Source organism: Scyliorhinus torazame, chromosome 7 (assembly GCF_047496885.1).
Source record: "Scyliorhinus torazame isolate Kashiwa2021f chromosome 7, sScyTor2.1, whole genome shotgun sequence".
Lineage (NCBI taxonomy): Eukaryota > Metazoa > Chordata > Chondrichthyes > Carcharhiniformes > Scyliorhinidae > Scyliorhinus > Scyliorhinus torazame.
In genome coordinates this window covers 160,490,413-160,561,067 of record NC_092713.1, presented here as the reverse complement: position 1 = coordinate 160,561,067, position 70,655 = coordinate 160,490,413, and the positions used below count along the sequence as shown (strand labels likewise).

General features: G+C 51.3%; 2 protein-coding genes across 3 annotated transcripts; one reads left to right on the top strand and one right to left on the bottom strand.

Annotated features, from left to right (window-relative positions):
- Positions 1–23,739: 23,739 nt before the first annotated feature.
- LOC140426648 (ankyrin repeat and SOCS box protein 12-like) lies at positions 23,740–42,333 on the bottom strand. Of its 2 annotated transcripts, none has more exons than XM_072511727.1 (2): positions 34,826–35,689; positions 23,740–24,055 (listed from the first exon to the last, which is right to left on the bottom strand). In XM_072511727.1, exons 1-2 carry the CDS (start codon positions 35,646–35,648, stop codon positions 23,922–23,924), a joined length of 957 nt encoding a protein of 318 aa, XP_072367828.1. In that variant the 5' UTR covers positions 35,649–35,689; the 3' UTR covers positions 23,740–23,921. The 2 variants fall into 2 exon arrangements, 1 of the variants encoding a protein (XP_072367828.1); XR_011948245.1 differs by lacking the exon at positions 34,826–35,689 and adding an exon at positions 41,535–42,333 and having other exon boundaries at positions 23,920–24,055.
- A 1,072-nt stretch (positions 42,334–43,405) lies between these two features.
- Positions 43,406–57,802, top strand: mrps14 (mitochondrial ribosomal protein S14). The gene is made up of 3 exons (XM_072511725.1): positions 43,406–43,518; positions 48,915–49,082; positions 56,241–57,802. Exons 1-3 carry the CDS (start codon positions 43,453–43,455, stop codon positions 56,421–56,423), a joined length of 417 nt encoding a protein of 138 aa, XP_072367826.1. The 5' UTR covers positions 43,406–43,452; the 3' UTR covers positions 56,424–57,802.
- Positions 57,803–70,655: the final 12,853 nt, after the last annotated feature.

Below are 70,655 nucleotides of genomic sequence, written 5' to 3'. Positions count from 1 at the left end.
TTTAACCTGGTGTTGTAAGACTTCGTACTGTAATAATTTGATGTGTGTGCCCTATTCTTGTTGTTGGTGGATATTGTACATTACTGAACGGAATGCTTTTCAGTGGCATGTTTCACTCGCAATGAGACGTTCAACTGATGGACAGTCAGTGCAACAAAGGTGACATCTAGTGTTTGCCGTAGGTAATGCAATCACTGGTTGCTTTTCCATTCAGGCTGCGTTGCGTTGATTTCTATTGGACATGGCTGGATTCTCTGCCCCGCCACGCCGGTTCAGCACGCTGGCGGGATGCTCCATTACGCTGGCTGATCAATGGGGTTTCTCATTGTGGGGCAGCCCCACGCCGTCGGGAAAGCCCCAGGCTGCCGGCAAAACGGAGAATCCCGCCGGCGGAGAATCCAGCCCTCGGTCTCATTCAGAATCATAGAATCTCTACAGTGCAGAAGAAGGCCATTCAGCCTATAGAGTCTGCACCAACCCTCCGAAAGGGCACCCTACCTAGGCACTCCCCTGCCCTACCCCCGTAGCCCCACCTAACCTTTGGCCACTAAGAGCAATTTAAAAACAAAAGTAGAGTACCCAATTTTCTTTTCCAATTATGGGACAATTTAGCATGGCCAATCCACATACCCTGCACATCTTTTGGGTTGTGGGGACGAAAACCACGCAGAGACAGGAAGAATGCACAAACTCCATACAGACAGTGACCCGAGGCCGGGATCGAGCCTGGGTCCTCAGCGCCGTGAGGCAGCAGTGCTAACTGCTGTGCCACCGTGTCATCTACGTGCCATTTTCAGAATCCTCGGCATCTCAATCCCCCCATCATGGAGTCAATGGGACGAGCAGGTTACAGCTGGGACCACAAGCAATCCTGGAGAGGCGTTTCCCCCCGTCCACAATTATGAGCCTTACAATAGTGGGTAATCTTTCATTTTAGTTGTTCTCAGGGCGCTTCAAGTGACACCTCCATTTTGAGTGCCCTCGCAATCTCCTACCGACTGCAGCAGTGTTTTCTCTCCCAGTGGTGCTCTCAGTCGGACTTTGCTGTGGGTCCTCCTGAGATGAATGTAGGAATTTCAGGTATATTGTATTATATGTATTTGGTACAGTAAGGGTTAAACGCCTGGGTTAGTGTTATTAAAAATCCTGGTTTAAGAGACAACTATGTTTTTGGGAGCCAGGGGTGCAATTAAAGCACCATAAAAACTTGGGGTAATGGATTTTGTTTAGATTAAGGCGGTCCCCTGTTGAGTAGTTAATCAGATACACTGTGTTTCAGCTTGGTAAGGTGATGTAACTAATGGAAGGAGTTAGAGTATTCGGCATTTTAGCAGAGATTGCTCAGTTTTTCCTGAAAGTCTAACCACGAAGACAGTTTTGAAAGACTTCAGCTAGAGATCCTGCATTGTTCTGACATGATTCAGGTCTATCTCTTAAAACATTCTCAAAGAACATCTCTTACGCAAGTATGCCTGGGTCTGCTAACTGTATTTGGAAGTGGTTTGGAGCTGAGGTGGTTTTGTTGTTTGAGTGGAAACAAAGACAGCAGTTAAGGTTTGTTGTGTCACTGTACTGATTAGCATTGTTTAAGGGGTAATTCATTGTAAGCTATTTTCTTGTGTGATGTTAAAGATATTTTAATACTATGGGTGAGATATACCGACTACCCCACCGCGTATTTTTTGGTGGGGGAGGCAGCCCGTCAGTGAGATCTACTGGCCCGCAGTTGTCAACAGGATGTCCCGTTGACAGCAACCCTCGCCGCAAAGAAACCCGTACGCCGGCGTGAGACCGGAATTTCTGACCCACGTACACTTGGGACTTGCAAATGGTCCCAATGTTTGAAATCTTTCAAAAGGCACATGATTCCATGCTATGTGGTTAAAAGGGTTCGATAAGACTTCCGGTTGCGGCCATGTCTGAGTAGGTCGCACGGTCGGCAGCTCCCGCTGAGAACAGATTTTTGGGCCCTTTTAAGGAGCTCCAGCGGCACTTGGATGACGATTCCCGGCATGGGAAGGAAGCAGTGAGGTTCCCCCAGCGCTGTATGGAGTGGACCAGGAGCGGAGTGGTCAAAAAAGTGGCTTTAGAGAAGAGAGGAGAACGGGCGCGAAAAAGCAAGATGGCGGTGGGTGGGGACCAGGCAGCGTGGGCCCAGTAGTCCCGGGAGCAGCAGGAGTTTTTGAGAAGCTGCTTTGCGGAATTGAAGGTGGAGATGTTGGCCCCTATGACGGCGTCGATTGAAAGGCTGGTGGAGACCCAGAAGATGCAGGGGACGGCGATAAAGGAGGTGCAGCAGAAGGCCTCTGATAATGAGGATGAGATCCTGGGCCTGGCCGTCAAAGTGGAAGCGCACGAGGCGCTGCATAAAAAATGGCAGGAGAAGTTCGAGGACCTGGAGAATAGGTCGAGGAGGAAGAACCTGCGAATTCTGGGTCTCCCTGAGGATGTGGAGGGGTCGAATGCTGGGATGTATGTGGCTACGATGCTGAGTACGCTGATGGGCGCGGGAGCCTTCCCAAGGCCCCTGGAGCTGGATGGGGCACACAGGGTCCTGGCGAGGAGGCCGAGGGCGAATGAGCCGCCGAGGGCCATGGTGGTGAGGTTTCACCCCTTCACCGACAGGGAGTGTGTCCTACGATGGGCGAAGAAGGAGCGGAGCAGTAGGTGGGCGAATGCCGAAATCCGTATCTATCAGGACTAAAGTGCAGAGCTGGCCAAGAAGCGGGCCAATGCGGTTCCCCACGGAAAGGGGGTGAAGTTCGGGCTGTTACAGCCAGCGCAGCTGTGGGTCACGTATCAGGACCGTCACCACTATTTTGATATGCCGGATGAGGCGTGGACCTTTATCAAAAATGAGAGGTTGGACTCAAATTAATGGTTTGTAGCATGTTATGGAGGATGCTGGGGAGTGGGAGGGGGCGATGGTTTTTCTTTATGTGGGCTTGTTTGGGGGCTGTTGTCCCCCATGTTTTCTTGGGGTTGTGTGGACCTGTGGCCCTGGGCCTTCGGGGATTGGGATGAGGCTGCAGGTGGAAGGAGCTGCGCCACAGGGGGCGGGGTCGGCCCAGGCAGGGTGTGCGGGTTTTTTCCCGCGAAAAGGGGGGAGCGGAGCCCGAGGCGGGGGGGCGGTACTGGCTTGGTGTCCACATTGGTGTATAGGGGGAGTAGAGAGGGGGACTTTGGCCACCCCACTTTAGTGGGGGGAGGGCTGGAGACTTCGAGAGGGAATCCAATAGGGGGATTGGAGACAGAGGCGGGAGCGGCTGGGGTCAGCTGACTTACGGGAGTGCAATGGGGGGAGCAAGGGGGTTAGGCAGTTGCTTGGCCGGGTCGGGGGGGGGACTGGGTTGCTGCTGTGCTGACTGAGGGGGAGTTGAAGGTAAGAGGGAGAGTCGGGGCGGGGAGCCTCCTCCTGGTGTGCTGGAGAGTGCGGGAGGCGTGGGCACGTGGCTGGCCGAAAAAAGGAGATGGCTAGTCGGCGGGGGGGGGGGCGGTTAGTCCCCCGATCCGGCTGATCACGTGGAACGTGAGAGGCTTGAATGGGCCGGTCAAGAGGGCCTGGGTGTTTGCGCACTTAAAGGGGCTAAAGGCAGACGTAGCCATGTTACAGGAGACGCACCTGAAGATCGCGGATCAGACCAGGCTGAGGAAGGGATGGGTGGGACAAGTTTTTCACTCTGGGTTGGACGCGAATAACAGGGGGGTCGCAATCCTGGTGAGTAAGCGGGTGGCATTTGAGGCGGTGGGTATTGTGGCGGATAAAACGGGTCGATATGTTATGGTGAGTGGCAGGCTGCAGGGGGCCCAGGTGGTGCTGGTGAATGTGTATGCCCCAAACTGGGACGATGCAGGTTCATGAAGCGGATGTTGAGTCAGATCCCGGATTTGGAGGCAGATAATCTGATAATGTGGGGGACTTCAATACGGTACAGGACCCGGCACTAGATCGGTCTAGGTCGAGGTCGGGTAAGAGGTCGGCAGCGGCCAAGGTCCTGAGGGGGTTTATGGATCCGTGGAGATTTGCCAGGCCAAGGGCGAGGGAGTTCTCCTTCTTCTCCCATGTGCACAAGGCCTACTTGCAAATAGACTTTTTTGTGGTAAGCAGGGCACTGATCCCGAGAGTGGAGGGGACGGAGTATTCGGCCATAGTGATTTCGGATCACGCCCGCACTGGGTGGAGCTGGAGTTGGGGGAGGAGAGGGGCCAGCGCCCGTTGTGGCGAATGGACGTGGGATTGTTGGCAGATGAGGAGGTTTGTGGGCGGGTTCGGGGGTGCATCCAAAGATATGTGGAGGACAATGATAATGGGGAGGTGTCGGTGAGTGTGGTCTGGGAGGCGCTGAAGGCAGTGGTCAGGGGGGAGCTAATCTCAATCAGGGCTCACAGGGAGATGAGGGAGGGGATGGAGAGGGAGAGATTGGTGGGGGAGATACTGAGGGTGGATAGGAGATACGCGGAGTCCCCCGAAGAGGGGCTGCTGAGGGAGCGCCAGAGCTTCCAAACGGAGTTTGACTTGCTCACCACGGGGAAAGCTGAGGCCCAGTGGAGGAGGGTACAGGGAGCAGTGTATGAGTATGGGGAGAAGGCGAGTTGGATGTTGGCGCATCAGCTGCGGAGGAGGGAGGCGGCTAGGGAGATTGGGGGAGTCAGAGTTAGAGGGGGGAACACGGTGCGGAGTCCAGCTAAAATAAACAAGGTTTTTAGGGTCTTTTATGGTAAGTTGTACAAGTCAGAACCCCCAGTGGGGGTGGGGGGGGAGGGGGGGGGGGGGGGGGGGATGCGGCAGTTCCTGGACCAACTGAAGTTCCCAAAGGTGGAGGAAGGGCGGGTCGAGGGTTTGGAGGCTCCGATCGAGATGGAGGAGCGAGTTAAGGGGTTGGGGAGTATGCAGGCGGGCAAGGCCCCGGGGCCGTATGGGTTCCCGGTTGAGCTCTATAGGAAGTTCTCGGAGCTGTTGGGCCCGTTGTTGCTGAGAACCTTTAATGAGGCGAAGGAAAAGGGAATCCTTCCCCCGACGATGTCGCAGGCTTTGATCTCGCTTATCCTCAAGCGGGATAAGGACCCGCTGCAGTGTGGCTCTTATACCGTCCGGGAACCTCGCGTGGTGGTTGCGGCTCAGTCTAGGGCTTCCACAGTCGGGGGAGGGCCAATCCGCAGGCAGGGGTGGCTTCATTCGGGGCCGGGGCACTGTGGGCGGGCGGTCTGGGCACACGAGCGGCCAAAGGGGGGCACTATTTTTGCAGTCCGGGTCTGCAGGCTGAGTCCGCCAAGGAGCAGGGCATGGCCACTGCGGGCCACCGCCGTGCGCATAGAACATAGAACTGTACAGCACAGTACAGGCCCTTCGGCCCACGATGTTGTGCTGAACTAGTCTGAAACATACTCCCAATCTACTCAATCTACTCAACCTACTCCCAATCATTCTAGTGCACTCCACATGCCTATCCAATAACCGCTTGAAAGTTTCTTAAGTGTCCAACTCCACTACCATAGCTGGGAGTGCGTTCCACGCCCCAACCACTCTCTGAGTAAAGAACCTACCTCTGACATCCCTCCTATATCTTCCACCTTGAACCTTATAGTTATGCCTCTTTGTAACAGCTACATCCACCCAAGGAAAAAGTCGCTGAACGTCCACTCTATCTATCCCTCTCATTATTTTATAAACCTCTATTAAGTCACCTCTCATCCTCCTTCGCTCCAATGAGAAAAGCCCCAGCTCCCTCAACCTTTCCTCATCCGACCTACCCTCCAATCCAGGCAGCATCCTGGTAAATCTCCTTTGCACCCTTTCCAATGCTTCCACATCCTTCCTATAATGTGACCAGAACTGCACACAATACTCCAAATGTGGTCTAACCAAGGTCTTGTACAGTTGCAGCATAACCTCACGGCTCTTAAACTCAATCCCCACGTTAATAAATGCTAACACACTATAGGCTTTCTTCACTTGGGTGGCAACTTTCAGAGATCTATTGCCATGAACTCCGAGATCTCTCTGCTCCTTCACATTCTTCAGAACCCTGCTGTTAACCCTGTAATCCACATTCAAATTTGTCCTACCAAAATGAATCACCTCACACTTATCAGGGTTAAACCTCATCTGCCACTTTTCAGCCCAGCTCTGCATCCTATCAATGTCTCTTTGCAGCCTACAACAGCCGTCCACATTATCCACTACTCCACCAATCTTGGTGTAATCAGCAAATTTACTAACCCAACCTTCAACCCCATCATCCAAGTCATTGATAAAAATCACAAATAGCAGAGGACCCAGCACTGATCCCTGTGGTACACCGCTGGTGACTGGGCTCCAGGATGAAAATTTACCATCGACCACCACCCTCTGTCTTCTATGATAGCCAGTTACTGATCCAGTTGGCCACATTTCCCTCTATGCCATGCCTCCTTACTTTCTGCATGAGCCGACGTGGGGCACCTTATCAAACGGCGTACTAAAATCCATGTATACGACATCAACTGCTCTACCTTCATCTATGTACTTAGTTACCTCCTCAAAAAATACAATCAAACTTGTGAGGCAAGACTTACCCCTCACAAATCCGTGCTGACTATCCTGGAGTAAGCTGTATCTTTCCAAATGATCATAAATCCTGTCCCTCAGGACCCTTCCCAATAATTTACCTATGACCTTGACCGTGCTGACCTCCAGTATCTTCCAATCCAGAAATGCTTCACAAGAAACCGAAGCAGGAGCAGCCCATTAAGCCCATCGAGTCTGCTCCAGCATGTGATAAGATCTGAGTGGCATGGTGGCACAATGGTTAGCACTGTTGTCTGCAGCACCAGGGACCTGTGTTGGTTCCAGCTTTGGGTGACTGTGTAGAGTTTGCACATTCTCCCTGTGTCTGCGCGGGTTTCCTTCGGGTGCTCCGGTTTTCCTCCAGTCAAAAGTTTTTCAGGTTAGGTGGGTTGGCCATGCTGAATTGCCCCTTAGTGTCCAGGGATCTTCAGGTTAGGTTACAGGGAAAGAGTGGGGTGGACGGGGGAGTGGACCTGGGCAGAGTGCTCTTTTGGAGGATCAATGCAGACACGATGGGCTGAATGGCCCCTTTCTGCACTGGAGGGATTCTATGATTTTTCTATGACTGTAGCCTCAGCTCCACTTTCCTGCCTGCCGTTCATAACTCTCGAGCTCTTTGTGAACAAAAATCTATCTAACTTGACTTCCGGTGGCGGCCATGGAGTGAGTGGTCACACATTGGGCAACTCCGCTCAAGGCGGTTTTTTCGGTCCTTCTCCCCATGTACCAAGCGGATGTTTTGGTGGAAAAAGGTGTAGAGGTGCCGGAGGAAATGTATACTCCACTGGTGGAGTCAGTAGATGGGTCCGCGGACCAGAAGTGGGTGGGAAAGGAAGGAGCTGCTGAAGCAAGAAACTCTTCGTGTGACATAGGGGAAGATGGCGGAGGGTAAAGGGTCGGCCCTACCAACCCAATGGTCGATGGAACAGCTGGCAGGCTTACTTAACGAGAAGTTTAGCCAGCAGAGATGTGAGGCTCAGGAGGACCTGGCGAAGAGGAGGATCTGCTAAAAGTGGGGCATGATCGGATGGTGCAAAGGTTGGAGACCCAAAGCCAGGCGATCCAGAAGGTGGAGGAGGCAGTGGGGGAGCACGAGGAGCAGCTTACCTCGTTGGTGGCCCAGATTGGAACGACGCGCAAGACTCAGAAGCGGCTAAAGGGGAAGGTGGAAGATCTGGAGAACCACTCTCACAGACAAAATTTAAGAATTGTTGGGATACTAGAGAGCATCGAGGGAGCGGACGCTGGCTCATATGTAGCCAAAATGTTGGAGCACCTGTGGGGGAGGGGCCTTCGATCGGCCTCTGGAGATCAACCAGGCGCACAGGGCACTGATGAGGAAGCCGCAGACGAATGAGCTGCCGAGGGCGATAGTGGTGAGGCTACATTGATTCCTGGATAAAGAGAAGATCTTGCGGTGGGTCAGGTAGATGAGATGTACCGGGGAGGGTAATGAGCTACGGGTATACCAGGACCTGAGTGCGGAACTGGCCAAGAAGAGAGTGGGATTCAACCGAGTCAAGGCAGTCCTCTATAAGAAGGGGGTGAAGTTCGGGATACTGTACCCGGCACACCTCTGCGTGATTTACAATGGCCGCAAGCATTATTTTGGGTCACCAGAGGAGGCATCGGATTTTTAAAGAGACAATGAACTGGCAGGGGGGGAGAACATTGAACATTGGAGGAAATGTGAGGAGATGGGGATTTTCTCTGCTCTTTCTTGATCTACTGTTTTTTAAGGGTATAGTTGGGGGAGAACCCCTCTTCTTTGAGGTGTTTTGGTGGGGTTCTGTGGAGGGAAGTTGAAGGAAAATGGAGTGTGGGTGCACCTTTTTCTTACTTTATTGTTGTTTGTTGTTTGCCCTACGGATGCGGGGGGGGGGGAGAGGAATCAATGGGGTGTAGGATGTTTGGCACCATGGGCGGGGGCTGCCAGGCTAGTTGGGAGGGCTAGTTAACAGAAGCAGTGGGGGGTGAGCAAGTGGCTAGAGTGTTAGAGGGAGATGGGATTGTTGTTATGTTTGTGGGAGTGGGGGGGACTGCTGACAAGGGTGAGGTTGTTGTGGTGTTGCGAGGAGGGGGTTGGTGATGGTGGACGTCCGAGGGCAGACCTGGAGGGTTGCGTGACATGGGCCTGGGGGTTGATCGGCAGGGGAGGGGTGCCCCCCCCGACCAGATTGGTTACATGGAATGTGAGAGGGCTGAATGGGCCAGTCAAATGGCTGTGCTTGCGTGCGCACTTGAGGAGCTTGAAGGCGGATGTGGCCTTATTGCAAGAAACACATTTGAAGATCGGGGGCCAGATCAAACAAAGGAAAGGGTGGGTAGGGCAAGTCTTCCATTCAGGTTTCGATATGAAGACTTGGGGGGGGGGGTAACATTTGAGGTGTAAGCGGGTAACATTTGAGGTGGGGAATATAGTGGCGGATCCGGGGGGGGGGATATTTGTTTTTTTTCAAATGTATTTTATTGCAAACATATATAAAAAATTACAACACATAAACAATTCGGGAAACAGGCTTCCCAACAAACGACTATACAGTTTGTACAAAGTTTTACCCTTTTTCACCCTCTCCCCCCGCCCCACACCCACGACGAACAACTCCTCAAACAGGGTCACGAACATCCCCCACCTTGCCTCAAACCCCTCCACTGAACCCCTTAACTCGTATTTTAACTTTTCCAGCCGAAGAAAATCATACAGGTGACCCAGCCAGACCGCTACCCCCGGTGGCCTGGCCGACTGCCACGGCAATAAAATTCATCGCCGGGCAATCAGTGAAGCAAAGGTCACAACATCGGCCTTCTTCCCGTCCATCAGCTCCGGCTTCTCCAATACCCCAAATATCGCAACCAAAGGGTCCGTCTCCGCCTCCTCCCCCACTACCCTTGTTAGAACCGCAAACACGGGGGACTTCCGCTGGCGGCTATGAAGGAGTAAGTTTATTATATGGGTTAGCTTTTCGAGTAGTGTTGCTAGGGGGAGGGGTTCTGCTGACGAGGGAGGGACTTCGGTGGAGGGACAGAGAGGAGGTCGGTGGCGGTGGCCGCCGGGGACGGGCCGGAGGAGGCACGGTGCATGGGCTGGAGGTGGGCCCAAGAACGGGGATGGCTGATCGGCGCAGGGGGCACTTTGCCCCCCAACTAGGCTGATCACTTGGAATGTTCGAGGGTTAAATGGGCCGTTTAAGAGGGCACGTGTGTTCGCGCACCTGAGGGGACTGAAGGCAGACATGGTAATGCTGCAGGAGACGCACCTTAGAGTAGTGGACCAGGTTAGATTGAGGAAAGGCTGGGTCAGTCAGGTTTTCCACTCGGGGCTGGCTACAAAGACTAGAGGGGTTGCGATCTTGATTAATAAGCGGGTGATATTTGAGGTGGGTAGAATAGTTTCGGTACGGGGGGTCGATATATTATGGTTAGTGGTAAGCTGGAGGGGTTGAAGGTAGTGCTGGTGAATGTGTATGCGTCAAATTGGGATGACGTGGAATTTATAAAGAGGATGTTGGGGAAGATACCGGACCTGGACTCGCACAAACTGATCATGGGAGGGAACTTTAATACAGTTATTGATCCCGGCCTGGATCAGTCATGCTCGAAAACAACAAGAGTGCCAGCAATGGCAAAGGAACTGAAAGGGTTCATGGAGCAGACGGGGGGGGGGGGGGCGGGATCCATGGCGACTTAGGCAGCCGATCGTGAAGGAGTTTTCCTTCTACTCCCACGGACATAAGGTATACTCTCGGATCGATTTCTTTGTTTTGGGTAGGGCCTTGCTAGCAGGGGTGGTGGACATGGGGTACTCGGTGATTATGATCTCGGACCACGCTCCACACCGAGTTGACCTGCAGGTTAGTATAAATAGCAATCAGCGCCCGCAATGGAGGTTGGATGTAGGGCTATTGGTGGACGAAGCGGTGTGCGAGAGGCTGAGGAAATGCATACAGAATAACCTGCAGGTAAACGATATGGGGGAGGTCGCAGCAGCGGTGGTCTGGGAAGCGCTGAAGGCAGTGGTAAGAGGAGAGCTGATCTCAATCCGGGCGCACAGGGACAGGACGGATAGGGCAGAGACGGACCGACTGGTAAAAGAGATTCTACAAGTCGGCAGGAGGTACGCGGAGACTCCAGAGATGGGGCTTTTAAGGGAACGGCGGAGGCTACAGGCGGAGTTTGGCTTGTTAACCAAAGGGAGGGCAATGGAACAGCTCAGAAAGGCGAGGGGGGCATTTCCGAGCATGGTGAGAAGGCCAGCAGGATGCTTGCACAGCTCAGAAAGAGGGAGGCAGCTAGAGAAATAAGAAAAGTTATTGGCGGGAATGGGAACTTGGTTGGGGATTCGGCAGGGGTGAGTCAGGGTTTTCAGGATTTTTACAGCAGGTTGTACAGGTCGGAACCCCCTGCGGGGACGGAGGGGATGAGGCACTTCCTGAAGGGGCTGACTTTCCCGAAGGTGGACGGGGAGCTGGTAGAAGGGCTGGGGGCCCCGATTGGGATGGAGGAGATAGTGGAGGGCTTGAAGGCCATGCAGTCGGGTAAGGCCCCGGGGCCAGACGGGTACCCAGCGGAGTTCTATAAAAAGTTCTCCGGGATATTGGGACCGGTGCTGATGAAGGTGTTTAATGAGGCAAGGGAAAGGGGGATTCTGTCCCAGACGATGTCACAGGCCATGATTTCGCTTATCCTGAAACGGGACAAGAACCTGGAGCTATGTGGGTCTTACAGGCCGATTTCCCTGTTGAACGTAGATGCCAAACTGCTGGCCAAAATTTTGTCCTCCAGGATTGAGGATTGTGTGCCGAATGTCAGACGGGGTTCGTTAAGGGCAGGCAGCTGGTGGCCAATGTAAGGAGGCTGTTAAACGTGATCATGATGCCCCCGGAAAGTAGGGAGGTGGAGGTAGTGGTCGCGATGGATGCGGAGAAAGCTTTTGACCGGGTTGAGTGGGATTATTTATGGGAGGTTCTAGGGCGGTTCGGATTTGGGAGGGGCTTTATTGACTGGGTCAGGTTGCTGTACAAGGCTCCTGTGGCAAGTGTACGGACGAACAGGACGACTTCGGACTATTTTTGACTGCACCGGGGGACGAGACAGGGATGCTCCCTCTCCCCTCAGCTGTTTGCGCTGGATGTTGAGCCGCTGGCAATTGCTCTGAGGGCCTCAAGGTGCTGGTTCGGGGGGGGTGGAGCACAGAGTCTCGCTGTATGCTGACAACCTGCTTTTGTACGCTTCGGATCCAATTGAGGGGATGGAAGAAATTATAGGAATTCTAGGGGTTTTCGGGGTATAAGCTTAATATGAGGAAGAGCGAGATGTTTATGGTCCAGGCGAGGGGTCAGGAGAGGCGACTGGGGGAACTGCCGTTTAGATTGGTAGGGGACAGTTTCAGGTAACTAGGTATCCAAGTGGCGCGGGATTGGTACCGGCTACATAAATTGAACTTGGCCCAGTTGGTGGTCCAGATGGAGGAATGATTTCTGGAGATGGGATGTGCTCCTGTTATCTCTGGCGGGCAGAGTCCAAATGGTGAAAATGACGGTCCTCCCGAGATTCCTGTTTGTATTTCAATGTCTCCCCATCTTCATTCCGCGGTTCTTTTTTATAGCGGGCTTCGTATGGGGGGGCAAGTCCCCACGAGTGAGGAGGGTAATGCTTGAGCGGAGTCGGGCGGGAGGGCGGGCTGGCGCTCCCGAACTTTAGCAATTATTACTGGGCGGCTAACATAGCCATGATTAGGAAGTGGCTGGTGGGGGGGGGGGGGGGGGGGGGGGTCGGCATGGGTGCGTGTGGAGGCGGCTTCTTGCATGGGCACAAGTTTGGGGGCGCTGGTAACTGCGCCTCTGCCATTCCCGCCGGCGCGGTACTCCACCAGCCCCGTGGTGGTGGCGGCCTTGAGAGTCTGGGGGCAATGGAGGAGACATGTGGGAGCAGAGGGAGCATCGGTCTGGTCCCCAATCTACGATAATCATTGGTTTGCCCCGGGGAGAATGGACGGGGGGTTCCGAATATGGCAGAGAGTGGGGATTGAGATATGGGGGACTTGTTTATAGAGGGGGGCTTTCCGAGTATGAGGGTGCTGGAAGAGAAGTTTGCATTGGTGGGGGAAAACAAATTTCGATATCTGCAGGTGCAGGATGGATAGGTGAGGGGAGCGTTTCTGACATTTATAAGGAGCTTATGGGATCAGAGGAGATGCAGACCGAGGAGCTGAAGCAAAAGTGGGAGGAGGAGCTGAGAGGAGAGATAGAGGAGGGCCTTTGGGCGGACACGTTGAGTAGAGTCAACGTGACCGCGACTTGTACCAGACTCAGCCTGATTCAATTCAAGGTCGTGCTCACATGACAGTCGCCTGGATGAGCAGATTCTTTGAGGTGGAGGATAGGTGTGGAAAGTGTGCGGGAGGACCAGCGAACCATGTTCACATGTTCTGGGCATGTCCAAAGCTGAGAGGATTTTGGCAGGGGTTTGCTGATGTCATGTCCAAGGTATTAAATACAAGGGTGGCAATGAGTCCAGAGGTGGCGATTTTCGGGGTGTCGCAGGATCCGGGAATCCAGGAGAAAGAGGCAGAAGTTCTGGTCTTTGCTTCCCTGGTAGCCCGGAGGCGGATATTACTAGCATGGAGGGACTCAAGGCCCCGAAGTCGGGGACCTGGCTTTCGGACATGGCTAGCTTTCTCTGCCTGGAGAAAATTAAGTTCGCCTTGAGAGGGTCATTGTTAGGGTTCGCCCGGAGGTGGCAACCATTCATCGACTTCTTCGCAGAGAATTAATTGTCAGCAGAATGTGGGGGGGGGGTTAGGTTAGCGTAGATTAGGGCGTTAATTAATGGTGGGACCTGTGAGGGAGGGAGATGGTATTTGTACTATGTTTATATATTTTTATGTACATTGTTTGTATTGCTGCTGTTCCAATGCCAAAAAATACCTCAATAAAATGTTTATTAAAAAAAAAGAACCGCAAACACTCCCGCCCAGAATCTCTCCAACTTTTCGCAGCCCCAGAACATATGTGCGTGATTTGCTGGTCCTCGCCCACACTTCTCACACTCATCTGCCATCCCCTGGAAGAACCCACTCATTCTTGCCCGAGTCATATGTACCCTGTGTACGACCTTGACCTGTATCAGGCTCATCTTTGCGCACGGGGAGATCGCGTTTACCCGTCGCAGTGCCTCACTCCATACTCCTCAATTTATTTCCCCTCCTCGCTCACCTTCCCATTTTTCCTTATTCTTCACCACCCGCTCCCCTCCCTGCTCTCCCAGCCACCTGTATATATCTCCAATTCTACCCTCCCCTTTCACAGCCGGAAGCACAGTCACTCCAGCAGAGTGTACCTCGGCAACCTAGGGAACTACTTCCAAACCTTCCGTGCGATGTCCCTTACCTGCACTCACTCCCTCTCAGGAGCTCTACCCTCTCCCTCAATTCCTCCAGACTGGTAAACCCTTCCTCCAGATACAAATCCCTCATCTTAACCAGCCCCACTTCTCTCCAGGGAGAGATGGAGGGGATACATGCCATCCATCCACCCCGACTCAAACCCATGGTTCTCACACAACGGCGTTAACAGACATCCCCTCCATCCCAAAATACCTTCTCAACTGGTTCCTGACCTTCACCATGGACTGCCCCACCATGCTCCCTGAGTATCTGCTCGGCGCCATTGGCAACACTGCCGTCACCATAGCCCTTAAGCTGGACCCCTTACAGGATTCCTCTCCATCCTAACCCATTCTACCCCCTCTCCTTCCCACCATCGCCTCACCTTCTCTGCCCAATAGTAATAAAGCAGGTTCGGCAACACCAACCCTCCCTGCTGCCTCTGCCTCTGTAGTAGGGTCCTCCTAACCCTTGGCACCTTCCCTGCCTAAACAAAGTCTGAAATTATTGTGTCCAGTTTCCGAAATCGGCCTTCGGAACAAAGATCGGGAGTGTCTGGAAAATGAACAGGAACCTTGGCAGAATGTTCATCTTCACCACGAGGACCCTCCCCACCAAACTCAATTGCAACGTATCCCACCTCTTGAGATCCTCCCTGGCCTTCTCCACCAGCTTTATTTAATTCCACTTGTGAAGCATCGCCCATTCCCTCGCTACCTGAATGCTCAGAGTTCGGTACCTGTCACTAGCCACCTTAAATGGCATCCCCCCCTAAATTGGCTCGCCGTCCCAACTCATTCACCGGGAACACTTCGCTTTTCCCTACATTCAACTTATATCTCGAGAACGCCCCAAACCTCCCAATAGGCTCATGATTCTCTTCATGCTCTCCAGCGGGTCTGAAACTAGGTCGTCAGCCGAGAGCAACACCCGATGCTCCCTCCATCCTCATAATCCTGCCACTCTGTCGAACCCCTAAGAGCCATTGCCAGGCCCTGTAGCCAGTGCAAACAGCAACGGTGACAATGGGCACCCCTGCCTTGTTCCACTATGCAATTTGAAGTTCCGTGAGTCCATGCCATTAGTCCGCATGCTCGTCCTCAGTGCCACATACAACAAGCGCACCCATGCCTCAAACCTTGCACCAAACCCAAACCTTCCCAGGATCTCAAACAGGTACCTCCACTCCACCCGGTGGAATGCCTTCTCCGCATCCGTGGACACCACCATCTCCGGTACCTTTGCTCACGACGGGGTCATAATTACATTAATGGCCTCCTTATATTACTAGAAAGCTGCCTGCCCTTTACGAAGCCTGTTTGGTCCTCCGCAACCACCCCAGGGACACAACCTTCCATCCTTCCTGCCAATAGCTTAGCCAGCACTTTCAAGTCTGTGTTTAACAGCGATATGGGCCTATAGGACCCATAACTCTTGGCACCAGATCCTTCCCCTTTATCGGGATTAACGTGATCACTGCCTGCGTCATCGTCTTCGGCAGCTCCCCCTTCTCCAACACCTTATTAAACGCCCCAAGAGATGTGGTGCCAGGTCCGTTGCGAACTCCTTGTAAAATTCCTCCAGATATCCATCAGGTCCCGGAGCCTTCCCTGACTTCATACCCCTTATATTGTCCAATACTTCCCTCAGCTCCAGGGGCTTCTCTAGTGCCTGCCTCTCCTCTTCCTCCAACTGTGGAAACTCCAGTTTGTCTAAAATCCATCCAATGTCCCCCTCTTCACTCCTGCAGGCCCGCCCTGTACAGCTCCTTATAATAATCCCTAAACACCTTGTTTATCTTCCCCGGCTCCGACACCACATCCCCTGTCCCAGTCCATATCCTCAATATTTCCCTGGAGGCGGCCTGCCATTGTAGCTGATGTGCTAACATTCGTCTCGCCTTCTCTCTGTATTCATACTGCACTCCTCTTGCCCTCGCAACTGTCCTACCACTCTCACCGTTGTCAGCCTTTCAAATTGCCCCTGTAATTATTTCCTCCTCGCCAATCTCTCCATGGTGGGCATCCTCGAGTACTTCCTAGCTACCTCAACTATCTTGTTCATGAGCCAGACATATTCCTCTCTCCTTTTCCTATCTGCATATGCCTTGAACGAGATAATCTCCCCCGGACCACCGCTTTTAGTGCTTCCCAAAATGTGGCCACCGACATCTTTCCGTTTTGGTTCAATTCTACATAATCTTTAATCATAACCTGCACTTTGTCACAAAACCCTCTATCTGCCAACAACCCCGAATCGAGGCTTCACCCCGGCCTCTGCTCCCGTCACGAATTAAGTCGAATCTCCAACCAATTGAAGATTGGTCGAAGATTACTGTCCCAGCGTACTCTGTCCCCTCCACCCCAACCAAAACCTCCCAGCTCACCACAAAAAGTCAATTCTGGAATACAACTTATAAACATGTGAGAAAAAGGAATACTCCCTTCCCCCTGGGTTCTTGAAGCGCCACGGGTCCACCATAACCATCTTTTCCATAAGCCCACCCAGCTCCTTTGCCATTCGTATCCTACACTTTGACCTGGGGCTCGACCTATTCATCCTCGGCTCTCGGGCACAATTAAAATCTCCTCCCATGATCAACTGGTGCGTGGCCAAGTCCAGGATTGCAGCCAGCAACCCCCTCATAAAGCCCACATCATCCCAATTCGGTGCATACACATTCACTAACACAACCGGCATCCCTTCTAATACGCCACTCACAATCATCTATCTCCCTCCCGGGTCCCTCACTATCTTCGTGCTCACAATCCCCGTTTTCTTACTCATTAAAATTGCCACTCCCCGCGACTTTGAATCAAACCCCGAGTAGAAAACCTGACCAATCCACCCCTTCCTTAGTCTAATCTGGTCCTTCACATGGAGGTGTGTCTCCTGCAGAATGATCACCTCCACTTTTAAGCTCCTGAGGTGTGCAAAAATCCGAGATCTTTTAACTGGTCCATTGAGCCCTCGCACGTTCCATGTTGTCAGTATTACCAGAAGCTTACTCTTCCATTCCTCTCTACCATATGTCATCCTCCCCTTTTGGCTCCAGTTCCGTTGATTCCACCCTGCACCTGCACCTCCCACCTCACCTCGTCACCCACCCTATTCCCCCCCCCCCCCCCCCCCCCCCCCCCCGCCCTCCCCCCCCCCCCCCCCCCCCCCACCCCCCCCCCCCCCCCCCCCCCTCCATGGGACACCTGTCTCGGCCTTCTCCTCCACCTCACTTCCATTCACCAGCATTACTTGCTAGCGTGGCAGCCCATGCCCAAAGACTCCTCCCACTGACCTCCCCCCCCACCCCTCTACTCAGTGAAGAAGGCACCCTGCTGACCTTATCCTCCCCCACCCAAACAAAGACTCATCCTGAACTCTAGGTCACCTCGCCCAAGAGCAAGCAAACAAGATAAAACACACACCGCCCCAGGAAATAGGAGAGGTGGATGCGGACATCCACCCGCGCATAAACCTTTCACCCGTTATACTTTGTCAACCCAACAGTAAATATCAAACACGAAAAAGAACCTCCTCCAGATCGGAGGAAAAGAAAACCCCCCACTCCACCCATTTTCCCAATCATTTCAAAGTGCCAGCACCTCAGTTCCAGAATTGTTCAATTACGTTCTCCCCAAGTTTATGCTCCTTGATGAAATTTTCGGCCGCTTCTGGGGTCTCAAAGTAATATTCCCGGCCTTCATACATCATTTCGCCAGGTAGAGCAACCCAAACCTGATCTGCTGCCGATACAGCACCGCCTTGGCCTTGTTGAACCCTGCTCGCCGTTTCACCAGCTCAGCTCCAATGTCCTGATATGTTCGGACCTTGTCCCCCTCCCATTCACAGTTGCGTTTCTCCCTGGCCCACCGCAAGATCTTAATAATAATAATAATCACTTATTGTCAGAAGTAGGCTTCAATGAAGTTACTGTGAAAAGCCCCGAGTCGCCACATTCCGGCGCCTGTTCGGGGAGGCCGGTACGGGAATTGAACCTGCGCTGCTGGCATTGCTCTGCATTACAAGCCAGCTGTTTAACCCACTGTGCTAAACCAGCCCCAAAAAGAGAAGAGAAATCTTCTCTTTCTCCACGTACTTATGTAGTCTCACGATCACCGCTCACGGTGGCTCCTCTGCTCTCGGCTTCTGCCTCAGAGACCTGTGCACTCAGTTCACTTCAGGGGCCTTATCCAGCTCCCTCTCCGCCACCAGCATCCTTGACACGTACCTCGTGGCACTAGCACATTCCACTCCCTCCGGCAGGGTCACTATCCGCAGGTTCTGCTTCCTTGACCTGTTTTCTTGCTCGTCCACCGTTGCTCTCAATGTCCTGCAAAGATCTCCTAAGAGCCCCACCTTCACCTCCAATGCCACCACCCGATCGCTGTGGTCCGACATCACCCTCTTAATCTCTCGGATCTGCGACCCCTGTGCCTCCAAAGACTTCTCCACCCACTCCATCGAGCCCTTCAGGGGTTCCACAGCCCCTTTGATGGCCTTTGGTCGATTCTCCTGCATCTCCTCCCTCTGCTGGCAGAACTCTTCCTTAATAAAAGCCATCAACTGTTCCATCTGGGGCTTTGCTACTTGCACTGACTCTTGCCCCTCCGTCATCCTTCCACTGGCTGCTGCGCCACATGTCTCTTCCAACTCTTTGACCAGGTCTTTCACCTTCTGCCAGGTTTGGTAACCAGCAGACATACCACTCCCGGGGGGAAACTATCCTCCGACCTTCAATTAGACCTTTCTGTCGAAGTTGCACCCAATTTTGGTAAAACAAACTCTTTTCTATGCCTTCAAGCAGGAGCTGCCCTGTGTGCAGCCACTCACACCATGGCCACCACCTGAAGTCTCCGGGGGAAAGTTTGTGATGATGAACGGGAAATTGGAGGGGATGTCAGTGGTTTTGGTGAACGTTTATGCCCCAAATTGGGACGATGTTGAATTAATATTTTTTCTTATAAATTTAGAGTACCCAATTCATTTTTCCAATTAAGGGGCAATTTAGCATGGCCAATCCACCTACCCTGCACATCTTTGGGTTGTGGGGGCGAAACCCACGCAAAGTGACCCAGAGCCGGGATCGAACCTGGGACCTCAGCGCCGTGAGGCTGCAGTGATACCCACTGCGCCATCTGCTGCCCTTATGTTGAATTCATGAAGCGGGTGTTGGGGAAGATCCCGGACCTCGACTCACACCGGATGATTGGGGGGGACGGGACTTTGATATGGTCATTGAGTCAGGGTTGGACCGTTTGAGTCCGCGGTCGGTGAGGGTGTTGGCGGTGGCAAAGGAGCTGAGAGGGTTCATGGAGTTTATGGGTTGGGTAAATCCATGGAGGTTTGGGAGGGTGTACTCGCGGATCAAGTACTTTGTGGCGGATACGACTCTGCTGGCGGGGTTGGTTGACTCGAGGTATTCGGCGATCGTGGTTTCAGATCACATGCCCCACTGGGTGGATTTGCAAGTAGACGGGGGGGGGGCGCAGCGCCCGCAGTGGAATTGGATGTGGGGTTGATAGCAGATGAGGAAGCGGCCGCTATTCGAGGGTGTGTGGAGCTGAATGACACGGGGAAGGCTTTGGCCGTCTGTGGTAGTCTGTGTAGAGGTATTACGGTACCGGGTAATGCTGGAACACCATTGGTAGATATTGTATGTTTCCTATTGGTCAAGCTGTATGGTAGCTCTGCCCTGCAAGGCGGGGTATAAGAGCCCGTGCCGCCCCAGTAGCCTTCTTTCTGTACCTGAGCTGCTGGGGGAAACATCTAGCTTATTAAAGCCTTCAGTTGGACTACAACCTTGCTTTAGTGGTCATTGATCGTGCATCACCGTCATGTTATGGGAAGCACTCAAGGCCGTAGTCAGGAGGGAGTTTATATCGATACGGGTGCATAGGGATAAGACGGAGCAGGCAGAGAGGTTAGGTTGGTGGAGGAGATTCTGCAGGTTGACAGGAGGTATTCGGAGGCCTTGGAGGCAGGGCTGTTGAAGGAATTCCAAATGGAGTTTGGGCTGGTGTCTACGGGTAAGGCAGTGGGGCAGTTGTGGAGGGTCAGTGTATGAGTATGGTGAGAAGGCGAACAGGATGTTGGCCCATCAACTCAGGAAGCAGGTTGCGGCGAGGGAGATCGGAATGGTGAAACATGGGAGAAGAGTGGTGCTGGACCCGGTGGGGGTGAATGGGGTCTTCGAGGAATTTTATAAGAGGCTCTATCAATCGGAGACCCCGGCCAGGGGGGGGGCAGCAGCGATTCCTAGACGGGTTAGAGTTCCCCAAGGTTAGCACTGCGGCCGCACGGCGCCGAGGTCCCAGGTTCGATCCCGGCTCTGGGTCACTGTCCGCGTGGAGTTTGCACATTCGCCCCGTGTTTGCGTGGGTTTCGTTCCCACAACCCAAAAATGTGCAGGGTAGGCGGATTGGCCACACTAAATTGCCCCTTAATTGGAAAAAATGAATTGGGTACTCTAAAAAAATGTTTCTTTTAACTGAAAATGACGCTGCTGCCGAGGCTCTTATTTGTTTCCCAGAACCTCCCGATCTTTGTTCCAAAGTCTTTCTTCAGGAAAATTAATGCTTAGATTTCAGGGTTTGTGTGGGCGGGGAAATCTCCACGAGTAAAGAAGGGGAGTAAGTTGCAGGAGGGGACCCGGGGGTTGGCAGGCTGGCCTTGCCAAATATACTAAACTATTACTGGGCAGCGAATATACTCATGGTTAGGTAGTGGGGGAGGGGTTGGCATGGGAGCGGATGGAGGCAGCCTCTTGTAAGGGCACATGCTTAGGGGCATTGTTGACGGCTCCTCTGCCCTTCTCGCCGGCCAAGTACTCCACGAGCCCCGTGATGCTGGCGGCCCTGAGGGTGTGGTGACAGTGGCGGAGGGTGCTTCGTGGGCAGCGATCTACGGGAATCATAAATTTGCACCGGGGGGGCTAAGACCTGGGGTTGCGAGGGTGGCAGCGGGCAGGGATCGAGCTGTTTGGGGACCTTTTTGTGGGGGCAGCTTTTTGAGTTTGAGGAACTGGATGAGGAGTATGAGCTGCCCAGCGGGAATGGGTTCCGGTACTCACAGGTGCGGGATTATGTGAGGAAGCAGGTGTCATCCTTTCCCGACCTCCTGCCCCTGGGACAGGATAAGGTGGTTTCGAAAGCAGGAGTGGGTGGGGGCAAGGTATCCGAGATTTACAAGGAGCTAATGGACTGGGAGGGAGCCCCGATAGGAGGTTAAACGGATGTGGGAGGCGGATTGGGGGGCGAATGGAGGCTAGGTTGTGGGAGGGAAAATACATCTTCTTTGTGTGCTAGGCTTAGCCTTATTAAATTTAAGGTAGTGCATATGGCACATATGATGGTGGCTAGGATGAGCAGGTTCTTTGAGGGGGTGGAGGACAGGTGTGGACGGTGCGCGGGGAGGCCTGTGAACCATGTTCATATGTTTTGGGCATGTCCGGAGCTGAAGGGGTTCTGGCAGTGATTCGCGGACGTAATGTCCGAGGTGCTGAAGGTGGCCCCAAGTCCAGAAGTGGCGATATTTGGAGTGTCGGAAGACCCGGGAGTCCAGGGGGTGAGAGAGGTCGGTGTTTTGGCCTTTGTAATGGAGGGATATTTTTAAAATAATCTGTCTAACTCAGCTTTGAATATATTTGGGGCACGGTGCCACAGTGGTTGGCACTGCCACCTCACAGCACCAGGGACCTGCGTTTGATTCTGTCCTCGGAGTTTGCATTCTCCCCGTGTCTGCGTGGGTTTCCTCCGGGTGCTCCGGTTTCCTCCCGCAGTCCAAAGATGTGCAAGTGAGGTGGATTGGCTATGCTAAATTGCCCCTTCTTGTCCAAAAGGTTAGGTGGGATTATTGGGATAGGGTGCTCTTTCAGAGGTTCGGTGCAGACATGATGGGCCGAATGGCCTCCTTCTGCACTGTTGTGATTCTGATTCAAGGACCCAACCTCCACTGCTCTCTGGGGAATTTTTAAATTCTGGGGTGGGATTCTCCCCTACCGGGCGGGGCGGGGGGACCGGCGGGATGGAGTGGTGGGAACCACTCCAGCGACTGGGCCGCCCCAAAGGTGCGGATTTCTCCGCACCTTTAAGGGCCAAGCCCTCACCTTGAGGGGCTAGGCCCGCGCCGGCGTGGTTGGCACTCTGCCGGCCGGTGGGAAAGGCCTTTGGTGCCACGCCAGACGGGGCCAAAAGGTCTTCGCCGGCCGGCGGAAGTCCGCGCATGCGCAGGAGCGTGAGCGGCTGCTGACGTCATCCCCGCACATGCGCAGGGGGGGTGTCCCTTCCGCATCGGCCATGTGAAAACTGCGGCCGAGGCAGAGGGAAAAGAGTGCCCCCATGGCACAGGCCTGCCCGCCGATCGATGGGCCCCGATCGCGGGCCAGGCCACCGTGGGGGCACGCCCCGGGGCCAGATCGCCCCACGCCCCCCCCCCCCCCCAGGACCCCGGAGCCCGCTCCCGCTGCCTTGTCCTGCAGGTAAGAAAGGTGATTTAATCCACGCCGGCGGGACAGGCATTCCAGCAGCGGGACTTCAGCCCATCGCGGGCCGGAGAATCGCCGGGGGTGGGGACGCCGACCGGCGCGATTCCCGCCCCCGCCGAATATCTGGTGCCGGAGAATTCACCAACTGACGGGGGCGGGATTCACGCCAGCCCCCGGCGATTCTCCGACCCAGCGGGGGTGGGGGGGGGTCGGAGAATCCCACCCCTTATCTTTGTTTTCAAATTTTTTTATGGCCTTCCCTATTTCTGTAACATCCTCTTGCCTTACAAGTTTTCACAAACTCCTCCAATTCTGTCATGGTTTTCAATAGTTTTTATATTTTTATAGTTCCTCCATTGGTGACTGTGCCTTCAGCTGCCTGTGTCCCAAACCCAGGAATTCTCTCCCTAAACTTCTGTGCCCCTCCACCTCTCTCCCTCCTTCAACGTGGTCATTAAAATCTGCTTTTAGAAATAATGAGGAATGAGACATAGAATTTACAGTGCAGGCCATTCGGCCCATCAAGTTTGCACCGGCCCTTGGAAAGAGCACCCCACTTAAGCCCCACACCTCCACCCTATCCTTGTAATCCTAGTAACCCCACTGAACCTTATTGGACACTAAGGACAATTTAGCATGGCCAATCCACCTAACCTGCACATCTTTGGACTGTAGGAGGAAACGGAGCACCTGGAGGATACCCACGCAGATACGAGAACATGCAGACTCCGCACAGACAGTGACCCAAGCTGGGAATCGAACCTTGGCCCCTGGTGCTGTGAAGTAACATTTGTGACCTTTCCTACTATTTCCTTATATGAGGTGTCAAATTTTGTTTGAAAGTAACATTTGTGAAACATATGGGGATGTTTGACTATGTTAAACGTACTATTTAAATGTAAATTATTGTAGATCACTCCCAAGTCTAAAAGTATACCTTAGAACCTGACATTTTTAAAATCCTGATAAGATTCACAAACTTCCTGCTTTCTTCTGGTTTTAGGTCTCCGTTTTCTGTTGAAATTTACCATAGGAAATGATGGCATCAAAATTTCTCATTCAATTTTTTCCATGTCAACACTCACGGTGTAGCTGCAGACTCTGGCTATTAGGTGGCGTAGTGGAGGGATTTTTTTTTCCTGAGTTCTCTCTCTTTTTAATCCCAACTTGTGTGTAAAAAAATAAAATGTACTCACCAACTGACCGTGAGCAATGCCACGGACAATTTACTCACTTTCAAAGCTTTTTGAAATTTATGTCGCGAATACACCATTCTTTGTACATCTTCCTTTACTATAACTTACGGAATAACTTACTACATAGAGTGGATTCAGGAATTCTACTTGTAATCAGATGCTTGGGCCAGTTACAACTAAGCTGCAAGAGTAAAACAGGGTTGCGATGGGGATGAAACCTTGCTGCTAGTACGTTTGACTCTCCCCTCTCTCTGCTGCGAGGGAGGGAGTAGCTGCGTACTACTTTTACAGATCCACACAACCATGGTGTTCCTCTCAAGTCTGGTGCTTCAAGTATTTCCTCAGGATTAGTGGAATGTCCAGTTGGTCAATGGAATGCAGGCCGCTTAACAGTTTGAGGGACTTGCGGATGGCCATTCTGGTGAGAGACATCAAACATCTTGGCTGAGCTGGAAAATCAAATAGACATGAGTAAGTAAGTAGGTTACACACTGACAAGACTATTTTGGTCACGGTTTGACAGGCATAACAGTGCAGTTCCACCTGGAAGTAGATGGGCTTCTCCCGGTCTTTCAGGTGTTCATTATAACAGTGGCTGAGTTCAGATCAGGAATTGAGCAGAATTGCCTATCTTCCTTTAATCATAGAATCCTGACAGTGATGAACATAGAACATAGAACATAGAAAATACAGCACAGAACAGGCCCTTCGGCCCACAATGTTGTGCCGAACCTTTGTCCTAGATTAATCATAGATTATCATTGAATTTACAGTGCAGAAGGAGGCCATTCGGCCCCTTGAGTCTGCACCAGCTCTTGGAAAGAGCACCCTACCCAAACTCAACACCTCCACCCACCACCAAGGGCAATTTGGACATTAAGGGCAATTTATCATTGGCCAATTCACCTAACCCGCACATCTTTGGACTGTGGGAGGAAACCGGAGCACCCGGAGGAAACCCACGCAGACACGGGGAGGACGTGCAGACTCCGCACAGACAATGACCCAAGCTGGAATCGAACCTGGGACCATGGATCTGTGAAGCAATTGTGCTATCCACAATGCTACCGTGCTGCCCTTAAGAACAAATAAATCTACACTATATCATTTTCCCGTAATCCATGTACCTATCCAACAGCTGCTTGAAGGTCCCTAATGTTTCCGACTCAACTACTTCCACAGGCAGTGCATTCCATGCCCCCACTACTCTCTGGGTAAAGAACCTACCTCTGATATCCCTCCTATATCTTCCACCTTTCACCTTAAATTTATGTCCCCTTGTAATGGTGTGTTCCACCTGGGGAAAAAGTCTCTGACTGTCTACTCTATCTATTCCCCTGATCATCTTATAAACCTCTATCAAGTCGCCCCTCATCCTTCTCCGCTCTAATGAGAAAAGACCTAGCACCCTCAACCTTTCCTCGTAAGACCTACTCTCCATTCCAGGCAACATCCTGGTAAATCTTCTTTGCACCTTTTCCAGAGCTTCCACATCCTTCCTAAAATGAGGCGACCAGAACTGTACACAGTACTCCAAATGTGGCCTTACCAAGGTTTTGTACAGCTGCATCATTACCTCATGGCTCTTAAATTCAATCCCTCTGTTAATGAACGCGAGCACACCATAGGCCTTCTTCACAGCTCTATCCACTTGAGTGGCAACTTTCAAAGATGTATGAACATAGACCCCAAGGTCTCTCTGCTCCTCCACAATGCCAAGAACTCTACCGTTAACCCTGTATTCCGCATTCATATTTGTCCTTCCAAAATGGACAACCTCACACATGAAGGAGTCCATTCGGCCCATCGAGCCCACACTGACCCTCTTAAAGAGCACCCCCTCCCCCCAAGGCCCATTCCCCCGCTCAACCCCACCCAACCTTTTTTGAGCACAGTACAAAGTCTTACAACACCAGGTTAAAGTCCAACAGGTTTGTTTCGATGTCACTAGCTTTCGGAGCGCTGCTCCTTCCTCAGGTGAATGAAGAGGTATGTTCCAGAAACATATATACAGACAAATTCAAAGATGCCAAACAATGCTTGGAATGCGACCATTAGCAGGTGATTAAATCTTTACAGATCCAGAGATGGGGTAACCCCAGGTTAAAGAGGTGTGAATTGTCTCAAGCCAGGACAGTTGGTAGGATTTTGCAGGCCAGATGGCCTTTTTTGACACTAAGGGGTAGTTTAGCATGGACAATCCATCTAACCTGCACACCTTTGGACTGTGGGAGGAAACCGGAGCGCCTGGAGGAAACCCACAGATACGGGGAAAATATGCAAACTGCACACAGGCAGTCACCAAAGGTCGGAATCAAACCTGGGTCCCTGATGCTGTGAGGCAACAGTGCTAATCACTGTGCCACCGCCACCCTTTTAAGTTTGTCTTTCCTGCTCCCCGATGGTGTTGACTCTTACTGAGATATGGTTTGACAGGCGTCAGAATGCCTCAGAAACCTTGCTCAACTCGGTCTTAGAAGCTGGTTTACTCATTCAACCAAAGGAGATAACGTTAAGAAATAGGAGCAGTAACAGACCATACAGCCCATCTTTCCTGTTGTACCATTCAATATGATGAACGTTTGCCTCAATTCCTTTCTCCCGTTTGCTCCCCAAATGCCCTGATTCCCTGAGTGACCAAGAATCTGAACATCTCAGCCTTAAATATATTTAACAATGGAACATCCTCAAATCTCTGGCATGGAGAAGTCCAAAGATTTACAACCACCTGAGTGAAGAAATTTCTCTTGATCTCAGTCTGAAATGATTGGTCCATTATCTTTTTATTTTTTTTAAATAAGTTTTCATAAAATATCAATAACAAAATGAGAAAGAAAAAAAGAACCCAACAGGGGTAAGTACAAAACACAACCTAAAAAAGCAACCCCCCAAACCCCTCCCCCCCGTACCTAAATAATAAATTAACATTAACACCCCGACTTAAGACAACAGGTGTGTACACCCCCTCAGACCCTTCCAGTGTAAATAACATAAACAAAAATAAAGTAAACCCCCCCCACCCCGCGCTGCTGCTGCTATTGACCAATGTCTAGCGTTCTGCCAGAAAGTCTAAGAACGGTTGCCACCGCCTAAAGAACCCTTGTCCCGACCCTCTCAAGGCGAATTTCACCCTCTCCAATTTAATGAACCCTGCCATATCGCTGATCCAGGATTCCACACTTGGGGGCCTCGTATCTTTCCACTGAAGGAGAATCCTCCGCCGGGCTACCAGGGACGCAAAGGCCAGAATTCCAGCCTCTTTCGCCTCCTGCACTCCCGGCTCCTCTGCCACCCCAAATATTGCGAGCTCCCAGCCCGGTTTGACCCTGGATCCTACCACCCTCGACACCGTCCTCGCTACGCCCTTCCAAAATTCCTCCAGCGCTGGGCATGCCCAGAACATATGGGTGTGATTTGCTGGGCTCCCTGAGCACCTAACACACCTGTCCTCACCCCCAAAGAACCTGCTCATCCTTGTCCCAGTCATGTATGCCCTGTGCAGCACCTTAAACTGTATGAGGCTGAGCCTTGCGCATGAAGAGGAAGAGTTCACCCTCCCTAGGGCATCTGCCCACGTCCCCTCTTCGATCTCCTCTCCCAACTCCTCCTCCCACTTACCTTTCAACTCCACCACCGAGGCCTCCTCCTGCATCCCCTGGTAAGTTTCCGAGATCTTCCCCAATCCCACCCACCCCCCCGAGAGCACCCTGTCCTGTACTGTGTGTGGCAGTAGCCGTGGGAATTCCACCACCTGCCGTCTGGCAAACGCCCTTACCTGTAAGTACCTGAAGGTGTTCCCCGGGGGGGAGCCCGTACTTCTCCTCCAGCTCACCCAAGCTCGCGAACTTCCCGTCCACAAACAGGTCCCCTAACGTTCGTATGCCTGCCGTGTGCCACCCCGAAAACCCTCCACCTGTTCTTCCTGGGGCGAACCGGTGGTTCCCCCCGTAATGGGGTCCACGCCGAGGCCCTAACTTCCCCCCTATGCCGCCTCCACTGCCCCCAAATTTTGAGGGCCGCCACCACCACCGGGCTCGTGGTATACCTCCTTGGAGGGAGCGGCAGCGGCGCCGTTGCCAGCGCCCCCAGACTCGTACCCACACAGGACGCCGTCTCCAGCCTCTTCCATGCAGCCCCCTCCCCCTCCATCACCCACTTGCGCACCATTGTCGCATTGGCGGCCCAGTAGTACCCACAGAGGTTGGGCAGCGCCAGCCCCCCCCTATCTCTACTCCGCTCCAGGAACACCCTTCTCACCCTCGGAGTCCCTCGCGCCCACACAAACCCCATTATACTCCTGTTAACCCGCCTGAAAAAAGCCTTCGGGATAAACACGGGGAGGCACTGGAACAGGAAAACCTTGGGAGCACCGTCATTTTGATTGACTGCACCCTACCCGCCAGGGACAGCGGCAACGCGTCCCACCTCTTGAACTCCTCCATTTGCTCCACCAGCCTTGTAAAATTAAGCCTATGCAGGGCCCCCCAGCTCCTGGCCACTTGGACCCCCAAATATCTGAAATTCCTCTCCGCCCTTTTTAGTGGGAGCTCGCCAATTCCCCTCTCCTGGTCCCCTAGCTGAACTACGAACAGCTCGCTCTTCCCCATATTGAGCTTGTACCCCGAAAAGTCCCCGAATTCCCTAAGCATCATTACCTCTGGCATTCCTCCCACCGGGTCCGCCACATACAGCAGCAGGTCGTCCGTATAAAGCGACACCCTGCGCTCCTCCCCACCCCGCACCAACCCCCTCCAGTTCCTCGACTCTCTCAGTGCCATAGCCAGGGGTTCAATCGCCAGTGCGAAGAGCAGGGGGGACAGGGGACACCCCTGTCTCGACCCTCGGTGCAACCGAAAGTACTCGGACCTCCTCCTATTTGTTGCCACACTCGCCATCGGGACCTCGTACAACAGCCTAACCCACCTGACAAACCCCTCCCCAAACCCGAACCGCTTCAGCACCTCCCACAGGTACCCCCACTCTACCCTATCGAAGGCTTTCTCAGCGTCCATCGCCACCACTATCTCCGCCTCCCCCTCCCTCGCCGGCATCATGATAACGTTCAAAAGCCTCCGCACATTCGCGTTCAACTGTCTCCCCTTCACAAACCCCGTCTGGTCTTCATGGATGATCTGCGGCACACAATCCTCAATCCTCGTGGCTAAGATCTTCGCCAGCACCTTGGCATCTACATTTAGCAAGGAAATCGGTCTGTAAGACCCACATTGCAGGGGATCCTTGTCCCGCTTCAGGATCAAGGAGATCAGTGCCCGGGACATCGTCGGGGGTAATGCCCCCCCCCCTCCCTTGCCTCATTAAAGGTCCTAACTAACAGCGGGCCCAACAGGTCCATATATTTTTTATAGAACTCGACCGGGAAACCATCCGGCCTGGTGCCTTCCCCGCCTGCATGCTTCCTATCCCTTTGATCGGCTCCTCCAGCCCAATCGGGACCCCTAGTCCCGCCACCAGTCCCTCTTCCACCTTTGGAAACCTCAATTGGTCCAGGAAACGGCCCATCCCTCCCTCCTCCTGTGGGGGCTCGGATCGGTACAATTCCTCGTAAAAGTCCCCGAAGACCCCATTGATGCCAACCCCACTCCGCACCACGCTCCCTCCCCTGTCCTTAACTCCCCCGATCTCCCTAGCTATGTCCCGCTTCCGAAGCTGATGCGCCAGCATCCGGCTTGCCTTTTCCCCATACTCGTAGACCGCCCCCTGGGCCTTCCTCCACTGCACCTCCGCCTTCCTGGTGGTCACCAGGTCGAATTCGGCCTGGAGGCTGCGCCTCTTCCTCAACAATCCTTCCTCAGGTTCTTCCGCATACCTCCTGTCTACCCTCACCATCTCCCCCACCAGCCTCTCCCTCTCCCCCCGCTCCCTCCGCTCCTTGTGGGCCCTGATGGAGATCAGCTCTCCCCTCACCACCGCCTTCAGTGCCTCCCATACCATCCCCACTCGGACCTCCCTGTTGTCGTTGATCTCCAAGTACCTCTCTATACTTCCTCGGACCCGCTCGCTCACCTCCTCGTCCGCTAACAGCCCCACCTCCAAGCGCCACAGCGGGCGCTGGTCCCTCTCCTCCCCCATCTCCAAGTCCACCCAATGCGGGGCGTGGTCCGAAATGGCTATTGCTGAATACTCGGTATCCTCTACTCTCGCTATCAGCGCCCTACTCAAAACGAAAAAGTCGATTCGAGAATAAGCCTGATGGACATGTGAGAAGAATGAAAATTCCCTAGCCCCCAGCCTTGCAAATCTCCAAGTGTCCACCCCTCCCATTTGGTCCATAAATCCCTCAACACTCTAGCCGCCGCCGGCTTCCTACCGGTCCTAGACCTGGAGCGATCCAGTGCCGGATCCAACACCGTGTTAAAGTCTCCCCCCATTATCAGGCCCCCCACTTCCAAGTCTGGGATCCGACCCAACATACGCCGCATAAAACCCGCATCGTCCCAGTTCGGAGCCTACACATTGACCAGTACCACCCTCTCTCCCTGCAACTTACCACTTACCATTATGTACCTACCGCCATTATCTGCCACAATGCTCGACGCCTCGAATAACACCTTCTTTCCCACCAAGATCGCCACCCCTCGATTTTTGGCATCTAGCCCCGAGTGAAACACCTGACCTACCCACCCTTTCCTTAGTCTTACCTGGTCTGCCACCTTTAGGTGTGTCTCCTGGAGCATAACCACATCCGCCTTGAGCCCCTTCAGGTGCGCGAACACGCGGGCCCGCTTAACCGGCCCATTCAGTCCCCTTACATTCCAGGTTATCAGCCCGATTAGGGGGCTACCCGCCCCCCTCCCCTGCCGACTAGCCATGACCCCCTCCTCGGCCAGCCACGCGCCCGCACCCCACACCCGGCCCGTTCCCCACAGCGGCATACCCCCGTCTCGACCCACCCCACTCGCTCCAGCTCCTCCTTGATCTTAGCAGCAGCAACTCGATTCCCCCCCCGGCTAGGACCCATCCTAGCTGGTTTACTCCACCCATTGCACTTCCGCAAGTCAGCTGACTCCTGCTGACCCCGGCCACTCCCGCCTCCCCTTCGACTCCTCCCATTGTGTGGCACACCCTCCTCTCCCGCTCCCCATTCACAGGCCCTCCCCCTCCGTTCTAAGCGCGGGAAACAATCCTCGCTTCCCCGCCCCGGTCCAGTCCCCCCCAGTCTTCGGCGCGGGAAAAAAATCCCGCGCTCTCCACCTACCAGGCCCCGCCACCAACCAAAACAGTGCCCAACCCGCCCCATCCACCCTCCCCAACCCGAAAGAGAAAAACACAGAGAAAAATAAACCCAAAACAATGCAAAGGCCCCCCCCACCCCGAACCAAAAATAGGCATAACATATCCACCGCAGTCCCCAATCGCCCATCCCGACCCTCAGTCTGTGTCCAGCTTCTCGGCCTGAACAAAGGCCCACGCCTCCTCCGGAGACTCAAAATAATGGTGCCGGTCCTTGTAGGTAACCCACAATCGTGTCGGCTGCAACATGCCAAACTTCACCCCCTTCCTGTGCAGCACCGCCTTCACTCGATTGTACCCGGCCCTCCTCTTCGCCACCTCCGCACTCCAGTCCTGATATATCCGAACCTCCGCGTTCTCCCACCTGCTGCTCCTCTCCTTCTTGGCCCACCTGAGCACACACTCCCGATCGACGAACAGATGGAACCGCACCAGCACTGCCCGCGGAGGCTCGTTAGCCTTGGGCCTCCTCGCCAACACACTATGGGCCCCTTCCAGCTCCAGGGGCCCCTGGAAGGACCCCGCTCCCATCAGCGAGTTTAACATGGTGACCACATAGGCCCCCACGTCCGGCTCTCCAGGAGGCCCAGAATCCGCAGATTCTTCCGCCTCGACCGATTCTCCATCTCCTCGAACCGCTCCTGCCATTTCTTGTGGAGCGCCTCGTGCGCCTCCACCTTTACCGCCAGGACTAAGATCTCGTCTTCATTGACAGAGATCTTTTGTTGAGCCTCTCGGATCGCCACCCCCTGGGCCGTGTGTCTCCAGCAGCTTATCAATAGAAGCCTTCATTGGCTCTAGCAGGTCCTTTTTAATCTCTCTGAGGCAGCGCTGGATACCCTCCTGTTGCTCCTCCGCCCACTGCCTCCACGCTGCCTGGTCTCCGCCCGCCGCCATTTTGTCCTTCTTCCCTCCCTTCTTCTGGTCCACCACCACCTTTTTTGTCACCCCGCTCCTAGTTAAAGCCATATACTGACGGGGAACTATTATTAACTCCTTCCCACACCGGGAAACGTCGAAAAAGTGCCCTTGGGGGCCCTGAAAAGAGCCCAAAAGCCTCGAGAGGGAATCCTTTTGGCAGTGTTCGCTTCACCAATCTGCCCCAAAATGTCCGTGGAAACTCCTGAAAAAGGTCTAAGTGTCCGTTCCAGATGGGAGCTGCCGAATGCGTGACCTACTCCTCCATGGCCGCCACCGGAAGCCTCGTCCCCGCTTCTTCAGTGGCCCTGGTGAGATCTTTTCATAGTTGTTCCCTCTGCTGTTAGAATTCACTTTTGATAAAGGTCCTCAGGACTGCAGCTTTAAGCTTGCCCTTCCCCCGCTGGCATGCTGCAAACTGCTGCAAATGCTGTTTATCCTGTTGCAGCCAAATCTTCCACTGCTTCTGCCGGGCCTGGCAGCCAAAAGACACAACACTCCTGGGGGACACCATCAGGGGAGTATTGCAGTCCTCTTGCCACTCCGGGAAATGTCAAACAAATGCCGTGGGGGCCCTGTAAAAGAGCCCAAAAGTCCGTTCCAAGCGGGAGCTACCAAATATGTGACCTAGCTCTGCATAGCCGCACCCGGAAGTCGATTGGTCCATTATCCTGAGACTGTCACCACGTGTTCTAGATTCCCCGACTAGCGGGAAACAGCCTCTAGGTGTCTTGCCTGTCAAACCTCTTCAGAATCTTGTACGTTTCAATGAGATCACCTCTCACACTTCTAAAATCCAGAGAATACAGACCCAATTGACATCAGAGGCGAATCCTCTCATCCCAGGAACCAATCCAGTGAACCTTCACTTTACCGCCTCCAATTCAAGCATATCCTTCCTTAAAAATGAAGACAAAACGGCACACAGTATTTTAGGTGTGGTCTCACCAAAGTGCAATTGTTGCAAAGCTTCCATATTCATACTCCAATAACCTTGCAATAAAGGCCAACAAGCCATTTTTTCTTCCTAATTGTTTGCTGTATCTGCACGCTACATTTCTGTGTTTCATATATGAGTACACCCAAGTCTTTCTTTGAACCTCAATATTTACAGGTTTCATACCTTTAACAAAAGTTCTGCTTTTCTATTCTTATTGCCAACATGAAAAATCTCACACTTACCCCTCATTATACTCCATCTACCACCATGTTACCCACTCACTTAACCTGTTGAGATCTCTTTGCAGCTTCTCTTTGTCCTCCCCACAGCTTCGATTGCCACTGAGCTTTGTATCATCAGCCTATTTAGGTATATTATTCACCCCTATACTTATCTAAACCATTTATATAGGCTGTACATGGCTGAGAGTCCAGCATTGATCCTTGTGGCATTCCACTAGTTACACCTTGCAACTTGAAAGTGCCCCATTTATTCGTACTCTTTGCTTCCTGTCCATTACCAAATCCCCTATCCGTGCTAATATATTACCCCTAACTCACGAATGCTTATCATAGAATCCCTAAGTGCAGAAGGAGGCCGTTCGGCTCATCGAGTCTGCACCGACCCTTCGAATGTGCAGTATACCCATGTCCACCCCGCTCTATCCCAATAACCTAACCTGCATATCCCTGAACACGAAGGAGCAATTTAACATGGCCAATCCACCTAACCTGCACATCTTTGGACTGTCGGAGGAAACCAGAACACCTGGAGGAAACCTACGCAGACACAGGGAGAATGTAGAAACTCCACACAGTTAGTGATCCAAGACCGGAATTGAACCTGGGTCCCTGGTGCTGTTAGGCAGCAGTGCTAACCACTGAGCCACCGTGCAGTCCCCTCTGGTGAGTAAACCTTTTGTGGCACCTTATCAAATGCCTTTTGTAAATCCAAGTTTACAACATATACTGGTTATCCTTTGTCTACCATACTAGTTACATCCTCAAAAAAGAAATAAATTTGACAAACAGGATTTCTCTTCATAGAACCATGCTGACGTTGTCTGCATAAAGGAATTTCCCAGTGGGTGGCCACTGGAGAGTGGAAGGAGAGAAATCTCTGTCTGATTTTTCTCCTTTATTTCAAAACAGGCCAGTGCAGTCAATTGTTGCACTGAATTGCTGTCCAACCAAGGAACGTAGAAAGAGGAGGCCATTCAGTGCCTTGGTCTTGTTCCACTATTCAATTAGCATGTCTGCATCTTAACTCCATCCACCGACTTTGGTTCCACAGCCCCTTAGTACTGCAAAATTTATCAATCTGTTTCTAAATTTTCAATTGACAGAGCCCATGCCGAGCCCCCAGCCTCAGCTTTTTGGAGACAAGGGCTCCAAGATTTCGCTACCTCCCATCCCCAATCGGACCCCTCTACAACTGGATTTCCCCTGCTTGCAAACAGACCCCCTTGACCACCACTCATCTATTACCCAGAGCTCTCCCACCCCATTCCCCACACTCCCATTAGATCCAACTGCTCTCTCAGCCTGTGACTTTGTAGTGCAGGCTCTCCCACCCCAAAGGCAGCCAACCTGTCAATCAGGCTAGACGCAATAAAATTTAGAAACTGCAAGCCATTCGGGGAACCCATATTTTTTGTTTTCCTAACCTCAAAACAGATTCCTTGGTCTTGCCTCACCTCCAGGGTTACATTTGGCCGTATCTCCTTTTCTTTATTTTTTCATGGGATATGGACATTGTTGGCAAGGCCAGCATTGTTGCCCATCCCTGATTGCCTTTAAACAGACCCTGCTAGGCCATTTCAGAGGGCAGTTAAGCATTAAGCCACATTGCTGTGAGTCTGGAGTCACAAATAGGCCAGTCCAGATAGTACATTAATGAACCAAATGGGTTTTCACAACGAGATAGCTTTGTGATGATAGTTTCATGGTGACCATTACTGAGACTAGCTTTATATTCCAGATTTGTTAATTGAATTTAAATTCCACCAGTTGCATGGTGGGATTTGAACCCATGTCCTCAGGGCATTATCCTGAGTCTCTGGATTACTAGCTCAGCAACATTACCACAACACCACTGTTTCCTCTCTTACCTGTGGCTCGGGCTAGGAGTTCTGCTGCTTTGTTCTGCTGTGTATTTTTTACTTGGGTTTGGCCTGGTAGGTAAAGGTTTGCTCCAAAGTCTATGAGTAGCTGGATGTACTGAGGCCCACAACCGTACCTGAGGCACATCTCCAGGACTGTTTTTGGTTGTTTGATCCTTGCTAAGAGTCTCTGCTCTGTACAGTTGAAGTTGGGGTCCGCCCCATACAAGAGAAGCAGCCGAAAGCAGTCATAATGCCTGTACACTGAAGCAAGGTAGAGTGGGCCGCTGCAGGCACAGGCATTGGATGCCCACTCTGGCACCTTGGATCGCACATTGACTTCAGCTCCGTACTCCAGCAACGCTCGCAAAATGTCCACATCCCCTTCCCTGGCAGCGGTTAGTACAGGTGAGCAGTTGTTGTAGATGCTACCATTTGGGTTGGCCCCTGCTCTGAGAAGAGAGCGGACACACTGCAAGTGCCTGCCACTCACAGCCGTGAACAAAGGGGTTTGGGCTTTCACATCCAAACTATCTACTTCGGCACCGTGGTTCAAGAGGACCTCCAGGCAGTTCAGGTGGCCCTTGGAGGCTGCCAAACGCAAGGGGGTACCCGGGACCCCCCAGCCACTCCGGTTATTGATGAACTGAGTGTACCTCTCCTGGGACAAGAGCTCAGCCAAAAGTTTAGCATCATTTCTGGAGACAGCTTGGTTGATTTGATTGACCTCAGCGTTGTCATCTTGATTTCTAGGCTGGAGCATCGAGAAGATCTTACTGATGTCCACCAAGCTCATCTTCATCGGGCTCATGATCTGGTCCACTTTCAGCATGCTGTTGGATTCTCTATCAGGCCAGTATCACACAGAGGCATTCATGATGTTACTCGTTACGCCTGCAGGCTACGCTGACATTGTCCATGATGCAACATAGTGACGATTATGAGGTCAGGAAAGCAGAGTGTTGCATTGTCCCACTTCATTGGTTGGGTCGTGCAGAGCAAGAAGAAAGCACTTGTAATGCACAACCACGACAAAATTTGAATTGTCCCAGGTCCCATAAGAACTGGGCTGGCACTAAATCTGTCTGAATTTAGTTCTCAAGTATGTTTCTCCTTATGTGCTCTTGGATATCCGATTACGGAGGGTAAATTCCAGAGGCAAAAATGCATTTGCCAATGGTTATACTTGGCAGTATTGTGAAAGTATTGTGGGCAGCACAGTGGGCAGCACGGTAGCACAAGTGGCTAACACTGTGGCTTCAAAGGTCCCCAGTTCGATTCCCTGCTGGGTCACTGTCTGTGCGGAGTCTGCGTGGGTTTCCTCTGGCTGCTGTGGTTTCCTCCCATAGTCCAAAGATGTGCAGGTTAGGTAGATTGGCCATGCTAAATTGCCCTTAGCGTCCAAAAAGGTTAGGAGGGGTTATTGGGTTACGGGGATAGAGTGGAAGTGAGGGCTTAAGTGGTTCGGTGTAGACTCGATGGGCCGAATGGCCTCCTTCTGCACTGTATGTTCTATGAAATGGTGGTGCAAGGGTTATTGTACCAACAGCAATCCACTGGCTATCAGATAGAGATATGACAGTACAGATGGCAACAAAATAAAAGTTATCAATAAATTCTTCAAAGCATCTTTTTACTGAGTTACTAATGGCTCCTCATGTCTGTCAACCAGCCCAAGGAAAAGGTGTTCCAGCCACCCGTTTACATATACTGAATCACAGCCCCAGTGCTACGAGCATATTGGATTTTGCGGAGTATTCCACATTTATGATGTCACTGGGGGGAAAAAAGTGAAAATGCCACAAATGGAACACGCTTGTTTCAGTGTGATGAACTCAATACTTGGGAAAGAAAAAAGCTTGCATTTGTGGAGATATCCCTTTACACCAAAATAAAACTAAAGAGAGTACTGAAAAGAGGGGTAACTGGAGTGCCTACCTATGCCACCGTTTCTGGCTGAAATTGCTGTGGGGATGAAAGTCAGGTTAAAAACAAAGACAAGACAGACACTATTTGGGGATTTCAAGTTACAGCTTGTGGTCAGCAGCAAAACACAAAGGAGAAGAAGCAAATCTCCCTCAGGAAGAAGTCAGATTTTCTGTTTGGCAGAAAAAGAGACAGGAACTCTTTCTTGGAGGCAATGTGTGAGCTGGCTAAAATGGTCTAAAACCTCAAAAGATATGTGAATGACTTGGAGGTGCTAAAGAGCTGGCTGTTTTTTTAAAAACCACTGCAAACTGGGGTGTTATTGCCTGGTTGGTTTATTAACAGAATTCTGGAAAACTACAATATTACAATATTAGGTTGGCCGTGACCCGAGGTAGAGAGTGAGCATTGACATGCCCCTTGCTGATGATAATCATACCCATGAGACTCAAAGGTGAAAGCTGTTGTTGGATAGGACTCCTGACCTATCCTGTATGAATAAAAAACAGCCTATTGTGGAACTGTGCTGCCATGCCAGCCATGCTGAAAGGAAATGCACATACTTCGGTGTGACATATCTTTATTGTATCAAATGTTTTTAGTGAAATTCATCATTTCGATTGAAATGCCATTAATTTGTTAATGTATGCTTAAATTTATGTTGATTTTGGATTTGACTGTCACAGTAAAAGCTTTAAAAAGTGTAATTTTGTCCATCAACCCCTTCAGGGTTGTTTTGAGATTCTATTATTTTCAGGTTATTTGGTCGCTACGGGAATAGTAGCAGCTGATGCTCATGGAGGCATGGGATCTTAGCACTGGCATATGGAGCTATTTCCTGCTGGGCAGGTAACATTGAAATGCACCCCAAGTCCCCTTTTGGTTCCATAGCTCCAAAGATGGTTTAGCCTTGTCCAGTATTTATGTTTTCCAATTAGCATCCTAGTATTGGGTGGAAAATAACTGGACAAAAAAAGTGCAATAGAGCGTTTGGACGTGGGAATTATAAGTGTCATTTCAAAATTTGCAAGATGCACTAAATTGCAGGTGGCAGGATGTAATTAATACTGAGATGGACTGCAACAAAATACAAGCTGACATTAATAAATTTACAGAGCAGATGTGTAATTGGAAAATGTATTTCAATATAAATAAGAGTGAGTTGACAACTGATGCAAGAGGAGCTGTCACACGTGGTTGGAATCAGAAGGGGATGCTGCTGGACTTTCCCAAGGATTAAATGGATTTTGAAGCCTCTGAGCAGAACTCATGAGGGCTACATTTGCAGTTTCTATAGAGAGAAGGCAACAGAGACGGGAAACTAAGTAGGACGTGAAATAGGAGGAAGAAGAGAAGGAGGCAGACGAGGAAGAGGAAGTTGAATGGAGGAGGCATTTGGGACATCATCACTCTGGATGGGTGCTTCATCAGGCTATGGTTTCTCTGAAAATATCACTCACCATGGCTATTGCTGACCATAGCAGTGCCCTCTTACCCAAAATCCTGAAATAAAAGACAGCACAACAAAAAACATCTATTAACAACTTTGTGGTGAACCTCTGTAATAGGAGATGTAAGGTAGGACCTGCACTACAGGTTCGCCGGTAGCTCCTGCCGGCTGGCTCCGCCCACAGAGAACTGTATAAATATGCATGACCTCCAGTGCCCTGCCATTTCGCCAGCTGCAGCAGGAGGCCACGCATCTGACTGTAATAAAGCCACAGTTGTACCCAACTTTAGTCTTTGTGCAATTGATCGTGCATCAAACTTTATCCAACAACTTTACCCAATAATACGTACCTGTTTGAAATATTTAACTTTGTGCACTCCTTTACTGCCCGTCTTGCAGGCTCCTTTGTCTGTCCTAGTGTTGCTATAAGCAGTGCTAACCCAAGTCGCTGCAGCATGTCGCTGAAGGAAGATTGTTGACTTGCACTGGGGAGACTGCAGACGGACTTGTAAGATGACATCTAGCACCTGTGAATCATGAGGGCCCAACTTTGGATTGCAGCACATCAAGTCATCTGGGCTGCGTGGCAGAGAGGCCTCGCCAAGGGCATGAGCCAACTGGTAGTGTAAGGCATGAATGCTGCCTTTGTGAGAGCAGTCAACGGAGTTACACCACAGTGGCACTGGCACTCCCCCAGGGCCCATCTCAATCCTAGTGATCTGCTGGAGCACAGATAATTGGACAGCTGAGAGAGCCTACATGCTCCTTTGAGTGTTAGGGGCTGGTTTAGCACAGTGGGCTAAACAGCTGGCTTGTAATGCAGAACAAGGTCAGCAGCGCGGGTTCAATTCCCATACCGGCATCCCCGAACAGGCACTGGAATGTGGCGACTAGGGGTTTTTCACAGTAACTTCATTGAAGCCTATTTGTGACAATAAGTGATTATTATCGTGCCCGCAGCCATGGCACCAAGCTGGACTTGAACGCTAATGGGCATGAACTTCATGATCTTGTTCTGAGCTTCCGCTGCAATACACAGACAATGTCTACCTGCTCGACCACTTCCTGCACTCCAATGGAAACGGAGACATCAGCCTATGGAAGGTGAGCCATGGCAAGGTCCTCAAGTGCCGCCAGAGCTGGTTGCCATTTCAACGCTCCAGTCTCTGCCGGAAGCCCTGTGCCAAACGAAATGCTTCCTCCTCCGTGTTCGACAGTGACAGCAGGCCCAATGCACCAGGCATCTTTGAGTGCACACCCATCAGCCCTTTACTGTAGGCTATCCCATCAAAACCCTCAGAGGATTGGTGCAGCCAAATGGCGTCCTTCTGCACTGTAGGAATTCTATCCAAGTCCTCCGCAGCAGAATCATAGAATTATTACAGCGCAGGAGACCATTCGGCCCATCACATCTGCACCGGCTCTCCAAATGAGCATCATGACTTAGTATCATTCTCCTGCCTTTTCCCGGAACCCTGAACATTGTTTATATTCAAGTAATCATCTTGTTTATATTCAAGTAATCATCTAATGTCCTCCTGATTGAACTTGCTTGTGCCACACTTCCAGGTCGTCCATTTCAGGGCCAAACCACTTGCTCTGTGAAAAGGTTTTCATCACATCACATCTCGGGTGCAACCTCACCCTCCATCGAGTTGGCACCTGCACTGCACTTTCCCTCTGGCCTGGCTCATCAGGTGCTGATCCTGTCTTGATACTACCCTGTAAAGGCCACAGTGCCAGCGGCTGAGCTGGTGCCGCAATTGTTAGATGGTTCTTCTTCCTGAGATGTCGACTCTGGCTAGATGCTGCACTGACTGGCCATTCTATTGTTCTTGAAAGCAGAAACTCGGGGTTGGGTGAGCGAAAGGGAGTTGAGTGGAAAGCATGGTCCATGGTCACACCATGTACAACCTGCACCTCACGCCAGATTGTGGGATAAGGGTCAGGTGGGATTTGAGGAGGTGCATAGCAGGAATAAACTGTCAGCCTGGATGTTCTTGGCAACGCTGGCCCAATAATTTGCAGTGTCGTCATGTCCAAGAGTCTCAGGTGCAGACGTTCTTCCCTGCCGGTTCTTTGCTGCTCCCTCCTATTATGTGCAATCTTGTCTTGCAAGAGGAGTGCAGTGAGGGTGTTGCAGTTTGTTTGGGTGATTTGCCTGGCAAAGCTGGAAGTATGTACAAACTGTAAATTCTGGGGCTTCCAGGATTACGAAGTACGTGAAGGTGAGGTTGGAGCATCAAAATGTTTGGCAGAAGTCCTGATTGCTGATTGGGGGCCATCATGCATTGTGTAGTGTGTGATGTTTGTGGTGCAGTGGTTATTGTATGACATGTGAAGATGTATTCACGGACCTTGATGGACCCATGTCAAGTTCATTGGAACTTCATCTTGCATTGCAACCAGGTCCTCAGGGACAGACTCCATGAGTTGATCTCTGTGGTTGGTTAAGTGTTCTCATAGACATAGACACCCTACAGTGCAGGAGGCCATTCAGCCCATCGAGTCTGCACTGGACCTTGGAAAGAGCACCCTACTTATGCCCATGCCTCCACCCTATCCCCATAACCCAGTCACCCTGCCTAGGCTTTTGGACACTACGGAGCAATTTAGCATAGCCAAACCACCTAACCTGCACATCATTGGACTGAGAGAGGAAACCGGAGCACCCGGAGGAAACCCATGCAGACACTGGGAGAAAGTGAAAACTCCACGCAGTCACCTGAGACCTGAATTGAACCCGGATCCCTGGAGCTGTGAGGCAGCACTGCTAACCACTGTGCTGCCCCTTTTGCAATGTGTGCCTGATGGTCTCCTGGCCTATGGAAACATGACCTCTCTCCTCCTTTCCATCTCCTGGAACAAGGCCCCCACTGTTGCATCAGAGAAACCGGAAGCCCTCTATATGGTCTGTTCCTCCATGGTCTGTCCCATTCCTTTTCTGAAATGCTTTCACAAACAGTTCCACATAATAAAATAAAGAATAAGGACAGAGAATGTGGAGTCAGTGGACAAGTGATAGGCTTGCTAGCTGGCTTCAGGGCAGAAAGCAGAGAGTCAGAGACGCTTGGAAGGTGTGGTCTAAAGAGCATTGGTGAGTTGCTGCAGTGCGTCCTGTAGACGCTACACACTGCTGCTGCTGTGCGTTGGTGGTGGAGGAAGTGAATGCTTGTGGATGGGGTGCCAATCAAGCGGGCTGCTTTGTCCTACATGGTGTTGAGCTTCTTGAGTGTTGTTGAAACTGTACTCATCCAGGCAAGTGAAGAGTATTCCATTACATTCTTGACTTTTGCCTTGTAGATGGTGGACAGGATTTGGGGAGTCAGGCGAGATACTCACCTCAGGATTCCATACCTCCGACCTGCTCTCGTAGCCACAGTATTTATATGGCTCGTCCAGTTCAGTTTCTGGCCAATGGTAACCCACAGGATGTTTATAGTGGGGGATTCAGCGATGGTCATGCCATTTTCCCATCTGCTCTTCCTTAATTCCCAAGAGACCAAAAATCTATGGCAGCCTGAAATATATTCAACAATGGAGCATCCGAGACCTCTGGGGTTGAGAATTCCAAAGATTCAGAACCCTTTGAGTGAATTGAGTAAGGAGGGTAAGGGATAGGATGGGTGAGTGAAGGAGTATGGTCAGTAAGGGGGTATGGTGGATGAGGGGGAAGGGTAGGTTAGGGGTGACCAGGTGGGGTGGGTGAAGGGGGTAGAGTGGGTGAGGTGAGATTCGGTGGAAGTTGGGGTGGTCAGGAAGAATTTTGGGGGTCAGAGGAAAATGTTGGGATATGGGGAGTTGGGGTGTCAGGGAAGAGTTGGGATGTCATGGGGAGTTGGGTGGTCAGGGGATTTGAGACGGTCAAGGGGACTTGGGGGTTCAGGGGGATCGACAGGGTCAGGGAGAGTTGGGGGATCAGGGGAAATTGGGGGAGGTCAGAGGAATTGGAGGGGTCAGGGGAATTGAAGGGGTCAGGTGGAATTGGAGGGTCGGGGGAGTTGGGGGGTCGGGGGAGTTGGAGGATCAGGGGGAATTGGGGTGGGTCAGAGGTGAGTTGGGATGGGTTCAGAGGTAAGTCGGAGGGGCAGGCGGAATTGGGGATGCCAGAAAGGGTTGGGGGCTCAGCAGAAGCTGGGGGGCTCAGGGTGGTTGGGGGAAGCTGGCGAGGGGGGGGTCGGGTCAGATGGAGGTAAGAGGGTGAATTGGGGGTCGGGTGGGTGGTTGGGGGGGGGGGGGGTGGGATTGGGGTCGGGGGGTGTTTGGGGGTCGGGGGAAGTGGTTGGGAGTTGGGGAGGGGTTAGGGGTGTTTGGGGGTAGGGGGGTGGTTGGGAGTCGGGGAAGGGTTGGGGGGTGGTTGGGAGTCGGGGAGGGGTCGGGGGTGTTTGGGGGTCGGTTGAGTGTTGGGAGTGGTTGGGGGGGGGATTGGGATCGGGGGGTGTTTGGGGTCGGGGGAGTGTTGGGAGTCAGGGAGGGGTTGGGGGTAGGGGGGGTGGTTGAGAGTCGGGGAGGGGTCGGGGGTGTTTGGGGGTCGGGGGGTGGTTGGGAGTCGGGGAGGGGTTGGGGGTGTTTGGGAGTCGGGGAGGGGTTGGGGGTGTTTGGGGGTCGGGGGTGTTTGGGGTCAGGTGGGTGGTTGGGGGGGATTGGGGTCGGGGGTGTTTGGGGGTCGGGGGTGTTTGGGGGTCGGGGGAGTGTTGGGAGTCGGGGAGGGGTTGGGGGTGTTTGGGGGTCGGTTGGGAGTCGGGGAGGGGATGGGGGTGTTTGGGGGTCGGGGAGGGGTTGGGGGTGTTTGGGGGTCGGTTGGGAGTCGGGGAGGGGTTGGGGGTGTTTGGGGGTCGGGGAGGGGTTGGGGGTGTTTGGGGGTCGGTTGGGAGTCGGGGAGGGGTTGGGGGTGTTTGGGGGTCGGGGAGGGGTTGGGGGTGTTTGGGGGTCGGTTGGGAGTCGGGGAGGGGTTGGGGTGTTTGGGAGTCGGGGAGGGGGGTGTTTGGGGGTCGGGGAGGGGGGTGTTTGGGAGTCGGGGTTGGGGGTGTTTGGGGGCGGGGGGGGTGTTTGGGGGCCGGGGGGGGTGTTTGGGGGCCGGGGGGGGGGGTGTTTGGGGGTCGGGGAGGGAGAGTTGCGGGGGGGAACACCGAGGTTTCCCTGGTGACCGTTGTTCCTGTCTGGCTCAGGCTGGGCTCCGATTGGCGGTTTAGACAGAGGGTCACGTGGTCCAGGCGTGCGCTGTCCCGCGAGGTCCGATCAGGCGCGCGCATGCGCGGACATGGCGGCGGCAGCGAGGGCCGTGTGGGGCCGAGCTTCAGGCCTGTTGCAAGGAGCTGGACGGCAGGTGAATGAGCCGAGAGTGCGGGTCGGGGAGGAGGGTTACCGATCACAGACCTGGCCGTCTCCCGGGGAACACTCTCCTCACAGTCACCAAATGCTGGCGTCAAATCCTATTGCAGCAGAATCCCAACCCACTGCAGTGCTGAGGAAGTGCTGCACTGTCAGAGGGTCAGTACTGAGGGAGTGCTGCACTGTCAGAGGGTCAGTACTGAGGGAGTGCTGCACTGTCAGAGGGTCAGTACTGAGGGAGTGCTGCACTGTCAGAGGGTCAGTACTGAGGGAGTGCTGCACTGTCAGAGGGTCAGTACTGAGGGAGTGCTGCACTGTCAGAGAGTCAGTACTGAGGGAGTGCTGCACAGCACTGTCAGAGGGTCAGGACTGAGGGAATGCTGCACTGACAGGGTCAGCACTGAGGGAGTGCTGCACTGTCAGAGGGTCAGTACTGAGGGACCGCTGCACTGACAGGGTCAGTACTGAGGGAGTGCTGCACTGTCAGAGGGTCAGTACTGATAGTGCTACACTGTCAGAAGGGCAGCACTGAGGGAGTGCTGCACTGTCAGAGGGTCAGTACTGAGGGAGTGCTGCACTGTCAGAGGGTCAGTACTGAGGGAGTGCTGCACTGTCAGAAGGGCAGCACTGAGGGAGTGCTGCACTGTCAGAGGGTCAGTACTGAGGGAGTGCTGCACTGTCAGAGGGTCAGTACTGGGGGAATGCTGCTCTCAGAGGGTCAGTACTGAGTGAGTGCCGCACTGTCAGAGAGTCCGTGCTGAGGGAGTGCTGCACTGTCAGAGAGTCAGTACTGAGGGAGTGCTGCACTGTCAGAGAGTCAGTACTGAGGGATTGCTGCACTGTCAGAGAGTCAGTACTGAGGGAGTGCTGCACTGTCAGAGGGTAAGTACTGAGGGACTGCTGCACTGACCGGGTCAGTACTGAGGAAGTGCAGCACTGTCAGAGGGTCAGTACTGAGGGAATGCTGCACTGACAGGGTCAGTACTGAGGGAGTGCTGCACTGTCAGAGAGTCAGTACTGAAGGAATGCTGCACTGACAGGGTCAGTTCTGAGGGAGTGCTGCACTGTCAGAGGGGTACCACTGAGGGAGTGCTGCACTGTCAGAGGGTCAGTACTGATAGTGCTACACTGTCAGAAGGTCAGTACGGAGTGCTACACTGTCAGAAGGTCAGCACGGAGGGAGTGCTGCACTGTCAGAAGGGCAGCACTGAGGGAGTGCTGCACTGTCAGAGGGTCAGTACTGAGGGAATGCTGCTCTCAGAGGGTCAGTACTGAGTGAGTGCCGCACTGTCAGAGAGTCCGTGCTGAGGGAGTGCTGCACTGTCAGAGAGTCAGTACTGAGGGAGTGCTGCACTGTCAGAGAGTCAGTACTGAGGGATTGCTGCACTGTCAGAGAGTCAGTACTGAGGGAGTGCTGCACTGTCAGAGGGTAAGTACTGAGGGACTGCTGCACTGACCGGGTCAGTACTGAGGAAGTGCAGCACTGTCAGAGGGTCAGTACTGAGGGAATGCTGCACTGACAGGGTCAGTACTGAGGGAGTGCTGCACTGTCAGAGAGTCAGTACTGAAGGAATGCTGCACTGACACGGTCAGTTCTGAGGGAGTGCTGCACTGTCAGAGGGGTACCACTGAGGGAGTGCTGCACTGTCAGAGGGTCAGTACTGATAGTGCTACACTGTCAGAAGGTCAGTACGGAGTGCTACACTGTCAGAAGGTCAGCACGGAGGGAGTGCTGCACTGTCAGAAGGGCAGCACTGAGGGAGTGCTGCACTGTCAGAGGGTCAGTACTGAGGGAGTGCTGCACTGTCAGAGGATCAGCACTGAGGGAGTGCTGCACTGTCAGAGGGTCAGTACTGAGGTAGTGCTGCACTGTCAGATGGGCATCACTGAAGGATGGAGGTGGCGAGGGAGATTGGTCGAGTGAAGGACGGGACAGGGAGGTGATGCTGGAAGCGGTGGAGGGGAATTGGGTCTTTGAGGCTTTTTATAGGAGGTTGTTTGAGTCGGAGCCCCCGGCCAGGGGGGAAGGACTGCGGCGGCTCCTGGTTGGGGTGGAGTTTCCCAGTGTGGACGAGCGGTTGGTGCAGGGTTTGGGGGCCCTTATTGGGTTGAGGGAGGTGATGGAGAGTATGGGGGCAATGCAGGCAGGGAAGGCTGATGCCCGGATGGGTTCCAGGTGGAATTTATGAAAAGTTTGGGGAGGACTTGGGGCTGTTGCTGGTGAAGGCATACAATGAGGCTAGGGAGAGGGGGTAACTCCCCCTTACACTGTCGCAGGCATCCATTTCCCTGATATTGAAAAAAGTCAATGATCCGGAGCAGTGTGGATCGTACCTTCCGATATTGTTGATAAATGTGGATGCTAAGTTGTTGGTGAAGGTGTCGGCTTCGCGAATTGAGAACTGCGTCCTGGGGGGTGATAGGCGAGGACCAAACAGAATTTGTGAAAGGGAGACAGTTGTCGGCAAATGTAAGGAGTCTGCTTAATATGATTATGATGCCTCTGGAGGGACAGGAAGTGGCAGTGGAGAGGGACACAGAGAAGGCTTTCGACTGAGTGGAGTATCTGTTGGAGGTGCTGGGGCGGTTCGGGCAGGGATTTGTGGGCTGGGTCCGGTTGCTGAATGGGGCACCGATCACAAGTGTGCGGACAAACCGGGTGAGCTTGGGATATTTCTGGATAAGGCAGGGGTGCCCGCTCTCCCCGTTGCTTTTTGCCTTGGCTAAAGAGCCATTGGCAATGGCGCTTAGAGCGTTGAGGGATTGGAGAGGGATTGTGAGGGAGGGGCATCGAGCACAGGGTTTCTCTGTATGCGGATGACCTGTATATTTCAGACTCGCTGGGGGGTATTATGGGAATTTTGGAGGACTTTGGCCGGTTCTCCGGGTACAAGTTGAACATCCTTAAAGAGCGAGATATTCCCAATTGAGACCAAAGGGCAGGAGAGGAGGTTGGGGTAGCTGCCATGTAAGGTGGTGGCGTGTTTTTGATATCTGGGCATCAGGTGACGCAGGGTTGGGCGCAGTTACATAAGTTAAATTTGACTCGTCTGGTGAAACAGATGAAAGGGGACTTATAATAATCTTTAATAGGTAGAACAGTGCAGACAGTAAAAATGGCAGTGCTGCCAAGGTTCTGTTTGTATTTCAGAAACTCCCGATCTTTGCCCCAAAGTCGTTCTTTAAAAGGTTTAACGTGCTGATCTCAGAGTTTGTATGGGCGGAAAACCACGCGGATCAAAAGGGCTTTTTTGGAGCTGGGGTGAGGAGGGGGTGGTTGGCGTAGCCAAATATAATGAAGACTGGGCGGCAAATATGGTTAGGAAATGGGTAGTGGGAGGGGGGTCGGTATGGGGGCAGCTGGAGGCGGCCTCTTTTAGGGGAACGAGCTTCAGGGTATTGCCAACTTCACCTCTGCTGTTCTCGCCGGCCAGGTACTCTGCGAGCCCAGTGGTGGTGCTGGCCTGGTACCATTGACAGATTTCCTTCCCAACAAGGCATTCATCAACCAGATGCATTTCAAGGTTTCATGGTCACCATCACTGAGACAAGCTTTGTATTTATCAGTTGAATTTAAATTCCACCAGCTACCATGATCTATCGCTATGGGATTGAACCAATGTCAGTGGGCCTCTGGATTAATAGTCCAGCAACATCACCACTATGCCACCGTATCCTCCATTACCTGCTCGTGGCATCCTGCTGTTTGTGGGAACTTGCTGTGCTCATGGTGGCTGCTACATTTCCCACATTCCCATGGTGCAGGCTCTTTAAAAACAATTTCACTGGCTCTAAAGCGCTTTAAAATCTGAAGATGACGAGAGGTGTTATATAAATTTGGTCTCCTTTTTTTGGACTCTTGTCACATATAATTCGTCTCATCTTCTGGTCCCTTATTGGTTTTGTCCCTCCCCACCTCTGTGAACCCCTGGAGGTCAGTGTCACTGTGAAAACTGTCCTCTCCAACACAGGCCTATTTATCATCCCCTCCTTTCTCCCTTTACCCATTGCCCACTCCTTAAGCCCTCCATCTGTGTTCACACGGCTTTCTCTTCTCCACTCATGCTTTTAATTCCTCCTCTCTTTTTAACTTTCCACCTTCTTTGCTCAGTGTTCACTGGTATCCACCTCCTGCAACACTCTGAGCTGTCCATTGGGCGAGTGGTGTACGAAGGGAAGTTAAAAGTGTGCATGACTGCATTTTCATCAAGTGAGTGAATTAATTAGCAGCAGTTCTTTCACGTCCCAGTTCTGTTGGATCCTGTCAAAGGTGGAGCTAACATTTGCCAGTGGCTGGTGTCTGCTGTGTGGTTCCTGTAGCTTGTCAGTGAATTTATTTTGCATTGATGTCTTTCTCGTGGATGCAGTTTACCCTTTAATTGCTGTTACCTGTTGTACAGCACTGACACATGAATTCACTCTTTGAGAACCATACAGCACAGAAGAAGGCCATTCAGCCGATCATGCCTGTGCTGCCCTTACAAATGAGGTATTCAGTTGGTTCCACCCCCTCCACCCTTTCCCCACAATCTGAAAATTATTTCTTAATATGACTGATTTGAAGATTGCATCCATATGAAAATGTTATGCAGATCAGATTAATGTACTCTTCCAATTGTGCGGAATTGATTTGAAACGTTTTAATCAAAGTTCGAATAAACATGGTTCCACGACACATCATTTGCTACAAATCAATCTTACTCGGGCAACGGGATGTGAGAAAATGTTTGTTAAAAAGACTGCTGCAGTAGGGAATGCTCATGTATGTCTGGTGGAATGGCATGGAGCCCACTCTTCAACAGCCCCTTCTAAACTCAAGCTCTTTCGCCCAGAAGAAGAAGGAAAGAAGACATAACTTGCCATCTTCAACTTCTCCTCCAAACCACACAGCATCCTGACTTGGAACGATATCGTCGTTGCTTCATTGTCTCTGGTTCCAAATCCTGAAACACCCATCTAACAGCACCAAGGGTGGACTGCAATGGTTTAAAAAGGCAGCTTCAGCACCACTTTCTCGAGGGTAATTGGGGTTGGGTAACAATTTCTTTTTAATTTCTAGGGATGTGGGCTTCGCCTGCTAGGCCAGCATTCAATGACTAGGCCAGCTGGTGTTGCCAGTGATGCTCATACCGCATAAACATATGAAACAAACCATGCTATGCTGGCTTAGGGGAACTTGATTTGGGAAGTGTTCTGTACCCAGTGCTAGTTTTCTTCACTTCGGTGTGTTCTGAAGAATGCGGAGGGACCCTGTGCATTTGAGGGCGTGGAATGAGTATATACACAAGTAGTTTGTCAGGTGTGTTTATTCAGTGGTGTTTTCCAGCATATGTAATGCTAGTGTGGTTGTAACTTTTCTTTTAACAACTTCTTGTATTTATCCTTTTGCAGCTGTTGTCGTGGATCCCAGGAGGGAATGGGGGACCAACTCGAAATTACTACGTGGACTGGCGGATGCTTCGGGATGTGAAAAGGAGGAAAATGGCCTTTGAGTTTGCGGATGAGAGACGGCGACTTAATGCGATCCGGAAAAATACCATCTTGCCGAAGGAGCTGCAGGTATGGACAGCCGAAGTAGGCGGTGGGTGCAGAGATGAGTATTGTGAATTATGTTCTGCTCTTAGGACTAAAACCCCCTTTGCCAAGGACCGGGCGTCTACTCTGTACTTTGAATTTTGAGGCCAGAAACTGTTGGGAGTAGCAAATACTACAGTGCAATTCGTACTTAATATTGAGTTGAAGCCAAGGGGACATTGCATGATCTTAACTCGCGCAACGCCACATCAGAATGGTGTTCAGTGGTTATTGCTTAAAACAGCGGGTCAATCTTGTGATGACGGATGCAAGGCAGGCCTTAAATGCCCATCCCTAGTTATTGTGAAAATGCTTTTTTAGCTGCTTCATTCCTCACACCGATGCTGCTTCCACAGCCGTGTTAGGTGAAAAGTTCCAGGATTCTAAACCAGGATGAATGAACAGTGATATATATGTGTTCAGAATAGGATGAGGTTTGACTTGCACTTCATGTTCCCAAGACCGTGTTTCTCTCCGTATTAAAGTTATCAGGGTCGGGAGGTGCTGTTGAAGGGAGTTTCACAGTTCAAATGGACATAATAGAGTCATACAGCACAGAAACAGGCCCTTTGGACCATGCCAACCATCAAATACCAATCTATACTAATCCCATTTACCAGCACTTGCTCAGTGGCCTACTATGCCTTGGTGATTTCAGTGCTCGTCCAGATGTTCCTTAAATGTTGCGAGAGTACCTTCTACCACCACCTGGGTGAAAAGATGTTTCTTCAGGTCCTCTCTAAACCACTTACTCCTCCCCTTAAACCTCTGTCCTCGGGTCTTTCATACCTCTGCCATAGGGAAAAGATTCTTATGATTTACCCTATCTATGTCTCTCATAATTTTGTACACCTCTATCGGATATCCCCTCAGCCTCCTCTGCTCCAGGGAAAACAAACCCAGCTTATCCAGTCTCTCCTTATAGCTGGAACTTTTCATCCCAGGCAACACCCTGGCAAATCTCCACTGCTAAGGTGTCTAGTTGAACCATGAAAAAACTCTCTGGGCAGCCCATCAAATTTGAATTGTTTCTTGAGGGGTATTACCATTAGGAGCCAACATTGCTGGTTTCAGGGCTATGTCTATGGATCCGAGCTGTTTGGGATAATGCACTAAGAACACCACAGATTGTTAAAGTATATTGACTGAAGTGGGATTTCTTTCTTTGGCTGCATTTTTCAATCATCTGAGTTCCTACACATGCAGGAATGCTTCACCACGCTTGAATCTCTGAACCGAATCACGGAGTTATCCACATGCATGCTATACTTGGAGCAGAGGAGACCATGATGGGACACGATTGAGATGTATAAAAGTATGAGGGACATAGATAGAGCAGACAGGAAGAAACTTTTCCTCTTGGAAGAGGGATCACTGACCAGGGGCATTGATTTAAGGTAAAGGGCAGGAGGTTTCGAGAGGATGTGAGGGGAATCCACAGGGGTAGAGAGAGTATAGGGGGGAAAAAACACTGCTTACATTGCCAGAAACTGCCTGTCCGTGTCCTGTACCCATTGCAGTAACTGCTGCCCCTGCATTCCCAATTGGCATGCAGGATAGTACCTACATGATGCCAGAAGAGGTCAGTATTTACCAAATGAGGTTGCACGCTGATTGAGTTTGTAACGCTTGCACCAAATCTATAGCAATGTTTGAGTGAATGTAGGTAATATAGAGTCACAGAGGTCTGCAGCACAGTAAAAGCCCTTCAGCCCATCGCATCTACGCTGGTCAAAAACATGTAAAAATTAACCCCCGAAGTATTCTAATCCTATTTTCCAGCACTTGTCCCATAGCCTTGTATGCCTTGGCATCACAAGTGCACATCCAAATACTTCTTAAATGTTATGAGGGTCTCTGGCTCCACCACCTTTTCAGGCAGACAGTTCCAGACTCACACCACCCTCTGGGTTATAAAGATTCCCCTCACATCCTCTCGAAACCTCCTGCCCCTTACCTTAAATCAATGCCCCTGGTCAGTGATCCCTCTTCCAAGAGGAAAAGTTTCTTCCTGTCTGCTCTATCTATGTCCCTCATACTTTTATACATCTCAATCGTGTCCCATCATGGTCTCCTCTGCTCCAAGTAAAGCAACACCAGTCTATCCAATCTCTCTTCACAGCTAAAACGCTCCAGCCCATGCACCCTTTCCAGTGCTATAAAATCTCTCCTCTAATGTGGATTCCCGAACTGCTAGTCTGTAGGAGCTGGTCAAATGCTTAAGGCTAGTTTGCAGGAGCTGATGATAGTGCTTCAGGTTAGTTTGCAGGAGCTGGTGATGGTGCTTCAGGTTAGTCTGCAGGAGCTGGTGACGGTGTTTCAGGTTAGTCTGCAGGAGCTAATGATAGTGCTTCAGGTTAGTTTGCAGGAGCTGGTGACGGTGTTTCAGGTTAGTTTGCAGGAGCTGGTGATGGTGCTTCAGGTTAGTTTGCAGGAGCTGGTGACTGTGTTTCAGGTTAGTTTGCAGGAGCTGATGATAGTGCTTCAGGTTAGTCTGCAGGAGCTGGTGATGGTGCTTCAGGTTAGTTTGCAGGAGCTGGTGACGGTGTTTCAGGTTAGTTTGCAGGAGCTGGTGATGGTGCTTCAGGTTAGTTTGCAGGAGTTGGTGACTGTGTTTCAGGTTAGTTTGCAGGAGCTGATGATAGTGCTTCAGGTTAGTCTGCAGGAGCTGGTGATGGTGCTTCAGGTTAGTTTGCAGGAGCTGGTGATGGTGCTTCAGGTTAGTTTGCAGGAGCTGGTGATGGTGCTTCAGGTTAGTTTGCAGGAGCTGGTGATGGTGCTTCAGGTTAGTTTGCAGGAGCTGGTGACGGTGTTTCAGGTTAGTCTGCAGGAGCTGGTGATGGTGCTTCAGGTTAGTTTGCAGGAGCTGGTGATGGTGCTTCAGGTTAGTTTGCAGGAGCTGATGATGGTGCTTCAGGTTAGTCTGCAGGAGCTGGTGACGGTGTTTCAGGTTAGTTTGCAGGAGCTGATGATAGTGCTTCAGGTTAGTCTGCAGGAGCTGGTGATGGTGCTTCAGGTTGGTCTGCAGGAGCTGGTGATGGTGCTTCAGGTTAGTTTGCAGGAGCTGGTGATGGTGCTTCAGGTTAGTCTGCAGGAGCTGGTGATGGTGCTTCAGGTTAGTTTGCAGGAGCTGGTGACGGTGTTTCAGGTTAGTTTGCAGGAGCTGGTGACGGTGTTTCAGGTTAGTTTGCAGGAGCTGGTGATGGTGCTTCAGGTTAGTTTGCAGGAGCTGGTGACGGTGTTTCAGGTTAGTTTGCAGGAGCTGGTGATGGTGCTTCAGGTTAGTCTGCAGGAGCTGATGATGGTGCTTCAGGTTAGTTTGCAGGAGCTGGTGATGGTGCTTCAGGTTAGTCTGCAGGAGCTGGTGACGGTGCTTCAGGTTAGTCTGCAGGAGCTGATGATAGTGCTTCAGGTTAGTCTGCAGGAGCTGGTGATGGTGCTTCACGTTAGTCTGCAGGAGCTGGTGACGGTGCTTCAGGTTAGTCTGCAGGAGCTGGTGATGGTGCTTCACGTTAGTCTGCAGGAGCTGGTGATGGTGCTTCACGTTAGTCTGCAGGAGCTGGTGACGGTGCTTCAGGTTAGTCTGCAGGAGCTGGTGATGGTGCTTCAGGTTAGTCTGCAGGAGCTGGTGACGGTGTTTCAGGTTAGTCTGCAGGAGCTGGTGATGGTGCTTCACGTTAGTCTGCAGGAGCTGGTGACGGTGTTTCAGGTTAGTCTGCAGGAGCTGGTGATGGTGCTTCACGTTAGTCTGCAGGAGCTGGTGATGGTGCTTCACGTTAGTCTGCAGGAGCTGGTGACGGTGCTTCAGGTTAGTCTGCAGGAGCTGGTGATGGTGCTTCAGGTTAGTCTGCAGGAGCTGGTGACGGTGTTTCAGGTTAGTCTGCAGGAGCTGGTGATGGTGCTTCACGTTAGTCTGCAGGAGCTGGTGACGGTGTTTCAGGTTAGTTTGCAGGAGCTGGTGATGGTGCTTCAGGTTAGTTTGCAGGAGCTGGTGATGGTGCTTCAGGTTAGTTTGCAGGAGCTGGTGATGGTGCTTCAGGTTAGTCTGCAGGAGCTGGTGACGGTGTTTCAGGTTAGTCTGCAGGAGCTGGTGATGGTGCTTCACGTTAGTCTGCAGGAGCTGGTGATGGTGTTTCAGGTTAGTTTGCAGGAGCTGGTGATGGTGCTTCAGGTTAGTTTGCAGGAGCTGGTGATGGTGCTTCAGGTTAGTCTGCAGGAGCTGGTGATGGTGCTTCAGACTAGTCTGCAGGAACTGGAGCACAGATGGTCTGTTGCAAAGGGCTATTTGCAGCCAAGCTTTCCCCTGTACAGGCAAAGAGCTGAATTGTAAATTTGAAGTGTTGGATATAAAAGGTAAAATATCACTGAAGAATTTAGCTTAAAAAGTAGTCGAACTCATGGAATTTCTTCCTTCTGATGGGGGTGTCCAGAACAAGGGGATTTAACTTTAACGTTAGAGCCTGGTCATTCAGGGATATAGTTAGAGGGCACCTCTTTGTAGGTTCAAAACCTAGTGCAGTGTTGAGAGCCGAGGAGATGCAATCCCTATCATTGAGTGGGAATGGTTCTCGCAGTCAGCCACTGGACAGAAGTCCCAGCAATTTGTCAGTTTAACCATGGTTGGCTGTGGCGTGGGATATTGCAGCAGGTGAGTGGGAGAATCCTTTGTGATGATCTGGCTGATGAGTTCACGGGGTGTCCTGGTCAATGTTCCTCTTTCAAACAGCACATCTATAAACATGCTAATTGGTTGTTTATCCAATTTGTTGATTGTGGCACCTTGAATTTACAAATCGGCTGCCGTGACTGCACTTAAAAGTAATCAGCCTCTTGTGAAGTATTTCCCGATGTTCTGGGGTCACACGGAAACCAGTAATATTGTGAAAGATGAGGGGGATAGTGACAGAAATCAAGAGGACATAGACAGGCTGATGGAATGGGTGACAGAGGACATTTCATACACAGAGAAGTGTGAAATTATTCATTTTGGTCAGAAGAAGAAAGAGGAACAGTATAAAATCAAGGGTGCAATTGTAAAGGGTGTGGAGGAGTAGAGGGACCTAGTGGGTATATGCACGCAAATCATTGAAGGAGGCAAGGCAGGTTGAGAAAGTGGTTACAATGGCATTGGGATCCTGGGCTTTATAAATAGAGAAAGACCAAAGCAAGTCATATTAAACTTATATGAAGCATTGGTTCTGCCTCTGGTTTCTGCTGGTCCCTGGAGTATTGTGTCCAGTTCTGGACAACACACTTTTGGAAGGATGTGCAGACATGAGAGAGGGTGCAGAAACAAATTTGCAAAAACTCTTCCAAAGTTGAGCGATTTCAGTTCCATGGATAGATTGGAGAAGCTAGGGCTGTTCTTCTTGGACAAGAGGACGCCAAGAGGAGATTTGATGGAGGTATTCGGAATCATGAAGGCTCTGGACATAGATAGTGTCCCCAGTGGCAAAGAGGCCAAGAAGCAGAGGACACAGATTTAAGATGAATGAACCAACAGCAACGCGACAAAAAGGTTTCTAATGCAGTGCCTGGTTAGGAGCCGGGATGCCCTGTTTGAGAGGGAATTGGAGGCAGATTCAGTTTTGCCTTTCAAAAAGGTATTGAATGAGCACCTGAAAAAAACTGCAGGGTAATAGGGCAGGAGGTGTTTGGCTAGCAAAGACACAGTGGGTTGAATGGCCTTCTGTGCTGTAACCATTCTATGATGACGTGATTGATCTTGATCAATCTCTCTGTGCACTGGAGGGGTGCAGAGGAGATTCACCAGGATGTTGCCTGGGATGAAAGATTTAAGTTATGAAGAGAGGTTGGATAGGCTTGGGTTGTTTTCGTTGGAGCAGAGAAGACTAGTGTGACCTTATCGAGGTGTACACGATTATGACGGACATGTACAAGGTGGATAGGGAGCAGCTGTTCACCTTAGTTGAAGGGTCAGTTACGCAGGGATACAAGTCCAAGGTGAGGGGCAGGAGGTTTAGGGGGATTTGAGGAAAGAGTTTTCTTACCCAGGGAATAGTGATAGTCTGGAATGCACTGCCTGGGAGGGTGGTTGAAGCAGGTTATCTCACATCCTTTAAAACGTACCTGGATGAGCACTTGGCATGTCATAACATTCAAGGCTGTGGATCAAGTGCTGGCAAATGGGATTAGGTAGGCAGGTCAGGTGTCTTTCATCTGTTGGTGCAGACTCGATGGGCCGAAGGGTCTCTTCTGCACTGTGCGATTGATTTTATCTTTCTCTCCCTCACTTCAGATGGCATAATGAAAATGGTCAAAACGTAAACACCGATCTTAGATGCAGAAACAATCCTGACGCTCACAAATAAAAGAGAGAGTTACTTTTTCATGGCAGAAAAAACACCTCGAACACGTTCGTTTCTTTAATAGGAACTTGCATTTGTCTAGCACCCTTATTGTAATAAAACATCCCAAGGCATTTTCATAGGAAGTTTATCGAACAGAAAACTGACACACGGACATATTAGGGCAGATGACCAAAAGCTTGGTTGAAGAGGGAGGTTTTCAGGAGAAGGAGAGATTAAAGGAGGGAAATCCAGAACCATGGTTGGCAATGGGACAAAAGAAATTGGGGTTATAGATGCAGCCAGAATGTTAGAGCGACACAATGGTTAGCACTGCTGCCTCACAGCGGCAATTCCACAGTTCAATTCCAGCCTCAGGTGACTGTGTGGAGTTTGCACTTTCTCCTCGTGTCTGCCTGAGTTTCCTCCGGATGCTCTGGTTTCCTCCCACTGTCCAAAGATGTGCAGGTTAGGTGGATTGGCTATGCTAAATTGTCCCTTGGTGCCCAAAGATGTACAGGTTAAGTGGGATTACAGGGATAGGGTGGGGAAGTGAGCCTAGATGGGATGCTCTTTCGGAGGGTTGGTGCAGACGTGATGGGCTGAATGGCCTCCTTCTGCAGTGCGAAGGTACAATGGAGGAGTGCAGGGTCTCAGAGAGGGGAGCGGTTGAGTGTTGGGATAGAGGAAGATATGGAGAGAGGGAGGACAAGGTCATGGGAAGGACTTGAACATGAGCATTGCAAGCTAACTGTAGGCCATGAGCTGGCCTTATCTTAAATTTCAGTAAGTGCCAAATGCCTCTTTACTCATCGCAATATTGTCTTCCATACAGGAAGTTGCCGACCAGGAGATTGCAAGCCTGCCAAGAGACAGCTGCCCTGTTCGGATCCGCAATCGCTGTGTCCTCACCTCTCGGCCGCGGGGTGTCAAACGCAGGTGGCGTCTCAGCCGGATTGTGTTCCGCCACCTTGCTGACCACAACCAGATGTCTGGGATCCAGCGTGCCATGTGGTAGCACCACACCTGTTTGTGGGAGAGTGGATTTTTGCTTGAGTGACCCACTCCCACTGTGGGACGAGTGTGAAGGGCATTTGTAACAAGCACTGGATCACAGAGCAACCTTTCTCGATATGAATGTTCTCTTTGGGGGGGGGGGGGGGGGGGGGGGGGGGGGCGGTTGGGAACACATTACTCCTACATTACTCCAGCACCTACACATCAGAAGTAGTTCATTGACTCTGGAGTGCTTTGAAATACACTACGGTTGTGAAAGGAACTGTATAAATGCTGCAATGAGGGAGATGCTTGCCCCTGTTTATTCTGCCTAACCTCCCTTCTCTTTGAGAAACTGACTCTCACAAAGGTGCAGGTCCATGGGCATGGACAGTACCAGCTTACCCTACTGGCTACTCTCTATGAGCCTGGGCAGTGAGCACTGGCAAAGGGAGCTAGCAGCAGGCACGGTAAGATGGGCTGTGAGAAACCAACAGCATTGGGAAGCTGTTTCTCTGAGGGGCATTGCAGTTGTGCCTCTACCCGAGCTCGTTCTGATGCTTCATTCCAGCTTGTCCATCCAGGAAATACAGGGAATATCCTGCTACCCGCTATTTCTAGCATTTTCTCATTTTATTTCAGATTTCCGTAACCAAATGTTTGGTGTGAGCTTTTATTTTTAATTTCCCCATTTTCAAAGAAGTTTTGCTCTGTAACGAAGCACCAGGAGTCTATTGCCACAATCAGATGTGTTTTATGGTGACACAGTGGTTAGCACTGCTGCCCCACAGCGGCAGGGACCCGGGATCAATTCCAGCCTTGGGTGGCTGAATGTCTGTGTGGAGTTTGCACTTTCTCCCCGTGTCTGCGTGGGTTTCCTCTGAGTGTTCCGGGTTCCTCCCACAGCCCAAATATGTGCACGTTAGGTGGAATGGCCATGCTAAATTGCGCCTTTGTGTCCAAAGATGTGCAGGTTAGGTGGGATTATGGGATTAAAGAGTGGGCCTGGGTAGGGTGCTCTTTCAGCAGCTCAGTGCAGACTTAATGCCAAATGGCCTCCTTCTGCACTGTAGGAATCTATGATTCTATGTGTGTCAATACATGAATGTGGCTGTAATGAGTTTTCAAGGAGCTGTATTCAAATGATCAAAGGGAAATGTGCAGTCTGCTGTACAGCATTAAAATCTGCAAAACTACGAGTTAAAGGGCAAGCTGTTTGGTACAGTTTTTGGGGGAGTGTGGGAAGGAGAGATGAGCAGTATTGTTAACCATAACATCATGTGCGTTTGATGCAATATGTTTGCGTGTACTCTAAATCATGTTTGGTAGGTAATATTTTGTTTGTACAAGAGCACTTCCAACCTTCTAAAAAAAATAAATTAATGTGGTGTGCCTGTTTAATGGTCTACCTTGAATATCTTGCACAGTACGAAGTCTTACAACACCAGGTTAAAGTCCAACAGGTTTGTTTCGATGTCACTAGCTTTCGGAGCGCTGCTCCTTCCTCAGGTGAATGAAGAGGTCTGTTCCAGAAACACATATATAGACAAATTCAAAGATGCCAAACAATGCTAGGAATGCGAGCATTAGCAGGTGATTAAATCTTTACAAATCTTTACATCTTGAATATCTTGGGGTTGGCATTGTACTCAGCCATCTCCCTTGGCTGCACGATGAAGCATGTAACAGGGCGAGTTGCTACATTTAAATTGCAAATATTTGCTCTTTGCCTTTGTCCAAAGATCAATTTTGTGTAATGCCCTGAAGAACACATGGTAATGATGTGACTTTGAAACCACTTTTTTCAATTGCACTCAATAAAGCTCATTTCAAGGACTTTGCAAGCTTAATTCACTTAACGATTACTGCCTTTGTTCCGTCACACGGGACAAATAATAAAAACGATTCCTTTGCCCCTTTCCTCTGGCAACTTTTATGGAGGACAGGAGACAAGTGTTTCTCTATTTCTCTGAGTGTTGGTTAACATTAATTAATTGACTGATATTTATTGTCACATGTACCGAAGTACAGTGTAAAGTATTTTTCTGCGGCCAAGGGAACGTACACAGTACGTGCATAGTAGACAAAAGAATAATCGACAGAGTACATTGACAAATGTACATCAAATAGTGATTGGAAAGCAGCATCGGGCGTCGTGAATAGTGTTCTCACAGGGAACAGATCAGTCCGAGGGAGAATCGTTGAGCAGTCTAGTAGCTGTGGGCAAGAAGCTGTTCCTATGTCTGGATGTGTGGGTCTTCAGGTGTCTGTTATCTCCTGCCTGATGGAAGGGTCTGGAAGAGGTCAAAGCCTGGGTGTGAGGGGTCTCTGACAATGCTGTCTGCCTTCTGGAGGTGTAGACTTCAGACTGACGCGTTTTCCTTGCTTCCTGGGTCGGCGGCTGCTCTTGGATGGGAGGGATGGATTTCCGTAAGGTAGGTGGCTGCGTTCGGAGGGGTTGTATGGTACCTATTGTTCTTGATCAAAAGGCAGTAAGATGGTGTTTACTTTTTACTTGATGTCTTTGTTCTTGAGGCCCTTTCAGACTCCATGAATCATTTGCGGTGCACAGTTTAGCCTCCTTTACGTTGATGGTAAGAGATGGGTGAAAGTTGGAGCATATTTTATTATTTTACTTATATCTGTTCCCTTTAACCTCTTGAAGACTTTGACCAGACCACCCGTCAACTTTCTAAATTTCAGGAAATAAAACCCGAGATTGTGAATGCTGAAGTACAGAGGGATCTGGGTGTCTATGTACGTCAATCACAAAGTTCATATGCTGGTACAGCAAGTATATAGGAAAGCAGATGTTGAACTTTATTGAAAGTGGCTTGGAACATAAAAGTAACTCTTACCTGTTCTGTAAACATTTGTTCTTGCATATTTATTTGTTTTTGCATATTTGTGTGCTTTTTCTTTTGGTTTTCTAATGTCTCTTACCACTTTGGATGTCCAGGGCTGTCATTTTTGAAAAGTAATGGGCAGCACGGTGGCGCAGTGGGTTACCCCTGTTGCCTCACGGCGCTGAGGTCCCAGGTTCGATCCTGGCTCTGGGTCACTGTCCGTGTGGAGTTTGCACATTCTCCCCGTGTTTGCGTGGGTTTCGCCCCCAAACCCCAAAAAGATGTGCAGGGTAGGTGAATTGGCCACGGTAAATTGCCCCTTGATTGGAAAAAATGAATTGGGTACTCTAAATTTAAAAAATAAATTAAAATTTTTTAAAGTAGAGTTCGTGCTCCTTCAGGAATATGCTCGGTCTGTAACATCATGTTCTTTTTGAACACCTACAACTGATCTTCTGCTACTTTAATCATTAATAGATTTATCCATTTCACTGTGGACAGTCTCTGTCATCCTATTGACGTCAGCACTGAGGATTCTATCATTCTAAGGCCAAGAGGGAACAATCCTACCTCGGGTATCACACTGATTTACTAAAAGAGTAACTCCTTACAAGGATAAATATAGCCCGCTACACATGACTTTAAACTGCACTCAAATAAACTGCCACTTGTAACAAAATACCGTTCTTTGACACTTGAGTTCTCCGTTCTCCGCAATCCCTTTCTCAATTGTGGCGAACGAACCAGCTTATCCCAGAATCCTCCTCAGTCACTTCTTATTGATGCCCTGTGTTGGATGCCTTGGTAATATTCTGAGCTGGATTGAGAACTGGCTGGAAAGGATTTACACATGGATTTGGACCTGTTTGGAGATGATGGGAGAAGGTGATGGCCTAGTGGCAATGTCGCTGGGTTAGCAATCCGGAGGCTCAGGCTCTCAGGACACAGGTTCCAATCCTGCCTTGGCAGATGGTGGAATTTAAATTCAATTAATTAATCCGTACTGGTAACCAATGTCATCAATTGTTGTAGTTAATATATGTTTCATTAATATCTTTTTTTTTTGACAGACCATTGCATACCAATCTACTTACCATTACCCATTCTAGTCTCAGAAACTAGACAGCAACTTTTAAAACTGCAAGAGATGTTGAACAATGTGCACAATAAAAATGCAGATACAGAATTGCTAAGTTTACAGTTGGCACAACAAGTTCGTATCCAGGACCCCCACTGAAGGTACATGGCAACCAGCCGAGGTGACAAAGATTTGTTTGGAACGTCCTATGAAGGTATAGCATATCAGGTACTGAACCCGATACGCACATTGCCCTCTCCTCCTGTGAACCTGATCAAAGGTAAGCGATCATGGCATGTGTCCAAAGGTCGACCAGCATGGATCATGAAGTTCGGCTGGTGTGGGTCGTGAAGGTTGGCAGATGTGGTTCGCAAAGGTCAGCAGGTGCAGGCTGCAAAGGTGGGCCGGCGTGGGTCGTGAAAGTTGGCTGGTTGGCAAACGTGGGTCAGGGGAAAAAAATTGTGCTAAATACTGGGCGCAATCTAACCGAATTGCAACAGAGTCGCGTTGAACCAGGTGTTTTCCGACGTTTCCGGCACCGAGAAACACCACCTTATCGAACGGGACTTTGTTGCAGTCTGGGGCCTCAGCGGGTAATGCCCAGCCAAGGCCATACTTAGTTCAATTTCCTGCTCTGCAAAGCTCCTCCGTGCAGGAGATCGGGACATCATTTTTAAATGGCGTCTCCAATCTCTCAACCTCTCTGACATGAACCCTGGACTCCCCCAATGTCCCAACACACCTATAAGGGAGCTGGCAGTGCCAGGATGGCAGTGCCAAAGTACACAGCTGGCACCACCGGGCCAGTGTGCCACCCTGCCCGGAGATCAATCATCCAGGGGCCTCCCATCACTTAGGAGAACCCCCCCCCCCCTCCAAGTGCCGTTACGCCTGGTCCCCATTTGTGGGGACCAGTATTGAACGCTGCTCGCCTAGGGTCTCTGAGATGAATAATATCTTTTGTGTTGTATTGTTCTTTGTTCTTTAGGTTTTTGGCCAAGGGTGGGTATCATGACCGGTACAGGCTTGGAGGGTTGATGGGCCTGTTCCTGCGCTGTATTGTTCTTTGTTCTTTGACAGTATCCTCCTACAGGTACCGCTGCTCGAACCCTTTTGCCTTTACTATATTTCTTAATGATCTAGATGTAGGTGTTTGGGGCTCAATCTCAAAATTATGCCAAGAATTGTGGAGTGCCGACTTGGGGCTGCATTACAATGCTAAAGTGGAAGTTCGGTGACTGAGGGAGTTTGATGAGTAGGGAGCAAAGTGCTCCTTTCATTTCCTACATTTCCTCAAAGAGCGTGAGGGGAGCCGGGAGTTTACAAAGAGTACAGCTGACTGGGAGCAGAGTCGGAGGGTGAAGTTCCAGCTGATTCACAGGGCAGAATCTCAGCTACATTCTGTAGGGTAAGACTTGGTTTTAAAAAAAAAAAAATTTTATTGTTTTTTTGGGGGGAGCAAGCTATATCTGTAACATTCAGCAGAATAACCAATTTTAGAGGGTTCACTTTAGAGTAGCAGCAGTATATATATATTTTTTTAAGGGCCTAACAGGTGCCTAATCTTTAATTTTTTTCCCTTTTAAATCTCTTTGGGAATTCAGATCAGAAGGGATAGAAGATAGGGCAGTTGCATGTTCCTCCTGTAGGATGTGGGTGGTGAGAGACACCACTAGTGTCCCCACCGACTACATCTGTGGGAAGTGCTGCCAACTCCAGCTCCACGGAGACCGCATTAGGGAACTGGAGCTGGATGAACTTCAGATCATCCGGGCGGTAGGGGGTAATAGGAGTTACAGGGCGGTAGCCACACCCAAGGTTCAGGACAAGAGTAGCTGGGTTACAGTCAGGGGAAGGAAAGGGAATGGGCAGACAGTGCAGGGATCCCCCGTAGCCGTTCCCCTTCAAAAACAAGTATACCTTTTGTATGCTGTCGGGAGGGGCGACCTACCTGGGGGGAGACCCTAGCGGCCAGGTCTCTGGCACTGAGCCTGGTTCTGTTGCTCAGAAGGGAAGGGGAAGAATAGAAAAGCAATAGTGATTGGAGACTCAATGGTTAGGGGAAGGGATAGGAGATTCTGTGGTCGCAAGCGAGACTCCCGGAAGGTATGTTGCCTCCCGGGTGCCAGGGTCAGTGATGTCTCGGATCGAGTCTACAGGATTCTTTTTTTTTTAATAAACATTTTATTGAGGTATTTTTGCTATTATAACAACATAATAAACAATCTACATGGAATTATAAACATTGTGCAAATGCCGTCTCCCTCCCTTACAGGTCCCCACCTTTATTAACCCCCTACTCTAAGCTTAACCGCCCCCCCCCCCCCCCCCCCTTCTGCTGATGATTAATTTTCCGCGAAGAAGCCGACAAACGGCTGCCACCTCCAGGTGAACCCTAACAGTGACCCTCTCAAGGCACTTGATTTTCTCCAAACAGAGAAAGCCAGCCATGTCCGATAGCCAGGTCTCCGACTTCGGGGGCTTTGAGTCCTTCCAAGCTAATAGAATCCGTCTCCGGGCAAAGGCCAGAACGTCTGCCTCTTTCTCCTGGATTCCCGGGCCTTCCGACACCCCGAAAATCGCCACTTCTGGACTCAACGCCACCCTTGTTTTTAACACCGTGGACAGGACATCTGCAAACCCCTGCCAAAATCCCCTAAGCTTCGGACATGCCCAGAACATGTGGACATGGTTCGCTGGTCCTCCCAAACATTTTGTACACCTGTCTTCCACCCCAAAGAATCTGCTCATCTGGGCCACTGTCATGTGAGCTGCGGTGAACGACCTTGAATTGTATCAGGCTGAGCCTGGCACATGTTGCGGACACGTTGATTCTACTCAACGCGTCCGCCCATAGACCATCCTCTATCTCTCCTCCCAGCTCCTCCCACTTGCACTTCAGCTCCTCGGTCTGCGTTTCCTCTGACCCCATAAGTTCCTTGTAAATGCCTGAGACGGTCCCTTCTCCTACCCACACTCTGGAAACTACCCTGTCCTGAATCCCCTTAGCGGTAGGAGCGGGAAGGTTGACACCTGTTTACGTAGGAAGTCCCACACCTGCAGGTACCTGAATTTGTTTCCCCTCGCCAACCCAAACCTCTCCTCCAGCGCCCTCGTACTCGGAAAGTTCCCTTCTATAAATATATCCCCCATCCTCTCAATCCCTGTTCTCCGCCATATCCGGAACCCCCCATCCATACTTCCTGGGGCAAACTGGTGATTATTACAGATAGGGGACTAGACTGATGCTCCCTCTGCTCCCATATGTCTCCTCCATTGCCCCTAGACTCTCAGGGCCGCCACAACCACGGGACTGATGGAGTACCGTGCCGGTGGGAATGGCAGAGGCGTAGTTACCAATGCCCCCAAACTGGTGCCTTTGCATGAAACCGCCTCCATACGCTCCCATGCCGACCCTCCCCTACCACCCAGTTCCTGATCATGGCTCTACTCGCCGTCCAGTAATAGTTACTAAAATTTGGCAGCGCCAGCCCGCCCTTTCCCTGACTCCGCTCAAGCATTGCCTTCCTTACCTGCGGGGTCTTGCCCGTCCAAACAAAGCCAGAGATCACTTTGTTGACCCATATAAAAAAGGACCATGTAATAAAGACGGGGAGACATTGAAACATGAACAGGAATCGCGGGAGGACGGTCAACTTCACCGTCTGCACCCTCCCAGCTAATGACAACGGGAGCGCATCCGATCTCCGAAAATCGTCCTTCATTTGGTCGACTAGCCGGGCCAGATTTAATTTATGCAGCCGGTCCCATTCCCGCGCCACTTGAATGCCTAGGCACCTAAAGCTTCCCCCCTACTAATCTGAACGGCAGCTCCCCAATCGCCTCCCCCGTCCCCTCGCCTGGATCGCAAACATCTCAATTTTCCCCATATTTAGCTAATACACCGAAAACCGGCCAAATTCCCCTAGAATCCTCATGATTTCTTCCATCCCCTCTAATGGGTCCGATACATACAGAAGCAGGTCGTCTGCATAGAGCGAGACCCTGTGCCTCCCCCCCCCCCCCCCCCCCCCCGGACCAGGCCCTTGAGGCTTTCAGAGCAATTGCCAACGGCTCTATAGCTAACGCGAACAACAGTGGGGAGAGGGGGCATCCCCGTCCCGTCCCCCGATGCAGTCTAAAATAGTCCGATGTTGTCCTATTCATCCGTACACTTGTTGCAGGAGCCTGATACAGCAACCTGACCCAGTCAATAAAGCCCCGCCCAAATCTGAACCGTCCCAGTATCTCCCACAGATCATCTCATTCTACCCGATTAAAAGCCTTTTCTGCATCCATTGCGATCACTACCTCCACCTCCCTACCTTCCGGGGGCATCATGATCACACTGAACAGCCTTCTTACATTGGCCACCAACTGCCTGTCCTTACCAAACCCCGTCTGGTCCTCCCCAATAACGTCTGGAACACAATCCTCAATCCTGGAGGACAAAATTTTGGCAGTTTGGTGTCCACATTCAACAGGGATATTGGCCTATAGGACCCACACAGCTCCGGGTTCTTGTCCCGCTTCAGAATCAGCGAAATCGTGGCCTGTGACATCGTCGGGGGCAGCACCCCTCTTTCCCTTGAACATCCTCATCAACACCGGCCCCAATATCCCAGAGAACATTTTGTAAAACTCCACTGGGTACCCGTCCGGCCCCAGGGCTTTACCCGCCTGCATGGCCTTCAGACCTTCCACGATCTCTTCCAACCTGATCGGGGCCCCCAGCCCTTCTACCAGCTCCCCGTCCACTTTTGGGAAATTCAGCCCCCCCAAGAAGTGCCTCACCCCCTCCGGCCCTGTAGAAATCCCTAAATGCCTGCTGAATCTCCAACCAGGTTCCCACCTCCGTCATTTACTTTCCCTATCTCCCTGGCTGCCTCCCTCTTTCTAAGCTGCTGTGCAAGCATTCTGCTGGCCTCTCCATACTCATAGATCGCCCCCCTCGCCTTTCTCAGCTGCTCCACCGCCCTCCCTGTGGTTAACAAGCCAAACTCCGCCTGTAGCCTGCGCCGTTCCTTTAAAAGCCCTGCCTCTGGGGTCTCCGCATACCTCCAATCGATCTGTAGTATCTCCTTAACCAGTCGGTCCGTTTCTGCCCTGTCCACCTTCTCCCTATGGGCCCATAGTGAGATCAGCTCCCCTCTGACCACCACCTTCAGTGCTTCCCAGACCATCACTGCTGAAATTTCCCCCGTGTCGTTGACCTGCAGGTAGTTCTGAATATATTTCCTCAGTCGCTCGCACACCCCTTCGTCAGCCAAAAGTCCCACATCTAACCTCCAGTGCGGGCGCTGGTTACTGTCTTTACTAACCTGCAGGTCAACCCAGTGCGGGGCTTAGTCTGAGATTGTGATCGCCAAGTACCCCATGTCCATCACCCCTGCCAGTAAGGCCCTGCTCAAAATGATGAAATCGATCCGAGATTACACTTTATGCATGTGTGAGTAGAAGGAGAACTCCTTCACCTTCGGCTGCCCAAACCTCCATGGATCACCCCCCCCCCCCCCCCCCCCCCCAACTGCTCCATGAATCCCCCTAGTTTCCTTGCCATTACTGGGACCCTGCCCGTTTTCGAGCTTGACCGGCCCAAGCCAGGGTCAATAACTGTGTTGAAGTCCCCTCCCATGACCAACCTGTGTGAGTCCAGGTCTGGTATCTTCCCCAGCGTCCTCTTTATAAACTCCACATCATCCCAATTTGGCGCATACACATTTACTAATACCACCTGAACCCCCTCCAGTTTCCCACTGACCATAATGTACTGACCTCCCACATCCGAAACTATTCTACCTAGCCTCAAACACCACCCGCTTATTGATCAGGATCGCGACCCCTCTAGTCTTTGAGTCTAGTCCCGAGTGAAAGACCTGACTGACCCAGCCTTTCCTCAAAGTAATCTGGTCAGTTACTCTAAGGTGCGTCTCCTGCAACATTACCACATCCGCCTTCAGTCCCCTAAGATGCGCGAACACAAGTGCCTTCTTGACCGGCCCATTTAACCCTCGAACATTCCAGGTGATCAGCTTAGTTGGGGGCTCATTGCCCCCCCCCACCCCTTCGCCGATCAGCCATCCCCTTTTTTGGGCCCGCCTCCAGCCCATGCTGGAGCCCAGCCCAGCACCAAGCTAGCTTGGTGGCCCCCAAGCCTGGCGCCAGATCGTCTCCCACCTATTGTTTCCCCCCCCCCCCCCCCTCGCGCTCATGCAAACATACTCCAACATCAAACAATCCCCACACAATTGCCCAACAAAAAAACACCAAAATCTAAACAAGCAGACCTCCATCCCCCAACAGTGCAAATGAAAACCTTAACTCACTCAGCTCTGCCACTGGTCCCAAGTCAACAGCTTCCACAAAACAAAAAATGAGAAACTTTTTAAAAAAGGAACAGAAACAAAAAGAACATGAACGCTGCAACAAAGCTCAAAAGTTCTCAGTCCACCACCAGTCCTTTCCTTTTCACGAAGTCCAGCGCATCCTCAGGCGACTCAAAATAAAAGTGCTATTCCTCGTGCGTGATCCAGAGACGGGCCGGATACAACAGTCCGAACTTCACCTTTTTCTTAAAAAGGATCGACCAAATCTGGTTGAAGCCTGCTCTTCTCCTGGCCACCTCCACACTCGGGTCTTGGTAGACCCGCAGGATACTATTGTCCCACTTACAGCTCCGTGTCTGCTTGGCCCACTGTAGAATGCGCTCCTTATCCAAGTATCTGTGGAATTTCACCACCATTGCCCTCGATGGGGTCTCCCGTTCGCGGCTTCCTCGCGAGTGTTCTGTGAGCCTTGTCCACCTCCAAGGGTCTGGAGAATGCCCCATCCCCCATCAGCTTCTCTGACATCTGCGATGTATGCCCCAGCGTCCGCTCCTTCGGACCCCTCCGGGAGCCCAACAATTCTCAAGTTCTGCCGGCGGGACCTCTTCTCTAGTTCCTCCACCTTCTCCAGGAGCTTCCTCTGCTGGTCTCTCAGCATCCCCACCTCCAACTCCACTGCAGTTTGAGGCTCCTCCTGCTCAGCCAGCGCCTTCTCCACCTTCTGGATCGCTCGATCTTGGGCATCCAATCTAAGCTCAATCGACTCTTATCGAGCCCAAGCAGTCCCGTTTCTGCTTAGCAAAGCCTTCCTGAATAACTTGCATCAGCTGCTCCGTTGACCGCTGGGTCGACAAACCAGAGATCCGGTCCTCTGCCATACTGTCTCCCGCTGCAGCTTCAGCCTAAGCCTTCTCTGTCTTTCTGTTTCTGCCTTTACGAGCACTGCTAGTCCTTCTCTCCATGCACCGATGTGGGAATTCAGTACACAATTGCCTCTGTCATCAGTTTTACAGTTCAAGTCCGTTAGAAAGTCAGGGGAAAAGGTCCAAAAGTCTGACCCGAGCATGAGCCACCAAATGTGCGACTTACTCCTTCATAGCCGCCACTGGAAGTCCGAGTCTACAGGATTCTTAAGGGGGAGGGGGAGCAACCAGACGTCTTGGTGCACATAGGCACCAACAACATAGCTAAGAAAAGGGATGAGGATCTAAAAAGTGATTTTAGGGAGTTAGGTTGGAAGCTGAAGAGCAGGACAAGCAGAGTAGTAATCTCAGGATTGCTACCAGTGCCACGTGCAAGTGAGCCAAAGAACAGAGAGCGAGTGCAGCTGAACGTGTGGCTACAGGGCTGGTGCAGGAGGGAAGGTTTCAGATATGTAGATCATTGGGATACCTTCTGGGGAAGGTGGGACCTGTACATGAAGGACAGGTTGCACCTAAACTGGAGGGGCACCAATATCCTGGGCGGGAGGTTTGCTGGAACTCTTCGGGTGGGTTTAAACATTAGCTTGGCAGGGGAATGGGAACCAGAGCTACGGATCAGAGGACAGGGCAACTGTTGAAGAGGCAGAAATAGTATTCAGCGAGTCTGTGAGGAAGGATAGACAGTTGATAGAACAAAGTTGCACTCAATGGGATGGGTTAAAGTGTGTCTGTTTCAATGCAAGGAGTGTCAGGAATAAGGGAGATGAACTTAGATCATGGATCAGTACTTGGAATAACGATGTTGTGGCCATTACAGAGACTTGGATTTCACAGGGGCAGGAATGGTTGTTAGATGTTCCGGGGTTAAGATGTTTTCAGAAGAATAGAGAGGGAGGTAAAAGAGGACGGGGAGTGGCACTGATAATTAGGGAATGCATCATAGCTGCAGAAAAGGAGGTAGTCGAGGAGGGTTTGTCTACTGAGTCAGTATGGGTGGAAGTCAGAAACAAGAAAGGAGCAGTCACTTTATTGGGAGTTTTCTATAGACCCCCCAGTAGCAGCAGAGAGATAGAGGAACAGATTGGGCGGCAGATCTTGAAAAGGTGCAGAAGTAACAGAGTTGTAGTCATGGATGACTTCAACTTCCCTGATACTGACTGGAACCTCCTTACTGCAAATGGTTTGGATGGAGAAGATCTTGTCAGGTGTGTCCGGGATGGATTCCTGACTCAATATGTAGATAGGCCAACTAGGGGGAAGGCCATATTGGATTTGGTACTTGGCAACGAACCAGGCCAGGTGTCAGATGTCTTGGTGGGAGAGAATTTTGGTGACTGACCACATGTCCTTGACCTTTACCATAGTCATGGAGAAGGATAGGAATAGACAGTATAGGAAGGTCTTTAATTGGGGGAGGGGAAATTATACTGCTATTAGACAGGAGCTGAGGAGCATAAAGTGGGAGCAGTTGTTCTTGGGGAAATGCACAACAGTAATGTGGGGGTTGTTTAAGGAGCACGTGCTGCGTGTGCTGGATAGTTTTGTCCCACTGAGACAAGGAAGGAATGGTAAGGTGAAGAAGCCTTGGATGTCAAGAGAAGTGGAGCTTCTAGTCAAGAGCAAGAAAGCTTACGTAAGGTTGAGGAAGCAAGGATCTGCATGGCTCTAAAGGGTTACAAGGTAGTCAGGAAGGAACTCTAAAATGAACTTGGGAGAGCTAGAAGGGGGCATGAAAAAGCCCTGGCGGGAAGGATTAGGGAAAACCCCAAGGCGTTCTACACTTATGTGAGAAATAAAAGGATGATCAGAGTGAGAGTAGGGCTGATCAGGGATAGTGGAGGGAACTTGTGCCTAGAATCTGAGGATGTAGGTGAGGCCCTAAATGAATATTTTGCTTCAGTATTCACTAGAGAGAGGGACCTTGTTGCTCGTGAGAACAGCGTGAACCAGGTTAATAGGCTCGAACAGGTTGATATTAAGAAGGAGGATGTGTTGGAAATTTTGAAAAGCATCAGGATAGATAAGTCCCCTGGGCCAGACAGGATACACCCAAGGTTGCTACGGGAAGCGAGGGAGGGGATTGCTGCGCCATTGGAGATGATCTTTGCATCCTCACTCTCCACTGGAGTAGTACCGGATGATTGAAGGGAGGCGAATGTTGTCCCCCTGTTCAAAGAGGGAATAGGGAAATCCCTGGGAATTACAGACCCAGTCTCATGTCTTTTGCGAGCAAAATACTGGAAAGGATTTTGAGAGATAGGGGCGGGATTCCCCACTCCCACGCCGAAGTGGCCGCGCCGCCGTGAACGCCGTTGAGGTTCACGATGGCGCGGAACTGCCCCGGTCCCGACCGATTCAGGCCCTGACAATGGGCCAGTATCGGGGCCGCGTCATCTACCCGCGCAGGCCTTGTCGCCCGCGTAAAAGCGGCGCCGCATAGATGACATGGCAGGCGCCGCATAATGGACGTCATCCGCGCATGCGCGGTTTGGCCGGCGCCAACCCGCGCATGCGTGGTTGCCGTCCTCTCTAAGTCCGCCCCGCAAGAAGATGGCGGACGGATCTTGCGGGGCCGCGGAAGGAAGGAGGTCCTCCTTCAGAGAGGACGGCCCGACGATCGGTGGGCACCGATCGCGGGCCACCCCACATTTGAGGTACCCCCCGGTGCAGGATCCCCCCTCGCCCCCCCACAGGCCGACCCCCCCCCCCCAGCATTCATGCACCGCCCACGACTGCAGCGACCAGGTGTGGACGGCGCCGGGGGGAACCCGCCGTTTTGGCTTGGCCCATCCGGGCCTCAGAATAGCGGGGGTGCCGGAGAATTGCCATTTTCGGTGTCTCCGCCGATTCTCCGGCCTGCGGCCCGCGAAACTCGACCGGGCCGTTCCCGCCGCTTGGGAGAATCGCGGGAGGGCGTTGGACCGGCGTCCCCGGAAATTTTGGCGGCCCAGGCGATTCTCCCAACCGGCGTGGGAGTGGAGAATCGCGCCCAGTATTTATGATTATTTAGAAAAACATAGTTTGATTAAAGAAAATCAGCATGGCGTTGTGAGGGACAGATCATGCCTCACAAGCCTCATT

Coding starts and splice junctions, on each gene's coding strand:
- mrps14 (XM_072511725.1), top strand. CDS start 43,453: ATGGCGGCGGCAGCGAGGGCCGTGTGGGGCCGAGCTTCAGGCCTGTTG. Junction 43,519..48,914: donor TGCAAGGAGCTGGACGGCAG/GTGAATGAGCCG, acceptor ATCCTTTTGCAG/CTGTTGTCGTGGATCCCAGG. Junction 49,083..56,240: donor TCTTGCCGAAGGAGCTGCAG/GTATGGACAGCC, acceptor TCTTCCATACAG/GAAGTTGCCGACCAGGAGAT.
- LOC140426648 (XM_072511727.1), bottom strand. CDS start 35,648: ATGCTGAAAGTGGACCAGATCATGAGCCCGATGAAGATGAGCTTGGTG. Junction 24,056..34,825: donor ACTCCTAGCCCGAGCCACAG/GTAAGAGAGGAA, acceptor TTGATTTTCCAG/CTCAGCCAAGATGTTTGATG.